The 72,089-nt window shown below is 37.4% G+C and overlaps 3 protein-coding genes across 5 annotated transcripts; 2 read left to right on the top strand and 1 right to left on the bottom strand.

Moving 5' to 3' along the window:
• Positions 1-1,104: 1,104 nt before the first annotated feature.
• tmem107l (transmembrane protein 107 like) lies at positions 1,105-5,718 on the top strand. The gene is made up of 6 exons (XM_063015615.1): positions 1,105-1,250; positions 2,664-2,754; positions 2,854-2,921; positions 3,318-3,418; positions 4,172-4,268; positions 5,305-5,718. Exons 1-6 carry the CDS (start codon positions 1,222-1,224, stop codon positions 5,372-5,374), a joined length of 456 nt encoding a protein of 151 aa, XP_062871685.1. The 5' UTR covers positions 1,105-1,221; the 3' UTR covers positions 5,375-5,718.
• A 32,187-nt stretch (positions 5,719-37,905) lies between these two features.
• Positions 37,906-49,011, top strand: c1ql4a (complement component 1, q subcomponent-like 4). Of its 2 annotated transcripts, XM_063015319.1 has the most exons (3): positions 37,906-38,777; positions 47,800-47,904; positions 48,372-49,011. In XM_063015319.1, exons 1-3 carry the CDS (start codon positions 38,235-38,237, stop codon positions 48,549-48,551), a joined length of 828 nt encoding a protein of 275 aa, XP_062871389.1. In that variant the 5' UTR covers positions 37,906-38,234; the 3' UTR covers positions 48,552-49,011. The 2 variants fall into 2 exon arrangements, with proteins under 2 accessions (XP_062871389.1, XP_062871390.1); XM_063015320.1 differs by lacking the exon at positions 47,800-47,904.
• A 9,278-nt stretch (positions 49,012-58,289) lies between these two features.
• Positions 58,290-69,553, bottom strand: zgc:153867 (uncharacterized protein LOC337226 homolog). 2 transcript variants are annotated; one of them, XM_063014886.1, is made up of 7 exons: positions 67,071-67,175; positions 66,027-66,054; positions 63,902-64,045; positions 63,433-63,606; positions 63,177-63,254; positions 62,936-62,978; positions 58,290-58,764 (listed from the first exon to the last, which is right to left on the bottom strand). In XM_063014886.1, the coding sequence occupies exons 1-6, from the start codon at positions 67,071-67,073 to the stop codon at positions 62,950-62,952; spliced, it is 456 nt and encodes a 151-aa protein (XP_062870956.1). In that variant the 5' UTR covers positions 67,074-67,175; the 3' UTR covers positions 58,290-58,764; positions 62,936-62,949. The 2 variants fall into 2 exon arrangements, with proteins under 2 accessions (XP_062870956.1, XP_062870955.1); XM_063014885.1 differs by lacking the exons at positions 62,936-62,978; positions 67,071-67,175 and adding an exon at positions 69,383-69,553.
• Positions 69,554-72,089: the final 2,536 nt, after the last annotated feature.

Below are 72,089 nucleotides of genomic sequence, written 5' to 3'. Positions count from 1 at the left end.
ATAAAAACTGTGCCAAGTCAAATAAGCAAATCAATGATTTATTATTTATTTATTAGGATTTTAATGTCATGTTTTACACACTTTGGTTACATTAATGACAGGACAGATAGTTACTGGTTACACAAGATTCATCAGTTCAAGTTTTAAAATCAAACACAGTCATGGACAATTTTGTATCTCCAGTTCACCTCACTTGCATGTCTTTGGTCTGTGGGAGGAAACCCACACGAACACGAGGAGAACATGCAATCTCCACACAGAAAGGACCTGGACCGCTTCACCTGGAAATCGAACCCAGGACCTTCTTGCTGTGAGGCAACAGTGCTACCCACCAAGCCACCCTGAATGAATGGTCTATAGTGCCAATCCCTAACAGGAGCAGCCAAAAGGATTCATGCTCCCTGACTAAGAAGGGAAAACAAATTTAGATTTAGATTACCTCTGTATAGTACAGGTTACTTGGCAATGGAAACAACCAGATGTGGTCTGACAGATTCATAAACGTACCGTACCGCAGGGTACCATGCAGTGGAAAGTCAGAAAGAAATATGTCAGTTTGTAGGGCAGTTGTAACCTAGCGGTTAAGGTACTGGACTAGTAATCAAAAGGTCGCTGGTTCAAGCCCCACTACTGACAGGTTGCTGCTGTTGGGCCCTTGAGAAAGGCCTTTAACCCTCAATTGCTCAGACTGTGCTGCCACACTACTTTAAGTCGCTTTGGATACAGGCGTCTGCTAAATACCGAAAACTTAAAGTAAATTTGTCCAGCAGACGGAGCTGCAGTCAAGTACAAAGCACAAGTTTGGCAGCTGATCTACAAATCACATACACACAGTATATTACTGCAAACATGGCTTGGAAATCAGCAAATCTGCACTAACTTTTTATGTGCTACATTTAATAAACTGTACCTCAATCCGTTGTCCTTTCACAATACAAAATAGTGAGTAAATAGCCATTGCGTTGTTAGTGCATTATTCGGACAGTTTAATACGGTAGTATGCGGTTTAGATCTGGCGTTTACGTTTAATCTCCGCCATGTTGTCGTGCACACTGTGCATCATGAGCGAATCGGATTTGAGTTGCCAATAGCAACGGTAAATACACCCGCTCACCCCAGCAGCGCCCTCGGTGTTATTTTAGAGGAATAATGTTTGCATTTAAACGATCTAACTGATTAAAGCTGTATTAATAGTTGTTACAGAATATCATTTCCTAATCAATGAAGTGTTTTGCCAACTACAAAAGCAGGTACGTAATTGTTTTTTAAACATAAGCTACTAGCAAGTTAGCAATCTGACTAGCCAGTAACGTGAATGCAGTGTATAATGGGAGTGTGGATGTAACAGCTTTAGAACAAATCAGAGATGGGTTCGGTTCTAAACCAGGTTTAGGGGCGCGTTAGGTGATGGGTTACATTTACATTTTCGGCATTTAGCAGACGCTTTTTATTGAAAGAGACTTACAGTTGTGACAGTACACAGTCTAAGCAATTGTGGGTTAAAGGCTCAACAGTGCCAACCTGACAGTGGTGAGGCTTGAACCGGCAACCTTCTGATTACTGGACCAGTACCTTAACCACTAGGCTACAGCTGCCTGTTTCAGAGCCAGGAGCATTACTATTGAGTTGCCCCCTGTTGTCTATAACAGTATTCACTATTTTGAGTCCACTTTCCACTAGATCTAGGATTGTGTTGGTGGGATCAAGTGCAGCTGTCAGGTGGAGGACTGGTGTTTGCTGTTTTTGGTCAGGGCTCTGTGTAATCCACTGTAGTTCCGCCACCATGTCCTGGTTTGGACCTCGGTTATTGCACAGTCATGCGGAAACAGGGGGTTAACTTGCAGTTGTTAAGAGCAAAGTGCTGGGTTGACTGTGTCTGTTTTTAGTTTATGTGTATGAAACTTCAAATCTAAGTATTATTATATAATATACTCATTTTAAAATTGTAAAAAGTTGGTCATTTGATATAAACCTGTGAGAAAAGTTGCAGTTTTGTTCTCTGTGATTTGGTGCCAAAATCACCAACAATTCTGACAGCAAAACTACATGAATCTCAGAATTTCTTAGTATTTGGTATGTTCCCCCCATAATAGTCTGACCTGTGTTAATCCAACATGAATTCACGATGTTCTAAAGAGCATCTTTTGATGTTACTGATTGCCTTTTTCTTCAGGTGCCTTTACTTTAGGTCTAGTAATTGTAAAGCTTTAAGGTTCGAGATTGTAAAGAGAAAACACAATTACACCAAAAAAATGTGGTTCAGGTTGATCTAGTTGAAAACAGCAAGGAAATAAGAAAAAATAAGAAAATATAAATAAGATAAAAATACTGTTGCTTTAATGCAACAAAAATAAAAAAATAAAGGCCAACAAACTGTCCAGTTTTTGTCCTAGGCTTTTTCTGTGTCTCCAAACACTGTAAACCTGATAAAAATTAATATATATAAAAAGTAATATATATAAAAAGTAATATATACAGGTCTATATACAATATAACAGTATAACTTGTTATTATCACTGTAATGATTACACATGAACTATGATATAATATTTTGATTAGACCTTTTTATCACTGTCCAATAATAAGAAATGAATACACACCTGCCACTCAGGTATTTTGTGGCCATGGTATAAATGTTTTTATTTTTTAAATTTTGCTTCTAGTTCAATGTTGGTGATAAGTAACCTGGTACCAGCTCGCTTCCTCACTCTTATTGCACATCTGGTTATAGTCATTGTCATCTTGTGGTCACGGGTGAGTCTTTTATATTCGGAGTCATTTAGAGTTCTTACCTTTTTAATAAAATGAACTTTTCCGTTAAAGTGTTTTTATGTCTCCCTGACTCTTTTACAGGAGAACAATGTTCGAGCTTGTCTGCCTTTATTCTTTACTGTTGATGACTATAATACAGAGGACCTAAGGTTGTTAAAACTGATATCCAATTCCACACATAGTATAATAAAAAGTTTAAATATACTTGTAACAGACGTGTATTTATGACAGTTTTGGGAATTGCACCCCTGCATTTTTAAATGTAGTTTTTTTTAATACATTTGTATTTTATTGTTTTCAGGGTGAGATTAAGATAGTTCACCAAAGAAAGTATTTCTAATAAGTCATTATATTAAAGAGAATTTAGATATTCATGTCAAAAAATTTAATTTATAAACAATTTATTTAAAAATGTCTAAAGCCAATAAAATTCCCAGGTTGTTATGTCATACAAGTGTTTTCAAATGTAATGGTACATGGTAAATAATGGACTATATTTTGTATTTGTTCTTTTTGCTTTGTTTATACTTTCCTCTTGTGTGCAGGCTGGTGGTGGGTTTATCTGTGACTCTGGGCTTGTCTGCTTTAGAACTTGCTGGGTTCTTCTCTGGAGTCTCAATGTTTAACAACAATCAAGGGCTTTTATGTATCCTTACCTTTAACATTCCACAGAGGCGGATTGTATACATTCATGGAAATAATTTACTGTCAACACAAATTTATGGGCATTTTATTTAAATCACAGTTTTCTCAAAAAGTTTTCTTTGGCTTTGCAAAACACTGGTTCCACAAAACACTGGCTTCAAATAACCAGCACTCCTTTAATTGCTTGATTGTAAGTTTCAGATACAGAGAATAACAGCACTGAGCCTCTTTCTGTAATGTCTGACACCATGGGAGAATATGTGGTGAGGATTGTTTGATCACTCCCCCACAGAGAACATTTCAAAGCTCTTTTATATATTCTCATGTTGGTGCATGTGGACTGACCACTTTAATGCAGACGTAGTTGTTGTCTTTCTTTTTGTTAGACATTTGGGGTTCATCATTATTTTAAAAGATTTATCTGTCTATTAATGGTCTGGCAGACTAAAACCGGTTTGGGGTTAAAATATCTGGGGACTTAACTGAGTTTATTTTACCATAAATTTTTTACATGAGCCCTGGACCACTAGCCACCTAAACAGCTCTGAAGCATCAGTGATCCACCACTATATATTTTAGTGGCTTCATAAGCTTTTCCCTGTGTGCAGGAAGCTTGTTACTAAGGAGGTAGGCATTATTATGCAATAATGTTTGCCTATTCTCTTAAAACTACCAACAATTATTGAGTCTGAGTGTAACTGGGTGATTAATTTTAATTTTGTAGTTAAATTTTTTCCTTATCGTAACTCTTCAGCCACAGCATGTCATGCAAGTGGTGCTATTTCTCTGCTCTTCTTCCTGTTTGAGCAGTGGACCTGCACATTGTACTGGTGGATCTTTAGCTTCTGCAGGTAAGTCAGCAAAATAAATAAAATGGTGGTGGGGGTTATTATATGGTCAGTTGCTGATAAGGAGACACGTACATTTACAAATACAAACAGTTGTTTGTATGCACTGATTTTCTTTTGTTTCTTGCACCGATGCTCTCTCTGCTTGTTCATAATTGTTAGGCTTGTAACTAGCTATTGGGTAATGCACACTACATGACTTGTAACCAACAAGTCTGCTTTCCAGCCCCTAAAAGCTGCAAAAAACAGCCAGGAAAAGACCAATTTAACCTGGGTCGCCTATCTTCTTATAAAATCTGGTCTGGATAATTCACCTCTTCCTTTATTGAAGCATGGAGCCCAAAGTCTAAGTGTTTCTCACTTCTAAAAGGAATTTGTGTATAAATACGTTTGTTTAAAACTGACAAATGCTTTTGTTTGATTGTTATATTGAGGGATCAGCAGCACCTGCTGTAGTGCTGTCATCGCAAACATTTGGATGGTGACTTTCACTGTACAGTTTGGATTTATATGGCTGATGGCATTAAAGGAACTGGATGTTCTGAGTCTTGTCATCTCGTTTAGTTAAAAATGTAGTTAAAATGCGTTTAATCATTTTGTTAAATGTACTTCGGCACTGGCAGATTTACACATCGCCCATGTACCACTATTAAAGTAAAGATTAAGATAAACTAAAAATAATTGCACTCAGAAACTTACTGATACTTACTGACTTACTGATAAAAGAAGAAAGGAAAAGTCTCCAATGTTTTCAGTGACCAGCTTTGTTGTATTTTATAATTAGAAACACAATTTAATACCTGCAACACACTCCAAAAAAATTTGGACAGAGGTGTGTTTACTCGTGTTCCATGACATCACTGACTAATGAGACTTTAGAAATGTTACAGCAGAATTTTTGTCTCAACCTTTTTTGTGTGGAAATGGGGTTTGTACATTCATTACTAATATGCATGTGTTTAGACATAAAACATAAAATAAATCTTTGTATGACTTTGTCCCTTTTGTATTGTTATTTAAGCTCATTTCTCTTTTTCAGCGTAATCCCAGCTATCTATGAGATCATCCTGTTCATTGCTGTTATCGGACTGAAGAAGAAGCCACTATAAATGCTTCAGACTGTGTTGCCAAGCAACGTCGATATCTGTGCTCTACATAAATCAGAGATATTATTATTATTATCACTATTATTATTATTACTATTATTAATATTATTATTATTATTACTATTATTACACAGTGGTATCTTGCCCATCAATCAGAAGTGCTTTTAAAATAGATATAAATAAATGAATTCTATTTTTGATCAAATGAGAACCACATTAGGGGCAGAATTTGATATTTTTTCTAACATGAATTGTCATTACTCTTTTACATTTTGTAATAAAATATTTGAAAATGGAATGAGATATTTTTGTACATATTAAATAAAGTCTTGTCTCACTAGATTGTATTCAGCTGCATTGTTTATGCACTGCATCTTTTTGTTTTTTAGCAGTAGTGCCCAAGGCAGTAAGAAATGGCTCATGTTCAATAGTCATTTAATTTTTAGATTAGTCATGAGACAGTCAGCATTTTTAAGCACAGACGTGTTTTTAGGCGTGCAAAAATCCAACCACATCATGTCTGCTCTGGAGTACTTAGTTTTTGAGATAGCTGATGATCAGGGGTGATACGAAATAAAGAGGTGTTTTCTTGCTATCTGTGTTTGGAAGAGGATTTTCCAGTTTGCCACCTGTAATAATGTATAGAAATGCTTAATTATTAAACAGAAATTTGGTTTCAGTGTGATTTAAGGTTTTACTTTTTTGGAGTGTTTGAGACGCAAAACATTAAACTTTTTGTTAAACTTTGTTGTTAAACGTTGGGGGCCAAAAGTCTGAGATCACTAGTGATAATGTTTCTATTTTTAATTTTTCTTCACTACCGTGTTAATCATACCAAATCATGTGATCGTCAGTGTAACAATTTACATTTAAAAAAATCTTACATCGTAGAAAAGCTGAACATTTAGTTTTACAAATATGGATGAGTTTCTAAAAAGTTTGGAATACATTCTGATTTGCTTTCTATTTCATTAGGTTTAAATCCATGATAAAAATCTACAGTCACAAGAATGTCATCAGGACATATATAAGTTATTTTCATATATATAAAAACTGAAATATTAATGTTTAGTTTGCTTTAGATCTATGACTAAAAGTATGAGGACATTTGGAAGTGTATAGTTTCTGTAATTTGTATAGGGCAGTGGTAGCTCAGCGGTTAAAGTACAGGACTAGTAACTGGAAGGTCACTGGTTCAAGCCCCACATCTACCAGTTTGCCACTGTTGGGCCCCTGAGCAAGGCTCTTCACCCTAAATTGCTTGCAATGTAGACAGTCTCAATTGTAAGTCGCTTTGAATAAAGGCATCTGCTAAATGCTGAAAATGTAAATGTAATTGCTGTTATACACATTAGCAATTGGTGTAGCTAAACACCTCAATAAATGGAAGGGTGTCCTTATGAAACTAAAGGTTTATATTGGCCAGATCATTATTGAACACAAAAAATGGCATTTAATTTTCCATCTTCTTTCACAGTGGCTCCAATTTATGTAACTTAAATTTTTTCCTGAAAAAAATCAATACTTTCATTTTCAGGAGATATTCTCTACACAGTCCAACTACCTGTTGCAACTTAAAATAACCCATACAGATCGATAAGCCAACTTGTGCCAAAAGGCGTCTCCTTAATGAGCTCTAGTGAGTGTATACACAGCCCAATATTCTTTTGTTCCTCATGCACCTGTCTTTTCACATATTACCGGTACTCATTTCTTTCTCCTTTATTTTTGTTCTCCTCGTGCTGAGACGAGCCTCCCATCCTGACCCTTTCTCTCTCTCTGTTTCTCACACTGAGACTTTTCTCTACTCCAGGCCAATTAGTGTCAACCAGACACTAACAGCATCAATGACCTCTGGCTCATAATTAAGGCCATGTGGAAGGAGCTAAGCATTCTGACTAAAATGGCACATCCTGTGACTGTACAGGAGTTCTGTTGTCAGCTTTGGAGTGCATTATTGCTCTGTCAGACATTTATTGTACATTGACTTTTTGTGAGATTGGTAAGTATGAAGCATGTATAGAGAAGTACATGTCCCCTTTTTGAACACCTCGTTGTATTGTGAATTTTATTTTGAATGGATACAACTGCCATTGTTCCCATCGATCTACACTTTATTATCCATAGATAGATAGATAGATAGATAGATAGATAGATAGATAGATAGATAGATAGATAGATAGATAGATATACTTTATTTGTCATATATACATATACATATATATATATATATTAGGGCTGTCGAAGTTAACGCGATAATAACGCATTAACGCAATCTCAATTTAACGCGATTAAAAAAAATAGTGCCATTAACGCAAATTCTAGTTCATGTTGAGACTTGACTGGTAGAACCAACGTTTTAATGTCGGACTTGCCACCGTTGTTCATTTGCGGTTTGTTAAAATAATATAACTGAGCGTCGTAGGGATGCACTTGCATAATAAAGAAATAAATACACGGTATATTCACAAGTTGTCGGGAGCAAAACACTTTATTAACTTAATCTGTTACGGCACTGAATACCGGAGTCAAGCACGCTAGTCCATGAACTATGGAAGCCCCAAAAGGGTCAAAACACACTCACTTCGTGTAGAAACGTCCACTTTTCACATTTCACTTAAAAAACCTTGTTTTCTATAACATTTACACAGATTTTATTTAATGCGATTAATCGCGATTAACTATATGAAATTCTGAGATTAATCGCGATTAAAAATTTTAATCGTTTGACAGCCCTAATATATATATATACACTTTATATTTGTGGTCAGGTACATCCTGTTTGCTTTAATTGTCCTTAAAATGTGTCTGGAACTTAACTGGAGTCCACCTGTTACAATTTAAATTGATTGGACATAGTTTAAAACGGCACACACTCAAGCTGTGAGGTCCAAGCCATGATACACTCAGAATGGGATGACATGATCATCATGAATTTGATGTTTTGCACAAACGACTTGCAGAGATTCGGTTTAGTTACGTAGATTGCCAGTATCAGATCAGTATTGAATATCAGCCTATAGCATAGCAATCAGAATTGTATTAAAAAGGGATAAGATTGGATTACCACCCTAAATATTTTATGAGCCCTAATATCCCAATCATGATTAGTTTAGAGGACAAATGTGCAGGACAGGAACCCAAAACATGAATCTAATACCACTATGCAAACCTCCTACATCTGTGGGTGAGAGTTTTTAGTACACAGTTCAATCAACAAACATTAACACAATACCACAATACCATTTGAAAAAATCTAATAAATCCTATGATTTGGTAACAGGCTACATCCCTACTGTAAATGTCATACCTAAATCACTGGTGAGTATGGCAAAGATACATATATGACCACTATATGACCAAATTATTATTAACTATTACATAATTATTACATTTAGGTGTTTTAGCCACATCTACTGCTAACAGGTGTTTAAAATTAATTATATAAAATAATTATATGCTGTTAACTTTGAGCACTGTAACATTATGGCAATTTTTTGTTTTAGACTGTGCTCTTGTGTACATAGCCCCTATTTACCTCACTTGTACCCTTCAGACCAATAGCCTGGCTTGCCTTGACCCACCCCTTCAGACACAAGGAAGGCATGCATCAAGTCTTTTCTCTGTATTGGCACCCAAGTGAAATAAATTCCCCTGGTTGTCAGAACAGCAGAATCTATTGCTGTCTTCAAACAAAGACTAAAGAATCACCTGTTTACTTAAATGTTCAACAGTACTTACCTATAAAAAATAATAAGAGTAACAATAATAATAATAATAATAATAATAATGAATAATCCTCGTTAGAGGGTTATAGCTGAAGAGTTGCCTATTTATACTAAAGATAAAATGTCTATTGTCTTTTGTACAAATCCCATTTCTGGAAAAGACTATTTTTTAAATTGCAATAATAATTTCTGAATGCCTGCAACACACTTTGAGACAGAAGAAGTTGGGACAGAGGCATTTTTTCCTCTGTGTTACATAACGTTTCATAAAATAAAGATATTTTTAATATTATGAGAACTGAGGACACTAATTGTTGCACTTTTTTTAGGTGGAATAATTCTCAATTCTTGCTTGATACAAGATGTGATAAATGGGATTTGTAAGTTAATCTGGATAATACAAATTGTACATCACTTTATTAAGTACATCCACATTATTGACTGTTTATAGATGGACAGGGTAACTGTGAAGTGCCTTTCTCCTGGTGCACCATGTTCTTGATCAAGTTTTTGCTGTGATACCACACAATGAACAACAGGGGGCAGCAGTGCGCACATTTCTATTCTGAAGTGGCTTTGCAGACCATTTGCATTTACTTGACAAGAGAAAAATCAATCCATCTGAAACCTAAATGTTAATCAGCTCTGTGATTCATCTGCAACCAAAATAATTCATGATTGGAATAGATAAGTTAGATAATGTTCAGTGTGCTAATTGACAAGAGAAGTGAGCATTTGCTGCAGCAAAATAAGCACTGCATATATATCATATATGTGTAAATCAACATTTTAAGCATTATACTTTTTGTCGGTGTGTAATGAAAGAAATTAGATTGAAGACCTACAGAAAATAGATAATTCAAAAAAATATACAGGAAAAGTATTAGAAGAACAGCATCACTAAGATTATACTGCTGTATCAGATATTTGTTCCTTTGTACATCCCAGTTATTTCACACTTTGTAGATAGATAGATAGATAGATAGATAGATAGATAGATAGATAGATAGATAGATAGATAGATAGATAGATAGATAGATAGATACTTTATTAATCCCGAAGGAAATTTGCATTGTTTTGGACCTTTATTAGACCTTACCTTTATGCCTAAAACTGTAATACACAAGTCTGTTGATTGTTTTTCACAGAATAAAACATAAATTTTCATAAAATTGTAGAAATAAACTTTTCAAAAATTATAAAAGATGTACAGTGGCTGATGTATTTCATTACAGTACAGGGTGAAATCAAATGCAGCAAGGAATCCCATCCCCAGGACCCTGGAACTGTGCTGCACCAGCTAATATATAAAATGGACTAAATTAAAATCCATAATGAAACAACTAAGTCATAATGAATAGCTTATTATGGTTTAGTTTTTGTGTTGCCAAGTCTTTCATTCAACTCCATCAAACCTTTTGTCTGTAAATTGGTCCCCTCCTACACTCTTATCGTACCTCTCCATCATGTTACTCTCTCAGTTCTACCCAATTCCTTATCAGAAATAGAGCCGGTGTATAAAGGACTCTACAGGTGGGTCTGCTATTTCCGGTTCTACATCCCTCGGTGCTGATAATGTATTATGGTTAGTACAACTATTCTAATAAACACACTTGGGGTAATTAAGGCAGGCGGACAGCAGCGGTCCAGGCTCAGCGCCACCCTATAAATCACACAAACTACTGGTTCCGCCTATTCAAGCATGGCTGATCACACACACACAGAAAGCAATTCTGCCAAGCTGCATTTGCACATTTGTCTTCATCAGCCACTGAATCTTTAGGGCAAGGCTGCATTTACTGGTTCCCATGGTAATCATGCTAGCCAAAGATGTCAAATGTCCATTTCAGTGTCAGCTATAGTATGACATTTAAGACAAGCATGCAAACTAACGCTGCTGTAAATGTAAATAAGCAAGACTGAAGGGCTTAATGGATAGCGAGCTGGATACTCAGCATGGGTGGAAATTGAGAAATAGAAGAACTGAGAAATAATGCATAAAAAAACTGATTTAAGCTATTTTGGTGCAAGTGCTAATCTGACACAGTGTTGAAAAAATATACATTTTAATAGGTTTGTCAATATTAGTTCTTTTTATTTTTATCAACCACTTTATCCTGGTAATTGTTGTGTAGAATAATGGGCCACTGATTGTCAGGTTAGAACACACAAGATTGTTTGTTTGTTTGTTTAATGGGATTTTAACGTCATGTTTTACACTTTGGTTACATTCATGCCAGGAACGGTAGTTACTGATGGACAATTTTAGTGTCTCCAATTTACCTCACTTGCACGTCTTTGGACTGTGGGAGGAAACCGGAGCACTCGGAGTAAACCCATGCAGACACGTGGAGAACATGCAAACTCCACACAGAAAGGACCCGGACCACTCCACCTGGGGATTGAACCAAGGACCTTCTTGCTGTGAGGCGACAGTGCTACCCACCGTGCCGACACAAGATTGTAAATAATTTATGCCGTTTATCATTTTCCATACATAATATTGTGAAAAGATTCAGTGAATCCATTAAAATCTCACTCTGTATAGGCCAAGTCTGGAAACCACTGTTAAATTTATGTGACCAGCAAGCCCTCAGATGGCACTGCATAAAAGACCAACATGCTAATGTGATAAATATGGCCACATGGACTCAGGGATACTCTAAAAAATCTTTGTCTCTGCCACTGGAGCAAGAAATCTATTATGCAAAAAGGAATTTTATACAGTAACACTGCAGAGTTCTCTGTGATTAAGCTCATCTCAGATGAACCGAAAGACAGTGAAAATCTGTGCTAGTCCACTCCAGATCTGCACCCTATTGAATATATATGGCACATCATGAGGAGGAAAATCAGACAACGGCAACCGCAGACTGATGAGCTGCTGAAGGCTTGTATAAACCAATAATGGGTGGAAAATCTACTTAAAAAACTATAAGAATTAGTGTCTGCAGTTCCCAAATGATTTAAAAGTGTAATTAACAGGAATGTGACATAACATAGCGATAAACGTGTCTCTGCCCCAACTCTTTTGAGTGTGTAGTGTATTTTGTTAACATCAGGGAATTCTAGGTGAGACACATGGCCTTTGAGCAACCTGTATTGTCCCTCTGCTCAACCTTACAGCCATGTTTCAGATACAGACAGCTGTCAATCCCACACACCTGAGCCCTGTGAGAGAAAAAGCCAAGGTATTTTAATGATGCCGTTTGCTGTTTTCGATTTGACTTGATCAGGAAGATCTAGAGCGGCTCAGCCTCCGAGGGACAGAGAGGCAAAAGCAACAGGAGATTGAGTCAGACAGAACATGAAACCCAACTGCGGCCATGACACATGACGGACACTGAGAGACCATGAGAGGTTGTTTTTCTCTTTTTCTGAACATTTATCTATTCTGATCCCACAGTGCGGATTCCCAACCAGACAGTGGAGCTGAGCAGGTGCACCAGTGCAGAAGTCCAGCTGAATAAAGCTGTGTGGTTTTACTGTGATCCCAACAAGACACTGTGGTGAGTTACACTCCTGAGAAGTGTGGTCATCAACACTTGGCACACTTATCTAATGTCTAAAGCCTAATGTCTTTTTTTTTTCATTTAGCTGTTTTTGCATCAGTCATTATCACTAAGTCCCATTAATAGGAATGACTTTGGCTCTGATTAATGCCCAAGCGTCAGCTATTTAATTGGTCGTTTTAAATTAAACCACAGTGCAGTTCCTCTTAATTTGTAAGCGGTTTTAGTACTCAAGCTTAGATAAAAGCTTCAAATCATATGCATCTCACATGAATGCTCCAGGAAGGGACACTAGTGGAGCATGTTAGGAAACAATAGCAGAATTAAAAAAAAAACATGCATAAGAAGACAGACAAATTGTCAAAGGAACGAATGAAATTTGTACTTGAATTAAAAGTTTGAGGTTTGGTCTTGAAGGATTTTGAACAGGGACTTCTTGTAGGTTAGTGTGAAAGTCACTGAGTTTAATAATGTGATAATTAAAACTTTTGGTAATTAATATATTATTTTACTAAAAATGTTAACACGGTTTTAAAAATGAGGGATAAAATGAATTGGGATTCATGTAGGGCCAGTGATAGCTCAGTGGTTAAGGTCCTGGACTAGTAAACAGAAGGTTGCCGGTTCAAGCCCCGCCACCACCAAGTTGCCACTGTTGGGTCCCTGAGCAAGGCCCTTAACCCTCAATTGCTCATCGTGTTCCACTCATTGTGTAAGTCGCTTTGGATAAAAGCGTCTGCTAAATGCTGAAAATGTAAAAAAAAAAAAAAATGTAAAGCGGCTAACTACGCTATCAGTTATCAGTTATCAGTGATAACAGTAGACAGTGTTTAATAGCATGAAAATATGCATTAATCTACATGCATGCTAAGCTGGTATATCATGTAATATAGATGGACAACTTTACTTATTTGCATTGCCTGCACAGTTTCTGGACATTTAACTCAGGGGCAAACGCTGTCTTAGACATTAACATTTGCACAGGAACTATCGAGGTGGATCTTAGCAAGTTAAAATAAACTGTCGTGTAAAAACACAAAGTAAGTTTACATCTGAATGGATGTAAAGATTTGGAGTGGCCTATTTAAAGTCCTGACTTAATCACAATAAAACAGTTTGGAAAAATCCCAAACAAGCAGTTCATACCCCAAGATCTTTCTGATTTAAAATAGTTCTACAAAGAAAGTAGGGGTAAAGTGTTTCCACAGCATTGTGAAAGACTAATATCAAATTATATAAAAATGTTTAGTAGTAGTCATTGCTGCAAAAAGTGGTGCAATCAGTTATTAAGCTAAAAGAGTGTTGCATCTTTACTTAATATTTTTGTTTGTAATCTAGAGTTTTTTCTAAATGATAAATGGTAGATATGCAATAACAGAGGTCATCAGAAAGGGGATGATTGCTTTTTATAGCAGGGTATGTATGCTCCCTACACAAATATAAAGTGCACAAATAAATAGAACATGAAATAAGTCATGATTTCACAACATTGATTGGAATTCTGTGTGCATAAATATTCTGGATTTGCTATAGAACATGCTTACTTGACCCTGGTCCTTGAGGTCAGCGATGTCTTAAGGCTTCTCTTCAGCAAAACTTCAGGTCACAGAGTTTAATCAATAATCACCTGAATACATCTCATATATACCATGTGCATACTAACAGCTCAGACAGCCAGCGTCCATAAAATTAAATACTGCAAATGCAAAGAAAATTGTTAACATGGCATACTTTTATTAAAATAATAATAAGAACAATAATAATAATAATAATACATTTATGATGTCCTGTTATTCTAAATTCATTTTAGTTGTATTTGCATCTTAATTAGATTCTGACACTATCTTTCATACTAGATAACACATTTAAAATGATGGCATGTTTTTATAAAGAATCTTTTTATACCCATAATTATTTTTATGACCATTTAAACACTTTTTCTTTATTTATTAATTTTTACTAAGCACTTCATCCAGGTCAGAGTTGCACCAGGTCTACTACTACCAGCATTGGTTGCAGTGATATATACACCCTAGTAAAGGCATTAGACACAAATTACACAAGCTCACTTACTCACTCACTCACTCACTCACTCACTTACCCACTCCCATCTTGGAGCAATTTAAAGTTGCCAATTATGCTTTTGCATGTTCTTCGTAAGGTGGGAGGTAACCTTTTAGTTCAAACTTTTAGTAAACCAATTTTGTCTTTGTCTTGTTGGGTGTCTGAAGGATCAAAGAGTGGTTAAAAATAGAAGCAATCCTTAAAGAAATTCTTATGGACCAGGGCACAACATTCATGAATTTTTAAAAATTAAATAAATTAGCACAAGCATTTACCACCCACAAATGGATTGGCTGGTGGAGCAGTTTAATCAGGTCCTTAGAAACATAATTTGATACTTCGTGACCAAAAATTTAATGAGTCATCTAGGACTGGGGGCCTTTAATGAGTAAAATAATATTAAATATATTATGGACCTGAGAGCAAAGTTCCACACATTAGGACACAAAAGAGAAACTATTCAAAGCTTTAATTTGTACCCTGGTCCTCTGTGGAGACCAGTTCTCACCATCCCACAGGGCAAAGTTTGCATAGCTGCAGATGAATTTTTTTAAACCTTAGGTGAAGTTTTACATGCCAATTTCTGCCAATACACACAAAAAATCAGCTCGATGAAAGGGACTTACAAGTGACGTCTACAGGGTACTTCACTCAGAAAAAAATTATTGGACATTACACCCATGTATCTGACATGTTCAAATCCCTCACATGTTCCTCACATGCTTATGCCTACATTTTGTATTAATCTGAAGGAAGGGGAAGGTAACGGAGAGAGTTCAGTATTGAGCTTGACAGGCTTCTTGCTTTTTAGTGCTTACGACTACTGTCTGTTTCTCACAGCCCAGAAGCATTTGAAAGACTTATATTTAAATCTGCCATTGTACTATCCCCCCTACCCCCCCCCATCAGCTTCACCTTTTCTCTGACAGCATCGGCTGAAGCCTCAGGCGCATGCTGCCAGCCACGGCGTCTTCTCTTGCTCCCCTTCCCCTCACCACTCTTTCTTATTTCCCTTTATTTTTTCAAACCTTTCTGCTTCTTTTTGTCCCTGATTGTTGAGGCTGCAGTATCTTTTCAGTTTTCCATGACTGGCTCCATGCATGTCAAGGGTTTAAAAAGTAGACTGGGTCCTTGATCAAATTTTGCAGCCGTAAATCAAGGGGTGTAATGATTTAAGATTGCCACGGTATGACTATTTGGCAAAACTGAAAAGCAGGTAAGCACTTTTGTGAAACTGAGTACATCAACCCCTTTGTACAAAAGGTCAGATTTGCTTGAGTCTTTTCTTTCTATTAACCTTATGCTCAGCCATCACAGGTGGATTTCATTGACTCATCAGAAGTTAACACATTTAGAGCCATTGTTTATTTATTATGAATATACTATATCAAATACTAAAACTTTTAAAATATCATGTTTACTTATTACAAATATAATATATCAAATACAAAAAATTCTAAAATATCACATAAAATCTCCAAAAATTCAACGTTTCACTCAAATTGTTTTGCTCATTATATGATTTGTAATGAACAACACTGTATCAGTTTTTAAAATAATGCCACATAGAAGCATGTTCACTTGTGGTCTCAGACTTTTGGCCCTATCTGTACACCACTTTGGGTGTCCATTTATATACATGGAGAACATGTCACACTTAGCTTGTACCAGAAAGAATTTGGATTTGCACTTTGTGAGGTGAAAGTGCATGCATGGGCAGGTGAGTCGTCAGTCTCAATCGGGTGTGAAGAAAGTGTTCTGAGGGTAGAGGTGGGTAACACACTCAGTTGTTGCTTTTGTTATTGTTTGTGTGTGTGTGTGTGTGTGTGTGTGTGTGTGTGTGAGAGAGAGAGAGACAGACATATAGACAGTCAGACAAACAGACAAAAGACAGATTCATGGTCCAAGTGGAAGCTCCCAGACATGCGTCCCAAATGCAGCAGGTAGATCAGTGGTGACAGTGCTGGGAGGGGCAACACATCTGTTCTCAGGAATTATTTTTTGCACAGATCAAATAGCCTTCTACCTCTACATAGCATTCCTACCAAGGGAGTGATGTTTGGCAACAAAGAAATACATAAAACCAATAATAATGTGTACAAAAGTTTTTCCTTTTACAAATGTAATGAAGTGTGAGTAAATGTGTCACATACCAAGACCCTCCTACAACATTCTTTATCAAACTACAGAATGATAAACCCATGAGTGTACATTTACCTGACTAAGGCCATCTAGGATAAACACTGCTCCATTTCTAAGGCAGCAGATCTACCTTATTTTGTGAAAGTCTGACATTGTGTGAAGCATCATTCTTTGTACAAGTAATCACATAATTGTGTTTACCAGACCAGAGTTGAAGAAAAGTTTCAGCAACCATAGTGGATTAAACTGTAGTTCCAACCAAGCAGTACATTTATAAATGTAATTGAATTGTTGTCTCTAAGCTAGCCTGTAGTCAAATTCGAGTTTTTTAGTCTTGTTTGTATAGGCTGTGACTTTTTTAGTAAGATTAATTAGCTGTTGTAACTTCGCAGGAGCGGTTAGCTAGATCATGTCCCTGGGCACACTGTGCATACATATTCAGTAAAAATAATTTAAAAGATAGAATTCCTGTCCTATAATTATTTATAAAAATGCAATGACATTTTCACATATATCATTTTGCACTGTATGTGTCCGGAAGGAATACCCAGTTATATTGTGTAATGTCTCAAATAGAGCAGTTGTAGCCTAGTGGTTTAGGTACTGGACTAGTAATTGAAAGGTCACTGGTTCAAGCCCTACCACTGCCAGGTTGCCACTGTTGGGCCCTTAAGCAAGACCCTTAATCCTCAATTGCTTAGACAGTATACTGTCACAGTCTATCTTTGGATAAAAGCGTCTGCTAAATGCTGAAAATGTAAATATGCAAATACATGTCATCAAACCTCCAACTACCACTGAGTAAAAACTGCTGAACTGTTATGAACAAAAGTAATCAATTTATTCATGTTGTAGCTCCAAACTCATAATCTGATGCCTGCAGTACAAAATTTAGGAAATGTGTGAAAAATGTGAAATGTGGACAAGGTATGATTGGGAAGTTTGTGAAAATATCTGTTTTGGCACTTTCCACAACAGGTACTAGATCACACCAGTGATTGTTAATCCCTAAGAGAGCATTGCTTTAAAGACTGACATGCTTATGTAATGAATATAACCACATAGGCTTGGGAATACTTCGGAAACCCTGGCCTGTTGAGCAGCTGAAGTGTTGTTTCAAGCATGAATGTGAACAATAATTAAAGTTTCACAGCTACAACAAATCACTTGATGATCAAATGATTACATTACAGTGGTAAAAAGAAAGGTAAGGTAACGGAGTGGTAAAAATTCCCTTGTTTTAGCTTTTTTGGAAAGTGCTTCAAATGAGATATCAAATAGAGTCAGTGTGTACACACACAAAACATTAAGGTAGATTTGCTAAAACATCAAATATTTGTGTTGTCAATTAAAATAAGGTTACAATGGTTTGCAATATATTGCTGTCTATTTTTATTTCAATTACTCCTGCTGATGTAACTTTTTTGAATTGAGTCTGTACATCACATCTTACAGAATTCTCTCTTACCAATATTGATTTTATCAGCAAAAGTGAAAAAGGAGAAATGTCAAATCAAAGCAGAGAAGACAGAATTAGAGAAAGGACTCAAAGTGTCTGAGTGTATATATATATATATATACGTATATACGGTATATGTGTGTGTGTGTGTGTGTGTGTGTGTGTGTGTCTGAGAGAATGAGTGTGTGAGAGCTAGCATGTGTGTGTGTGTGTGTGTGTGTGAGAAAGAGAGCAAGAGAGAGAGAGAGATAGCGTGTGTGTGTGTGGGTATGTGTGATTAAAGCTTGTGTGTTTAAATGAAAAAGTGTGTGTGCAGGCAAAAGTGTGTGTGTGTGTGTGTGTGTGTTAGAAGGGGTTAGAATGAGACACTCCACTGGTTGGCTGACAAACACGAGGGTCCCTCCAGAGCACCAGAAGAGAAGAGAGCAAAAAGAGTGGCATGGACAGAGCAGAGTTTGATGTGGGTAGCTTTGCCTGACCAGACTCCATCCCCAGCCCCTCCACCCACCCCCTTCACGGCTGCAGAAAATCTTTGCTTCTCTTTTAGTATTCATCCCCTTCTGTTCAGAAACCTCCAAAGGGGCTCAGACTGCTGGTGAGCTCTGGGTCAGGTAAGAGATTTAACCTGGGATGTTTTTTTAAGGTCATGGTGTTTGGTAAAGTATTTGCTTGAGGTTGTCAAGAGTGTCAGGAGGCTTACTCTGTTTTTCCCCAACACACACACACACACAAAATCATGCTTATAGATGGACTGGTTGCTCTAGTAAGCGATTAAAGTGTGTGATTAGCTGCAGCTTAACAGTTTGCTTCCTGAAAATATCACTGATGTCCTCTTAAATTTAAACCCTTTCTTTTTTGATGTGTGTATGGAAAACATAATCAGAGAGATGAAAAGCCCAACTGCATCCCAAAGCACATAGTAGTGTTTGACAGTAGTAGTGTCAAAAAATAACATATTTAGTGCCATATTATTTAATTTGAAAATTTAATTAAATCTCCTTCAAACAACTGACAAAAAGTTCATGATGAATTAAAAGGTTAAAATTAAAATTAAAATAGGTACAGAGAGTGTATACAGTGTTCATTTGGAGAAAAAAAACTCCTTTACTAATAATCATAATCCTTAATCATCCTTAATCATAACAACTTATTCATGAATAATAACCTTGCTTTGTAACATCTATATAAGCTATATCAGATATCTGTAATAAAAATGTTATTGAAAATAAAATAAAAAGTAAGCATTCCTGGGGAAGACAGGTCCAATTGACAATTATCAAACGGGGGAAATGCAAAAAAATAGCATTAATTTTAAGCAAACATAACACAATGGAATTTTACCTCAGCCAAATTAATTAACTGTTTACTCACTATAATGTAATAAAGCTATGGTGTCAATTCTTCAATCCTAATGCTTACAATCATGGAATAAACAACTGACTTTCAGCCTTATATGTATGAACTGTCCAATAATGACAACAATATGTCTAATACACTTAAACCCTTTTATACTTAAGTGTCTAAAGTGAAATTTGATCATGAACTTGGCCTATGCCAATGGCTTTGTTAACTTACCTTTGGTGTACCTGTCGGATCAAACTTAGATCTGGTAAAAGGGTGTGTAAATATAAGTTTATTAGTTTAACAATGTGAGAAATAAAAAGTATATTTCAGCAATATTAATTAAAATGTACAAAGTAACAATGATTATAAACAAAATCATAAAGGACCCAGAGTTAAATACACATGAATGATATATTCTGAAAATACTAAGAGCAAACAGGACAGTACACCCTGGACTAAGCACCACTCAATTACTGTGCATTACACACTCTTATTCACACTCACTCACACACAATCTAAAAAGAAATGAAAGACTTATAATTTATATGAATAAGATAATAGTACTAAATTTGGCAGGGCAGCCACTTTTGAAAGATTCACCATTGTTCCACGTCTCCTCCCATTTGCAGCAATAGCTCTTAATGTGGTTAATTGGTTAAGTAATTAAGGGCCAATTATTTTTCGCTCAGGACTAAGTGGTGTTTAGCTGATCTTTTTGACTTTTTTTGTCAATGAATGAAATTAGAATTTTTAAAACTGTATTTTGTATTTATGCCTATTTTCTTTTGTCTTATTTTAAATTTGTTTGAAGAGCCACAAATACAAAAATAGAAAACATTAAGAAATTGGCAAATACTGTTTTCACTGCACTGTGCTTACAAGCAGTTATGCTATCACACACTTATAAATGCAATAAAGTTAAGGGCTTTGCTGCATGTAGCTGCCCAAGTGCCAACTACTGTGTTTGCAATTTCTGTAATCTACACAAAATGCTACAGTAATGTCATTCACGATAGAGAAATTCTACTTTAATTTATTGTTTTACGCAACCATTTACGTACATATGCTGAACTCTGTAATGAGAACCCCACCCTGATTTTACCTGTAAGCCCTACCTGACAGGGTGTTTTTTTTGGTTTTTCTTAGTTTAAAGTCAGAAATCGAGAGACGCTGTCAAATGTAGCATAAAATTTTGTCAATAAACTCCTCACCTCACAGAAGTCCCACGCCCACGATCCCCTCTGTCACCTTGAGCCTTGCCATCATGCTTTTGTGATGGTTTTAAAGGTCAGTGTGTGTAGCCACTGTCATTACCTGTCACTGTCACTCTCCTTCTCACGTTCCCTCCCTCCCTTCCTCTGTCCCTTGTCAGCCTGTGCTCTGCCATGCACTTCAGGAATACGCTCTGAAAGACAGATCAAAGTGCCATCTTTAGTTGGACTTTGAAGGTTATACACTGATAAAAGTGAACTCACACCGGAAACCGACATGGGAAATACAGCAGATCGGCAGCTGAAACAAGGTAGCGTTTAGGGATTTGGTGTAGCTGGCAGGGAGAATCAGTCACTATCTGAGAATAAGTGCAAATATTACTCAGTCTCTTAGCAGGAAAGACATGATGGCATAGAAGAGAGCAGGTAGCAGATACATGGATTTCTTCCCACCTCCCAAGAACATGCTTTTTTCCCTCCAAATACCCAGTGGGATGGAACTATTTTGGCCTTTTTCTCTGCCCTTTTTCTGGTGAACTATAGTGTGGGGGTGTACAGCACTTTTGTGGTCTCAATACAGATGTCTGATAGGGTTACGTTTAGGACTCTGCAACTCAACTTGTTGAGTGAGTGCTGGCTACTCTCCTACCTTCCTTATTATTAGTCTGAGAGCCCACTGTAATAGTTTGTGTGGCTCATACAGTCTGGTGATGATTAATTGTGGTTGCTTTGTGGTTACATAAACTTTCCACTTTTAGATAATCAAACCAATTGTAATGACAGGAAGGCTGAAAGTGTTTGCTATGGCTCTGAAGCTTTTTTATTCAAATGCTTTTGAATTACTTTGTCCTTGAGAAACCTCTTAACATTTACCATTATTGCTACTTCTTTTGTGAAATCTATCCAACCAATGACAATGTTTTTTATATAATAAAACCAGGTGCATCTCGCACAGGAACATTTTCCCCCTCATGTTACCTGGCAAAGGCAATGCGTTTTGATGAATTCTGGCATAGTTCTATAGTCAAAGCTTTAGAATTCCTTCAGCTGGTAAAGAAATTGTGGTAAGGTCAGTATTAAATCAAGGAGTCCACAAACACAGGTGTATCTTTTTATCAACTCTGAAGTCTGAACTAATCACTAGCAAACTTTAATCAGATGTAATCAATAATTCATGGCCTGAGGCCTTGTGAGAATGTCTTTAGAACGCTTCCATACAGACGGCCCACAATGAATAATTCAAACATCATTTACTCAAAACCAAGTGCCTTTCTGATGCCACACGACTGCAGTGGAAATATTATGCAACAAAGGATGTAAATCAGTTGAGAATAAAAATGATTTATTAATAAAATAGGCTGAACCAATCAATACCTTACTTTATTAGACAAAAGACATGCTTTTAATTAGTTAGAGTGACTGACATGAATGGATTATGGAAAAATAAAAGCTGATGTGGGAGGCTGGGAAACATTACAGACGCTGATTACAAATATGTACAGACTCTTAGTTACATGTATTCATAAAGCACAATTGTCTCTGGCACATAACACTACATTACAAAAGAGCTCAGAGATAAAGGGTGGGGTGACATGAAGGTTAGATTTATGAACAGGAACGTGGAAAGAGTAATTCCTGACTGTCATAATCTATCCTACCATCCCTGGCAGGAAGCACCCATAAGTCACCAAACAAACTGTTCATAATTTTTTTTAAATTGCACATATTTTTCTTTACCTCTTTCCTTTCCTCAGGCGTTACTTAAAATGGTTTTAAAAAGGGAGCGCAAATGCACTGAGTTAAAGTCATTGTTTCATTATTATCATTAATGAGGAAATCATTATCTTTGGTTGTTTTAAAAGTAGAGAATGGTGTCTAATGCCTGATGTTTAAACAAATCACATCATTAAATTTAAATCAGTTATATTAATGAATCAGTAGAATGGAGAGAGAAAGCTCAATTACTAGGAATCAACGTAACAGCATGATCTAAAAGGTGCTGGGTTCATCACTGCTAAAGCAATAATAATAATACTAACAATAATTATAATTATTATAATAACAATGCCTAGAAAAATCTATACATTTTAACTATTATCCAAAATACCATTATATATCATTTTACTCATGATTAGCCACTACATTTTAAACACTGACTGGTTGATGGTTAAAATGGCAATTATATCCATTTAATGTCAAATCCAAAACAATACATCATGCATCTTAATCAACTGTATACCTTACAAGTATATAAAAACATTTGACTTTAACTGAACAAATACACATACATATTATTAATAAGAAAATATTCATTTTAACTATCTATTATTAATATTTGTAATGAATAAGATATGATAAACCCTTTATAGTAATTGCTGTGCTATCTGTGATTCAACAAACAGTTTCCCAGTATTAGAACTGCATTACGACTAAAACAAGAGATAAAATGTTGGGGAATGCTATTAATATGATCTGCAGGATGAGATAGAAAAAAAATGGAGGGATTGTTCCAGCAGTCCAGCATTTGCTAATGAGGGCACACAGTATTGATATCACCATGGGAACGCCCGGGGCATCACTAACAATCCTTTCTGTTGTTTTACAGCATTTCACCTAATGCTCAGATTAACAACCACAGTCTAACACAAAATAAAACAATTATAAATTACTCATTAAAAATACAGACATCTGTGTATAATTGTGGATAACAGCATAAACAAATGCTAAGACCCAAAACAGAGATTCATTTAGGTGTGGAATTGAATTACTTCTGTTATACTAGAATTCTGATCCACAATCAAGCAGACAAACTGAGCCAAACAGGCCTGAAAGGACAGAAAGGAAAGCAGTCAATTATTTTGTTCTTGTTTTGCACATATAAGAGTTGTAACTATTTTAGTCACAGTGACCAAAACATTCATCGCACCACTGAGGAAGTTGTTTTACTCAAATTTGAACTCTATCGAACATCTGTGGAGAGAACTGAAGATAGCTTTTCACAGATACTTGCCATACAATCTGTAGAAGCTTAAGAACATCTACTCTGAACAATGGGATTAACTGCCTAAATCCACGTATCCCAGAAGACTTGTAGCTGTAATTGCTGCCAAGGGGCCAAATTTACTGAGCTACCACTGCTAATGATATAACAAAGTGGCCAGCAGTTATCTGTTTTTAATGAAAGCTTGTAATGTACAGTGACAGAAGAAGAAGTTTATAAACGCACTATGTGACTGACTTAACGCTGTGTAGCTGTGACATCATGCTTTCTGTTTTTTGACAGTATACATGCGGTCACTGTTTAAAATGGAAAAATGGAAACATACTGTCAAATTACATTAAATACATAAATAAGTAAAATCATTAATAAAATAAACATCTTTCTTGAACCATTCAAAAACTGGTTTTAGTTTAGGGGGATTTTAAGAGTACTGTATAGGCTTTAAAACTGTGAGCCGAATGTGACTGTGCGTCTCCTACAGTGCAGACGCCCCTGTCATGTTCCTGTCACATCTGGAGTTTGGAAGACAGATGAGTCCTGTTTAAGGATGACAGTGTCCTGCTGTGACTGATAGAAAGGTCTGTTTTGCTACAAAATTCAATCTTCCCTTATCTCTCTGTCTCTTCTTTTTTTCTACTATCACATACCTGTTTGTTAAATACCTTTGTATGCAACAGCTTGGACACACTTGGTCAAATCACGTTTTATTGTGATGAGCAAACGGAAACAATATACAGTTAAATGCACAGTTTAATGTAGAAAAGAATGAAACAAGAAATAGAACAGTAAATATATAAAACAAGAGATATGATGTGCAGAAAGTGGAAGATCCTCCTTTCAAAAAGAGTTTCTAGGAGGAGAAAACCAGAAGCTTTATACGTTTTTTGTAGCCAGTAACCAGTCTTTGTGTTCTTAATTAAGGATTTTTGAAAACTTCTTTATTCAGAACACTTTAAGATGAAAAACATTTTAGCTTGTTTTACATGCAGTGTTTTTTATATTTAAAGTTACTTCAAGGCTCCTACCTTAAGAATGGGAAAAATACAAAATGAAAGGATGGAAATAGATTTTAAAAAAGAATGAAACAATTGATGGCAAACTAATAACCACCATGCCAACATTTAAGTAGGTAGGTAGAGCCTCAACAGTTTGGTTCAGTTGTCTTCTAATGTGTTGAGTTAATCTACTAATGTGTCTTTGTTATTATTGATTTGGTCTGCCTTGGGTAGTGGGGTCAATTCTTCCAAACTACCAAAAACTTAGAATGGCATACGGCAAAATTCTAAGCAAGTGTAAATCAGAAACAAAAACAAGAGCTACCTCAAAACTAAGTGTGTAGCTAAATGGCTCAAATTCCTCCCTCCTTGTATCCTAGTCTGTTGCAGCGTGTACCCCTTTACTGCTACTGTTCCATGCTTCACTGTGTGTGAATGCAGGTGTGAATTAATCTCTATAACAGAGTGTGTACAGCCATGCATTATTCTCTAGTGAATAGCTGTGGGTAAATGTTGTTGTGCTGTTTTTGTGTGTTATGACACTGTTTGGACTGCGACACTGATTTCCATTCCCTGCGAGAGCTTCCACTCCGTCTGCCTGGAATAGGGAGCAGTAAATATGTGGTAATGTGGGCGAATCGGAGGGAGCTGGGGAACACTTTCTGTCATCACTTTAGAAGGTTGTGACCCCAGAGCCTGGTGACACTGAGCTGTTAAATAATTCAGCGGGCATCTCGCACTGGGCCTCTGGAGGAGCTGCGGCTGTGATTGCTTAGAGCTGACTGACTGACATTTGCACATGAAAATGGGCTTTGTTTTCCCCCAAACAGCAGGACAGCTTAAGGAAAATAGTGCAGGGTCTCTGAGGAGAGGCTAAGGGTGAGGAGTGAGGGGCTGGTCGCTAGGATGACAAGATACCCACCCAACAACTTCTCCAATCAGCCATAACATGCTGATGAGAACAACATCTGGATAAAGCCTCCTGGATAAGCAACATTCTGTACCAGTCCATAATTAACTGTTATTAATTCAGTATAATACTGATGTACACTGATGTGCCAAAAGATTTTAAGTGTCACACAAATATGTGAATGGAAACATTGATACCAGTCGTGCATGTCATGCACAAGATTTAAAAATATTTAAACGTTGGGCTGATGATATTAACTCATGGGTAACCATGCTGAGTTTCTTTAACACCATGAGGCCAGAGTTTTGGGTGACTAATACTCATTGATTCCAGAGAACAACAAATGTTACTGAGGTATATGGACCAAAAGAAGGGCTACTGTGACATAAAAAGCAGATTGTTTAATACTGATGATGAAGGTTGTCACCAAATACAGTGCATTAATCTCTTTAGTCTGTGCATTAAGAGTTGGATCTGGACACTGTAGCGATGAAAGAGGATCGGCAGGTCGGATAGACCAAGTTTTTTCTAAATAATGTCAACAGCCAGGGACCTGTGCGCTGATTACTTGGTGAAAAGATGCCACCAGATATCACAGGACACCTTCAGGTCTTGTGGAGTCCATGCCTTGGCAGGGCAAAGCTGTTTTGAAACAAATTAGACGAGAGGTCATATTATGTTGGTTCATTACTGTAGTTACATTCTGTTACGTTTTTAGTTTTAACTTCAGTCTGATGACATTTTTACAGTACATGTGTGTTTGTGCTAGTAATGTACTACTGTTTTAGGGAGTGTTTTACAGACAGATTACTCGCAATGTATGGTTTAATAACTCTTGAAATTACACCAATAATTCAGTCTGTCATGGTAATGAGACCAAGTCCAATTAGTTCATCCTTTGAGCTTTGCAGCAATAAAGCCAATATTCAAGTTGCTCAGTGTGAGGGAACATCTAGTCCTATATATAACTGCTGTCAAACCCTTTTTTATCTTTTCTAATTATGTTAATTAAACATTGTTTAGCTACAGCAGTTGCACTATGAAAATTTAAGATAAATTTATACTAATAAAAATTTAGTTAGGGAGAATAATACTTATTAAAAAGTAATGATTATTCATTAATTCATTCATCTTTGCCAAACGCTTCATCCTTAACATGACTGTGGATGATCTGGAGCCTACACCAGAAAGATTTGGTGGGAATACACTCTTGACAAGACAATAATCCAGTGCAATAGATCTCTGGCACAGCATGTTGTATGGGTTTTGTTCAATATCATGGGTTCTGGGAACCTGGATTTGAACCTTGTGCAAAATAATTGTAACAACCAATATCGCAAAACTAAGCAAAATCAAGATAATTATTTTACACATAATCATCTAGCCATATATACAGTGTATCACAAAAGTGAGTACACCCCTCACATTTCTGCAAATATTTTATTATATCTTTTCATGGGACAACACTATAGACATGAAACTTGGATATAACTTAGAGTAGTCAGTGTACAACTTGTATAGCAGTGTAGATTTACTGTCTTCTGAAAATAACTCAACACACAGCCATTAATGTCTAAATGGCTGGCAACATAAGTGAGTACACCCCACAGTGAACATGTCCAAATTGTGCCCAAAGTGTCAATATTTTGTGTGACCACCATTATTATCCAGCACTGCCTTAACCCTCCTGGGCATGGAATTCACCAGAGCTGCACCAGTTGCTACTGGAATCCTCTTCCACTCCTCCATGATGACATCACGGAGCTGGTGGATGTTAGACACCTTGAACTCCTCCACCTTCCACTTGAGGATGCGCCACAGGTGCTCAATTGGGTTTAGTCCATCACCTTTACCTTCAGCTTCCTCAGCAAGGCAGTTGTCATCTTGGAGGTTGTGTTTGGGGTCGTTATCCTTTTGGAAAACTGCCATGAGGCCCAGTTTTCGAAGGGAGGGGATCATGCTCTGTTTCAGAATGTCACAGTACATGTTGGAATTCATGTTTCCCTCAATGAACTGCAGCTCCCCAGTGCCAGCAACACTCATGCAGCCCAAGACCATGATGCTACCACCACCATGCTTGACTGTAGGCAAGATACAGTTGTCTTGGTACTTCTCACCAGGGCGCCGCCACACATGCTGGACACCATCTGAGCCAAACAAGTTTATCTTGGTCTCGTCAGACCACAGGGCATTCCAGTAATCCATGTTCTTGGACTGCTTGTCTTCAGTAAACTGTTTGCGGGCTTTCTTGTGCGTCAGCTTCCTTCTGGGATGACGACCATGCAGACCGAGTTGATGCAGTGTGCGGCGTATGGTCTGAGCACTGACAGGCTGACCTCCCACGTCTTCAACCTCTGCAGCAATGCTGGCAGCACTCATGTGTCTATTTTTTAAAGCCAACCTCTGGATATGACGCCGAACACGTGGACTCAACTTCTTCGTTCGACCCTGGCGAAGCCTGTTCCGAGTGGAACCTGTCCTGGAAAACTGCTGTATGACCTTGGCCACCATGCTGTAGCTCAGTTTTAGGGTGTTAGCAATCTTCTTATAGCCCAGGCCATCTTTGTGGAGAGCAACAATTCTATTTCTCACATCCTCAGAGAGTTCTTTGCCATGAGGTGCCATGTTGAATATCCAGTGGCCAGTATGAGAGAATTGTACCCAAAACACCAAATTTAACAGCCCTGCTCCCCATTTACACCTGGGACCTTGACACATGACACCAGGGAGGGACAACGACACATTTGGGCACAATTTGGACATGTTCACTGTGGGGTGTACTCACTTATGTTGCAGCTATTTAGACATTAATGGCTGTGTGTTGAGTTATTTTAAGAAGACAGTAAATCTACACTGCTATACAAGCTGTACACTGAATACTCTGAGTTATATCCAAGTTTCATGTCTATAGTGTTGTCCCATGAAAAGATATAATGAAATATTTGCAGAAATGTGAGGGGTGTACTCACTTTTGTGATACACTGTATAGTTGTTTAGTCATCTTCAATTATGTGAGAGATCAGCTTATTATTTATTCTCCTTTTTGTCTTTTATATAAAGCCCATAAACTCAAAGCTAAAACACTGCAATAGATAAATATGCCATTCACATTTGAGTGAAAAGCTTTTGTTTAATCCCTAAACCCTTACAGAAAATGAATGTGGACTTAAAGAGGAGGAGCAGCAGGGCTGCACGATCTCAGTATGCTCGACCATATCTCTCAGCTTGAGAGACAGAAAGCGAGGGATAAGTGGACAGCAAGGGGGAGGGAAGAACATAGAGAAAGACGAGTGAGGGTGGGGCGCGAGACAGATGACAAATTGTGATTAATAAATGTGGTCCGGGACGGCAGTGTGGAACGATGCTTATTAATAGAGAGAATTAGAGTGGCTGTGCAACTCAATCTGCACACTGTCACTCTGCATCAGGCACCATAATCAGATCCTAATGAAACAGCACAGCAGCTCCCACTCTCCATCCCATTCATTCATTCACTCAGGCTTCCACTGTCTTTCTCTTCCTGTACCCACCCTTTCCTACTCCTGAATTTATTTACCAACCCATATGCACACACAAATCTTCTCATGAAGGTCTTAACCCAAAACAGGATTTCACTTCATACTCTTGCTCAGAGAGTCAGCCACTAAACCAGGATGGCTGCATATATTTTCATGTCAAATGAACTTCTAATGCAAACGTAATTAATTGAACTAATAGTTTATATAATATAAACTTTTTGAATAAACTATCATTAACTACTTTTGTGTTTGTTTATTCACTGTTGTTACACTTATTCAGTCTTTTGAGTCTTTTAAAAAGACTTTCCACAAGATTTCTGTACTGTCTGTGGGAAAGGCTTAACTGGGGTGTTTCTCAACCTGCTGCCACAAAGCTGTGGAAAGCCTTTCCAGAATGGAGTAGCCTGTGACATCCACAAAGTAGGGCCAAGACTATACTTATTCCCATGGTTTTGAAATGAGATGTCCAACTAGCTCACGGTTACATGTCCACTTACTTTTGGCAATATACTGTACAGTACATTAAACCACATACTGGTTACAGGAGAGGGAAAAAAAACCTAATTATACATATTCAAACTGAAAACGTACATTTAGTAAACTTTTTAAATCATTCTTTAACACTGTATTATTAACTGTCCTGGATAACTATTTTGCCAGTTGTCTATACCATGATCCATTTCATTTCATGAAATTTTTGGATAGATATTTTAAAAAATCTAATATTATAGCAATTGTTAATTTTATAATTTTACTTTTGTTTGTTTTAAGTGAAAGACCTTGTGTTGTACTGGCTATTTTTGGTAACACATCCGATTTAACTCATTAAGGGATTCATAATTAGATAAGGAGCTGACCCGTTGAAAGACACTTAACTATTCAGTTCAATAAAGCTATAGGTTGGGGACTGGACAACACTGCCCTGTGACAGTAGTCATTAAATTCAGATTTACAGTCCTGATTAGTCTAGTTTAAAGCCTAATCAGTTAATCAGCCTGTGGAAGACATTGATTGGTGGTATTAGATGTGGTGGACTGGCTAAGAACTGTAATATGGTAGCACTGAGGAAGGATGGCTGCTGTCTGGTTTGCTATGGTAAAATAGGTTGAGCATTAAAATCACAGCCAATGAAGATTTCTTCCAACGGGTATCTCTATTTTCAAGATTGTTGAATTAGGACAAGGTAAAAAGGTACTTAGAACTTTTCAGGTTATATTTCAGGGTTTTTAAGTACAAAAGAGCAAAGCAGAAGTTTATACTCACTTTCCTACAAATCTGATCTTGTATCTTTTTTTATTGAAAGGCTATGGGTCACCACCTAAACAGTAAGAGCATAACACCAACAGCCAAACATGATGTTGGGAGTGTGATGGTGTGGGGATTCTTTGCTGCTTCAGGGCCTGAATGACTTTAAATGACCATAATTGAAGAAACCATTAATTATTTTCTTCACCAGATCACCCTGAAGGTCCAATCACTGGTATATGATGTAAAGGATATTTTTTGGCTCAGTTTGGGCCCAGTTGTCCCATGAGAGAAAATGCAAATTTCAAATCAATACAAAGTTGCTGACTAATCACTTGGTCAATATGATGGAACATTTCTTTCCTGATGGTGTCTTTTAAGAATACATAATGTCCATGCCCAAGGCATGAAGGGTGACTAAATGGTCTGATGAATAGAACATAAATGTAAATTAGAAGCTACAGCCCATGTATCTCTATCACCATAATAAAAAACACCAACAGAAGAAATATCTTTTAAAAGAATCACAGGTATATTCCATTCCTCCAGTATAGTTCCAGAGACTTAAACATTTGATGCTAAGGTACACTAAATTTGTTCTAGTTTGTGGTGGCCCAACCAAAGATATTTATGCTGACTTTTCATTAAATTTGTTAATCTGCAGGCCTGCAATTCCTGCAAATCACTATATATAAATAGAGAGTAATGAAAATGAAGGCCAATTTAAATACCATAACTCAGTAGTGATCCATGTTCTGGTCTTTATCTTATTTGGCATTCCCCTAGCTTTCATAAGCACCACAGTAAAACATTAATTAGTCATAAAACTATGCAAGGCATGACTAAGACACAGCGACTGATGCATTGTTTAGGCCACACATTACAGAATAGGGGTTTTACATCAACTGTGACCTGGAGCTTAACTAATGTGAGGTATGGCAAAATATATGAGACAGGGCAAAGTAGTAAATCAAAACAGCCTTTATCGGCTTGATTGTAAATATGTAAGAGCACCATCAAATGCTGGGACTGTAAAGCAAGCGCTTTCAAAGAGTCTTCTCTTTTATTTATATTTTACTGAGCACTTTATCCTGGTCAGGGTTGCGGAGGATCTAGTTTCACAGGGAAATACTGGTTGCAAGGCAGGAATACCTGGACAGGGTGCCAATCCCTCTCAGGGCTTTGGCCATCCTGCACTTCAGACATAGCCAGTCATGTCTGCGTAGCTACCTGAGACTTAAACATGGGTCTCAGCGATGGTGGGCTGGAGTAGTAGACCACTGTGCTACCCGAGTGCCTCAATTAGTCTTTTCTTTTTATTAAAAACTATTGAAAAGCAACTATCAAAATGAAAGAGAAAATGAGAGAAAGGGGAAGAGAGAGAAAAAGATGGGAAATGGGAAAAGAATAAGGGACAGACAGCTCGGAGACGTGCATATTTCAATATTAATCAGCTCAGTAATATTTTAACAGGCACTAAAGATCCAATTCTCACTATATTGCCAGTGACTTCCAGCAATGATTATGCATCCATGGAGGCCAAAGCTGTACTAGAAAGTGTGGGTGAAAAAATTGTGGTACGTGTACGTGTGTGTGTGTGCCTGTGTATCTAATGAAACGGATTGACCAACCTACAAAATGAAAGTGACACACCATTTAACTCAGACTGCAAAGCACAACACATACACAAACCCAGACTTACTCTGACTCTACAATGTCCCAACTGAATTCTTCCAGATTCACAGTCACTTATGTCTCACCAATCATTATTTGGGGAAAATCTTCTTGGGTGTCCTCTCTGGCATCTTACACTTCCTTCTCATTCATTCCTTTGCCAGTGGTCACATCTAAAAAACAGAGAAGGGATGAGAAAGAGCCATCAATATGTATTCCCTCACTTCCGCTCCGCCATTAATGTTTAAAAACGCAGATGTGTGATTAAACCTGACAGGGAGGGAGTTTGGATGAGTTACACAGAATTCTCAATAGAGCTGCACCAAAACTCCATATTTAAGCGCGGTTACTGGCAGCCAAAGACTAAGCTGCATGCAAATGTGCGCACTTCTCTGATGCACTATTACTTTTACAAAATGCTGTTCATTATCATAAAAATGATCTAAGTTAATTAGACCATTAGTTACATGTACAAATAGTTCATATTTTATCAGGTTAGAAGACATACTGCTTTAGATTATAATTAAGTTGGTAAATGTTAGGCTTTAATGATTTGTATAAGATTAGGGCCAGTCTCTACAGGGCTAGTCAAAAAAACAGAAACACTACATAAAAAATTACACACCTAGCTTGCATCCCTTTGATGGTTTTTCCTGCCTTGTGTCTAATGTTTCTGGTTGTTGTTCTGACCTGGACTTGGTAATTGGCTTTGCCGGAAGGGCATGGTTGTGCCAGTCCAAACTATGTCCAAGCGGTTAGACCTAATGAGTATAAAAAATAATATTGTGTGTAATATAAATGCATTTAATACTTACTGTGCAATATAGCTCTCCCCAGAGCATGTGTTTTGTGTGTTTTTGTGTGTGTGCACGTGTTTGTCTATATGCGACAGCATGTGTGTGACTACAGGAGAAAGAAAAAGCACAATAGTTTCAGTGTCCGTCACTAATGAGGTCTAAAGGACCTCACACACACACACACACATTGGCCTTAAAAATACTGACTGTTCCCTAACCCACACGTAGATGTGCTACACTTAATCTTGCCACTTGCACTTTTTGTGAGAAAATAAAACAAGCTGCTCATTTTATTCATTTTGTCTAAGTGCTGTTTAATAATTGATATAAATCATTAACATTTAACATATACAATTTTGTTTTAGGGTGGCACGATGATGCAGTGGGTAGCGCTGTCACCTCACAGCAAAACGAGCCTTGGATTGATTTCTCGGCCGGGTGGCCCAGGTCCTCTCTCGATGGAGTTTGCATGTTCTCCCTGTGTTCGTGTGGGTTTCCTCTGGCTGCTCCAGTTTCTTTCTAAAAGACATGCAGTCAGGCTAATTGGAGCTGCTGTGTCTGCCCTGGTGACCTGTTTGGGCTGTTTCCTGTCTTTTGCCCAATTAATCTGACCCACCATGACCCTGACCAGGAAAAAGTGATAGTAACAGACAATAAATAAATGAATGTAAGAGTTTTTATATATCTACAGACTTAGAAAAAAGGTTTTCCATCAGGTTAGTCCATCTGGGGAAACATTTGTGCGGTTTGTGCGAAATCACTGAGCAACGTGGTAACAAACCCTGGACAGGACGCCAATTCATCCATAATGGTCTTGTTTATACAATATTCTGTCTACTTTTTAAAATTGTATTTTTATTAAACTTATTACACCACCCAACAGTATTTGATGTCCACTGTCCATTATTTAACATTTAATTTGCTTCTGATTTATAACTTTCATTTAAATGATCAATCTAAATTCTAAAATGACAAGAAATCTTCCCCATACATAAAATTTTATGTCATTTTATTTCATGAGTCTTGGGTAGATGTCTATAAACTTACTAGGAGGAGGAATATAAAGAAGTAAGCCAGGCTAATTTTTTAAGACGTGTTGTTCTCAGGCTTTTGATACCTGGAAATACTTGAGGCAATGCAGGAACACACCCTGGTCAGGATGGCAAGAGAAACACACTCAAGGTAAAGGAATCCTTCATGGAGATCGCCTTAACACTGTTAGCCACAGGCCATTCAAACCAATGGGCTAAGGCGGCACAACCTGCAAGCATGCCAGCTAACATCTCCCTCTGTTTACCGGAAATGGTTAAACTGACACTGACAAGCCCGAATTTTATATAAATTATAAATTACACTTGTGCACATTTATACAAATGTAAAATCTACGAGAATTTATTTACATTCGAAAAGAACTCCGTTCGATGCTCTGCATTCGACATATTTGTCATTTTTTGTGAGAAAAGTTGTGTCGCACTGAATGCTGGGATTGCCTTCACTGCTAAGAAATCATCGGATGCTCCCTCGTTATTCAGGCAGTTTATCGCTTCGAAATAAAGTGCCTCATAAGGCTGCATTTTAAGGCATCTAAGAATTCGGACAGGCTTCTTCTCGGGAGCGCGCGTACTGTATGTAGAGAGCTCACTAGGTTTTCTAACAGACCCCAGGATTAAGGGACCATGTTGCTATGTGGTACCGACTACCAGTTGTTCCACCGTGTCATCTTCTTTTTTCACCCCTGTAATATAAAAAGTTCGGTTGATTGTTCGTGGGTTTAATGACATGTTTACACATTAGTAATGTTAATGACAGGTTTTAAGCAGAAAAAGGTACTTTTAGAGGGTATATTAAATACTGGGTGGCACGGTGGCTCACAGCAAGAAGGTCCTGGGTTCGATCCCCAGGTGGGGCGGTACGGGTCCTTTCTGTGTAGAGTTTGCATGTTCTCCCCGTGTCTGCCTGGGTTTACTCCGGGATCTCCGGTTTCCTTACACGGCCCAGATACATGCAGGTGAGGTGAATTAGTGATACTAAATTGTCCACGACTGTGTTTGACATTAAACTTGTGAACTGATGAATCTTATGTAATGAGTAACTACCGTTCCTGTCATTAATGTAACCAAAGTGTGTAAAACATGAGGCTAAAATCCTAATAAATAAATATATATATATATATATATATATATATATATATAAAATACTGTAAAACAGTACAAACCGAATGTTTACATTTTACTTCATGACAATTAATGAGGTTAAATAAAGGATGGTTGGTGAAGAGTGATAGGGGGATGTGGAGCTGAAGGAGGGATTGGAAGGAGGGAGGAGGAATAGAGAGAATGAGAGCAAATTGAAACAGTGCTGAAATCTCACAGGTGTTGAAGAGGTCGAAGCGGCTCCGTCTACACGCTCCCCTTCGTGCTTCACCAGAGTTTAATCCGTCTCATTTTGAATTTCGTCCAATTAGTTGTGGTTGATTGGCTAAAACGCTACAACTAAGTTTGAAGTCCAGCCTGAGGAAGTGAAGTCGGGATTTCTCCGGTGTACCTCGGGGTATTTTCCGAAGAGAAGGCGGTTGGAAGTGTCGGATTCTCCTCAGCGCTATTTATAAAAGCTTTAAAAAAGGCGCGAGAAGGTGAGCGCGCGCTTCCCGCGCTCTGTGAGTTAACGGTCGCCGGGGATGTAACGGAATACTGTGAAGAGTTCATTTTAAATACCGACACAAACTCAACCGGTTAAGATCGTCCACCATTGAGACCTGATGTTTTAAAAAGGTACGTGTTTTAACCTTTATTTATGTGTTATTTACGTTTTTAATTGCGCTTTACAAAGGTGTGGTTTCCTGTAGGTGTGTCTAAAGTGTACATGTAGATTTAGACAAGGGTAAATATACACACAAGTCTATATATGTACACTTGGTTGTCAGTTTATCAGCTGCACCTACTTTCTATCTACACTTATTACACATTTTAACAGGTAAACCTAAAATACAGATGCACCCTGTTGGTATACAATTACTGACTACAGCTCATTAGTTGCCATTCACTATTTGTCAGACACAATTTGTCAAAAGCACTTTAACATTATAGAAAGATCCGAGATGTTGTTGGTTTTAAACTGTGTTCACTTCTTGGCCTATTCAGACAAACTGGTCCCTATCTTGATTGACGTAATTGCATTTAAATTACATTAAATAAATATAAATGTTTATTATATTTTAATAGTTTATTAACCAATACTTGTACACTAACTTCAGTTATGTTTGTACATTAAAAATCTTTCTTTAAAATATGTATTTTTGTAAATACATAAAACATTATTATTATTGTAAGTGTTGGGTTTAATATATGATAGCCTGTATTAATAATAATAATCTGTTTTCTGTAAAGCACTTTGTGAACTAGGTTTAAAATGGCTCTATAATTCTCATTATTATAATTATAGACTGTATTAAAATAAATAATTTTTATTACACAGCTTAACACATTAAAAACGATCGAACCAATAAATTATAATGGTCCTTATTTCTTATTTGCTTGTAATCACTTATATATGTGCTCCATGTAAACATCTGTCACTGGTGTATTACCATATAATTGTTGAAACCTTTACTGTGGCCCTTAACGCTAAGTTGCTTGGATTGTTAACAGTTTTGTTAAGTCACTTTTCATGAAACCTCCCCAAATGAATAAATGTGTATATGTATGGTACTTCTATATGGCCAGAAGTATGTGTACACCTGACAATAAGCTTGTTGGACATCCCATATCAAACCTATGGGCGTTATGTAGAGAATGTAGAGTACATTTAAAATGTATTACAATTATGGTGGCGAATGCGCAGGACAATGCCAAAATAATCTGACAAAATTAAGAATTTTTCACATGCAGAAATTACATACCAAAAAACATGTGCACACCCATTCTAATCATTAGGTTCAGCCACAACCATGTGTGTAAAATCAAATTAACTTAGTTCCAGTGTGACTGAGCTCCTGTACACAAAACAGTGTCACTGGTTTGACAAGTTTGTTGTGGATCAAATTTAGTGGCTAGTCCTGACCTCAGTCACATTAAACAATTTAGGAATACATTAGCAACTACACTGTATAGACTGGTATAACCTCAAAGAGAGGGCCAAATCCATATTCATGCCCGTGATTTTTAAATGAAGTGTCCAGCAAGCCAGGAGGAAGGTGACCACATACTTTTAGTCATATAGTGTATGTCAGTATGGCATGTATAATAAAGTGTAGCCTAGTCTGATTTTATTATTTGTTTCTTTGTCTCTAGGGACTTTTAACAGAGCCTATGAAAAACCTGGACTAGTTTGTAAATCAAGATACTAATGATAATCGAAGACATCAGAGATTCTGGACCTCCACAAATACAAAAATAAACATTTTTTTTCCAGACAACAACTTCCAAGGCATTAATTTAATTTAATTGATTTGATTTTCGCTTATTAAGCATTAAAACTCCATCATCAGAAAGTGAGCTTCTTGTATGCCTAAATATAATAAGTGATAATATTTAATTCATTCTGCAGACTTAACACTTTGTGATTGCAAAAAAAACTTTAAATGCATTGAATTTGACAACTGTTCCTTTTGTCAGCTTTTGCTGGAAGAAGCTTTATGCTAAGCTGAGGGACAACATTCTTACTGATCTGTGATGAAAGAGAGAGCCTAAAAGAGCCTTCTGTGCCCTGGAGGAATCTGTGCATAATAACAAACCTTGAAAACAGGAATGAAAGAAAGAAAAAACGAATTAACCTGTTCAGTCAAAAATTGTCTAACAATACTGCAGTAATTTTGCTTAAAGTTTTGTAGTTTATTCAGTATTTTAGGTGATCAAGAGCTCACTTTTTCTATACAGACTCTTTTACCTGCCACTACCTCATAGTGGTGTTGCTACATTTCAACTTGCATTCCTCCCTAGTCTACCCATAATCCCCCAGCATCATTTTCTCTCTGTATGCTATACACTCCTTTCAATCCATTCACCTCATCCATAAATTCATCCGTTATTCTTGTGCGTGACGCTCTTATCTGTCCTTAAACATCTCTGCTGCTGGCTTTTGTTTTTTTTTGCTGGCTCCTCACTTTAAGAGTCCTCTTTTCTAGTTCTAGTGCAAGTTTTTATTCACTTTGGTGTCCACACTGGCAGGCACCATTCCACCCAAAGGAGAGGAGGACTTTCTTGCGCTGGCCGCCTCGCGGCTCAGCCGTCGCAAGCGTGTCATAGGGGCAGCAGTGGGTGTAGCCATGGTTCTAATTCTCCTGGTTGCAATCCCCTTATTGGTACACAGTACCAAGGGAGGTGGAGCCGGAAGTGCAGGAAGTCATTATGAAATGCTTGGCAGTTGTCGAATGGTGTGTGACCCCTATACCCCCTCGCAACATGGCCAGGAATTGGCTGTCTCACCACCACCTCCTGAGTTTACAAGCCGAAGAGGAAAGTCTGGATACCGAGGGCCTCCAGGAATCCCAGGACCACCTGGTCCCCAAGGGCCCTCTGGAGCGCCAGGAAAGCCAGGTCCACAAGGACCCCCAGGACAAGGACCAAATGGTCACGTGCCCTCTTTCTACAGTCCTAAGATTGCTTTCTATGCAGGACTGCGCAAACAGCATGAGGGCACTGATGTGCTAAAGTTCGATGATGTGGTCACTAATGTGGGCAACTACTATGAACCAAGCACTGGCAAGTTCACTTGTCCTCTTCCTGGTATCTACTACTTCACCTACCATGTTCTCATGAGAGGAGGAGATGGGACCAGCATGTGGGCAGACCTCAAAAAGAATGGACAGGTGCGATTTTTTATTTTATTGACACAACTGTGCATGCAAGTAATAAAGGTTATTTGTTTATTTGGTCATTATGTTAGATATATTAATTGGAGGTAGTTTGAATAGTAATTACAAGAAGTACTTTTGGTAAGACATTTTACACAGAAACTATAGAGTTCATCGTGATTGTAAAAAGCAGGTGTTTTTGTTACTGTAGCATTCCTGTCAGCTTGAACCAAGGTATTTGTCTGCAAAACTGCAACTTTCTGGATGTTTTTTCCCCACACAATGTTGTGTAACCTGTAGAGACTGTTGTTTGTGTAAGTTCTAGTGGTAAGCAGTTTTTACCTACCTACACAGTTAGTCTGGAACCAGCCACCATGTCACAGTCAGTAACTGAACAGAGTTCAGCAGAGGCAGTTGAGCATCTGTTTGCAAAAAAGAGATGAAAAACTAGGAAATATTTCACAGTGCCAAGTAAAATGTAAATATAAGTAAAAGAACATGCATAATCAAAATTTAAATGATATTTTATGTGCTATTTGTTCTTAATTCCTAAAAAGCCAAGTTTAAACAAAGCCAGTGCACTCAGGATTAGACAGAAATACTCTAGAGAAACAACATTAATAATGATTAAATGAAAGTTTTAGCTTTTCTCACCTAAAATATCTCCTAAACAGTCATTTGTGTAAAGATAAATAAATATAAAATAATGATTTGATTGAATAAAAATAAGCAATTTTAAATAATAATTCTAACATTTGCAAACAGGGTATGATGCCATGGCAGAATAATTGCATTGGTTGCTTAGTTGTTCTTAGGGGTTTAAATCTACAGTAAATATATTATATTATATAAAATTATAATCATTAAGTATGTTGGTCTTTGCCTTTTACATTAATAGACATGTCAAATACTTGAGCAAGCTGCTATAATAAATTACAAAAGACAAACTGTATTACACATAGTTAATGTTTTATAATTTAGTCTAAAGAATTGTAGAGCAACTTCAGCTTAAAGTACAACTTTATTCCTAGCTGTCAGTAACTTCTTATTTACTTTATTTCTTTTGTCATGATGTGTCAAGTGTCCAAGTGACTGGACCATATCTAGCAGACAATCGATAATATTCGACTTCACTGAACGTCTTGTCTGACATTTCAAGTCTGTTACCCCTTGGAGCATTTAAGACAGTTTTTTCTTTTTTTTTGGAAACACTTTTAATTATGCTTAATTTATATATTTTTTTACTGTTGATTTAAGTCATTGCCAGTAGCACTCATGAGCAGACTAGTGTGTTAAAAGGGTTGTCAATACTCAAATCAGTCTCTTCTAAAACACACTAATACCTCACTGCATTTTTTTTCTGTCTGTCTCATTAACAAATATTATGTTTGCAGGTTTATTATCACCTTAATATAGGTGCAGTAGACATAAGCAGAAATGACTGTCAGGGTGTGGATGAGCACTTTGGCACATCAAGTAAATAAATAATAAAAGCAAAATGAACGACTTATTCATCCAGTCGCCAAGTCCCTTGATGCTAATTAAAGACTAACGGCAAAATCTAGAAGCCGCTTTGTAAATCTGCTATGGATTTGGGGAATTAGTCAACCTACGTGCATCAGAAATCAAGCAAAAAAGAACATGCCCAATTCCATTACCTACAGCACCCCAACCCCCAACACACACACATACACAAAAAAAAAAGAAAAGAAATGCTTAAAAGAGCTGCTTTCCTACTGTAATTCATTTTGTCTGAATGTTAGGGTAGGTATTTTGAAGGAATCAGCACTTTAAAGAGGACCTGTGGCTGCAATGCACGGTTTAGTATTGTCATGCACGTCTGCTCCTTCTATTAAATCATTCATAACTCTTAGATTGGATCCTCTGCTTACCACCCATGCCCCCTCTTCTGTATGTTCATTGATTGCCCATTAATTATCTTTTCACTCAATTCAATTATTAACCCATCTCAGTCTATCACAAACCCATCAGGTGGCCCTTCTTTACTACTGATGGGACTTGTGTCCTTCTGACAGACAGATATGTGTGTGTAAATGCGTATGTGTGTGCTACCTTGGCTTTAGTGGTGTAATGAAAAAAAGCAGAGCAAAGGAGGGAAAAACAAGGACGCGTTGTTTTAAACTTAGGTGTTTATGACACAAAACGACTTCAGTACAAGCCGTTTAAAAAGTGAGTGAGGTAAAAATCAACTACAAGCACTGTCCACCAAACTTATTTTTTCAGACCTCACTTGATGGTAACCTAGCTGTGAGGCTGATTGCCTGACCTCACAAATGCTTTTATGACTTTTATGGCACTAATTCCCACATATCTTCTTCACAATCTTAATTTGTTCAGATGGTGAGATCTCAGTAATTAAAAAACATCCAAATTAAGGATTAAAAGTTGCAAATGTGTGATAGTGTACACAGTAAGCTTTACATTACCATGCACTTATGTGCAAGAAAGAAAGACCAGCTTTAAAACTTGGACCCTTCAGCTCATATGCAGTTGTTGCTCATAACGTAGATAAAGAATAAGCATATACAAGGGCTTGCTTGACTATACAGTGTCAGCCTAGTGGTTTGCTGGTTCTTATATATTAGATGCAGGTGCTTGGGTGGCACAGCTGTAATCCAGAATTTGAATACCTGGCAGAGCTGTCTGCCAGCTAGGCGTGTACATACATTTAAGAAGTGGTGGATTGATGTGACATTTTAACCATATATAATGCTCATTGTCCTGTCTCTAGGTCTTTAACCTCCTAGTTGCAGGAAACTGGCTTCTTTAATTTTTTGGTTCTCTTCAGAGATATATAGCTTCACTGGGATGTCAAATACATGTAGGGTATTCCACTTGATGATTGAAAGTATGTTGCCAGGATTCGATTTTTTAGAAGGAAGCTTACACTCATATCCAAACCGGTGCTATCTCTAGTGAAGAATTTTGCTTGTAAGTAAGTGGATGTGAGCAGGTGAGGGCTAGGTCCATAAGGTGTTTCAAATTCAAAAACAAAAATCTACATCTAAATCTAGCATAAATTTACTGTAAAACCCCCCAGGCTATAGTAGGAAAAAATAAAGAAGTAATAAATAAGTGAGTAGCACATCATTTTAATTTAAAATAGCTATTTACATGTTGACATGTTTAGCCACATACTGAGCACAAATACTAAAAAACTCAAGTGGATGATTTTGACAGATGCCAGGAGAACCAAATTCCCAGAGGAATCTTGTCAAAGGAGGCACCAAACCTCAGGGATAACAAACTTATGTTAATTTACAAAGGTTATTTTTATATATCAACATAATGATGCTCCCACAGGGGAGTTGTCGTAGCTAGCTATCGAAGACAGTACTTTATTTTCTTTTTGATAGCAACAAAAGATTTTGGGATGAGACTTTATAATATGATTGTGCAGTAGGTGGCCTGAGGGCCCATGGGGCATGAGTGAATAGAGATACCCTGCGAAGACTGTGTGTGTTTATGTGAAGAGGAGTCATGGCATAGAGACAAGGTAGACGTGCTGCCTGACAGAAAGATGTGATAAAAGAGAGCAAGCTAAGCAGTGACAAATGATCGGCCAGTTATGTCTTGGCTAGACAGGATCACAAGATTAACAACAAAACCACAGCTAGATGTTTAAATTTGTTTACCAATTACGGATGTCGATGAACGAGGAGTTAATTAAAGCAAGGACTATCTGATGGCTTCTCCTGGGTGTATTCTGCTTACTGCTTTACCTAGTTCAGAGCTGCAGTGCACATCTGGACAAACTGTCTGTATCAGTTGTGATGGACAGTGATAGCTCGTCTCAAGAGGATTCGGCTATATGACTGAGGCGGCTCATTCGAAGTTGAACCGCAGCAATGGGAGGCTAAAGATTCCTAAGGGTGCGGCTATACTGTGACATAGCTGTGTGTCTGCTAAATATTGCAAATCCATTGTCGTAAGTAAATCTTTCTGGCATTTCAAGCTCCTTCAGATGACCTCTGACCATTATACCCCATAGCATTTTGGTGGCTGGACCATGAGTTACGAGGCTGAAACCAGTGTATTGGTTCCTCTCTGACACTGGTCAAAATGTTAATAATATTGATGGAGAAGGGTGTGAAAGTCACAAGCATACATAAGTAAGAAATTGATTCAGCTGTGTGGAATTGTAAATGCGAACAGTTGAGACTGCTACCTCATTTAGATTCAGTTTTAAATTCAGTAAAAAATGTAAAAAAAAATAATTTCTGTTAGAATAGAAGGAGCAGTTTAGTAATGTAGTTAATGTGTAATTATAATAGAGCCCCTGTGAATTCTTAACAGTATCAACGTAATATTTTTCTGACTTAGTAAATGACTGACAATACAGACTTGAGTGTGACAATATTCACCTGCTGCCAATTGACTAAATAATCCACACGCTGCTTACTTACATTATCTGTTTATCACTGTATATTGCCATCAGTATGTTACCATATATTGTGTACCTCAGCTTATACATTGGTCACTGAATACTGTACATACATACATGCAGACGTCCATACATTTTCTATATATTGCTTGTATATAGTCTTATAGTTTGTATATTCTTGTGTTTAATGTTTAATGTATACATTGCTTGTATACTGTATTTATGCTAGAGAGATACCATCAGCTGGAACCAAATTCCTTGTGTATCCACATACTTGGCCAATAAATCTGATTCTGATTGATATTGTTTCTTTAGTTTAATAAATGGCATACTAAAAATGGTTACCGCTTGTTTGTTTGCTGGGTGACATCACCTGCTGCAGCAATGAGTAAATTACAGTACTTAGCATGTATTAGGAGAACTTGGATAGTTACTTTAGGTCTTCATTACATTTGAAAACCGTCATTAGATTTCCTGTCCAGTGACTCAGCCCATCAAAGCAAATAAATGTTTTGTCTAGTCAGATTTGCTTTTGTAGATTTATGAGAGATTGATATACTCACTGCTCAAAGAATGCTTTAACAGTAACAGCAAGTGAATGATGTAGGTACATGAAAAGATTTGTTCATCGGCACCGAGAGCACAAGCATTAGTGGTGGCATCTTTATTGTTAAGGTGCTGTGAGAATAATGAGATCTTTTTCAGCTTTTATTTCTTAATGCTAATGTGTATTTGATTTACATTAGAGCAGCAGTCTTGCATGTCATATCTGCCTAAGCGGCACAATTTTTCCACCCTCACCATTCATTTCTGTAGTGCTGTTAATCTTTTAATTTGTAGTCTTGTTGCACTGCCATGCATTCTCTAAGCTTTTTTATATAGCAGAGGAGTACATTTTTCTTCTTTTTCATCTTTTATTTAAACATTTCTGGTTTTTTTCCCCGCTGTCATACACTTCTTTAATAGATCACCAAAAGGTCAAGCTTCTTCACACTCTAGGATAATAAATGCCATTGCCTGTCTGTTAATGACTGTAATAAATGCCTCTTCGGGCAGTGACATAGACATGATACCGTTAAGGTATAATGAGTGGTTGTGGTAAATTGGTATTCAGTAATTACCAAATAGAGTCATGTAGAATCACAGTCATAAAAGAAGAACTGATTATGATGTAAAATGCCCTTTTCATCCATCTTATTCCCCTGGACCCCTCTCAAATTTAGTGGTGTTCAGTTAAACACATACAATAATAACATCTACAAAATATACACTATGTGGATGAAATATGAGTTAATGTGTTTCAGCCACACCCATGCTAAGAGGTAAATAAAATCAATTATATAAAGTATAAGTGTGAAGTAAGTGTGAAGTGGACTGCACAAAGACACTTACCCAGATGAGTGGAGACTGTTATAGCTACAATGGAGGGGGGGCAAATCTCTATTAACACCTATGGGTTTGAAATGGGACGTCAGACATGCTTATGTCCAAGTGTCCACATCTTTAGCAAATACAGTGTATTTAGAACACATTGTTAATTTCCCCAATATTATTAGTAAGGGTCTGGGTAGTCAAAGGAAGAAGGACGATGCCCCTTAAAAGTAATTGTAATATAATGTGTCTGATGTGCAAAAGATTTTTTTATAACACACAAACCTTCTTTCCAGAATAAATGGAACATTTAGTAAAATGCAATAAAAAGATTTGGTAATTTTCTTGAATCTTGATTTGACAAAAGTAACTGTTTTAAGTGACCAACTTGATTTTAATTATACATATATACTGTACGTATACATATGTCATTTTATTTGTATTGGTGTTATTTACTTACAGTTTTGTATTGTAAAATTACACAGGCTTCATAAAAAATTAATTTTTGAAAGATTATTTATGAATTTGTCATTTTAAACCATATACGTTCTTGTTTCCTGAATAACTCCTCAAACCTGCCACAACGTGCCAATTAAACCATAATTCTATGAACAAGTAAAATGATTGCTTGTCTCACTTTAATCTTGAACAAACCATCAGGGACTGCTGAGCTATTCAATAAATGTTCAATTTCCAGCCCTTTGGCTTCCTGTTGTCTTCCTCCGCTATGTGCTTGGTCCCTTAGGTAAGTTTAAGAGCTACTTTTCCATTGTCTCTGCTCTAAGAGGCTTGTACATCACATCAAATGAATTCTGTCAGTTTTATTACCACAGGAGCAGAGCAGCAATGGATAAAAACAAGGCTTCATATACCCTCACATCTCTTTGGTCTCACAAAATAGCTTTGCTTGATCAGTCTGTTATCCTAACCCCCCTCTCAGTCTTGTCCTCTCTCTCTCTCTCTCTCTCTCTCTCACCCCTTGTGTGTTATGTGCTGCTTGCTTCACATTTCTGCTTGTGTATAAAATGCCAATGCAGCTGTGACCCCCCCACCTTCCCTCCCTACCGTCATCTCTTCCTCTGTGTCTCCGTCCTTCCCCTTCGTTTAATGCTGCCCCTGTAATGAAAGGCGCTGGCAGATCAAGCCCTCCGGCAGGCCTGAGGGTCTTTGCTCACAGCTAGCTCGGAGATCAAGTCAGTGTGGTGTTTCACAAGCAGCTCACTTCCATGTCAAAGTTCTTCTCTGCTGCAGCCCACAGTAATCCTAAAACATCTCACACTTACTTCCCCCAAGAAATGCAGGAGAACACAGAAAGCGATCAAGGTCTTCACTGTCCTGGGGATGACTGAGCTGCAAGCCTGCAACTCGGCCAGTACACATAATGAGGAATAACCCATTCCCAAAAAGACAGAGAAAATCGATGAGGGTAGAGAAAAGGGCGTAAATGTTCTCTGCTGGATGTGGGTAATTAAAGTGACCACTTTCCTTTTGTTATCGAGTGTGGGTGTATACCTAAGGGAGTTTGAGGCTCTTTTCGCAGTTTACCAGTCTAATGAGCGTGATGACATGAGCTCGGCATCGATGAAGTGACAAGCCCAGGCCGTCACTGTCAAACACACATACACATTAATGACACATTCTTTATATGGACTGTCTCAACTGAAGACTCGTACCTGCTCAGTATTTCTTTGCTTTTGCATTTAAATTTCTGAAGTTCTGTTTTTCTTGAGTAATTAATTCCTAACAGCAGTTTTCTGTAGGACTGTTTTGTACATTATTTTGATTCCACTCAATTCCATTGATTTAGATCACACACTTCAGTAATGATACACCACTAACACTGGCAGCACACTCCAGACAATTTACAAATTATTGACTGAACTGTTGCAGCCAGAGACTGTAGCATTCGGTGGTTATTATTATGTGGTGTTAAATATATATAGTTAGTAAATGTGCAGTTTTATTTATGTGTGTTTGTGTAATAGAAGCAGATTAATGACTAGCAACTTTACTTGTTGAATTCACTCACAACCTTTAAACATAAATAATTTTACTATAACAAATGACGAATAGCTTTATGCGAATATGTTAATTAAAAATGGTTACATTACTGGATGCATTCACCTGCATTTGTATAGGTCTTTACTTCAATGTTAAAGTGTATAGGATGTTATATTTATGACAGTTTTTATTTACATATCATGTGTTCTGTAGTTAACACTGACTCTTCACTTTATCAGCAGCCATCTATTTTTAATTATAGACTTAAGTGATTTTTACTGTATTTGCTTTGATGTTAACATGGGCACTTGCAGACTGGCCTGCAAACCTTATACACAGAAGTGTCTGATGCACTTGGTGACACATTCACCTCATCACCAATATTATAGTTTTCTGCAATTTTAGCAACAGTAGTTTTATATCTGATGCCATAACCTTTATGTCCTCTGGCATCAATAAATCTTGGCTGTCCAATAGCCTGTCAGCAACTTGTGGCTTGTACCTCCTCAGACCACAGCCAGTAAGCATTCCTTGCTGGTCCTTATGAAGTCTTTATGCCTGTCCATATGTCATGCATTCAACACATGCTGTCTGAGTAGCTACTATCAACACAGCTTGTAATAAATACGTAACCATGACATGCGTAGTTGTAACAAAATAGACCTTGCCATGCACATTTTGGGTAGTGGTTTTAGGGTTTTGGCTGATTGGTGTGTTTACAGTCTAGTGTCCTGGACTTTTTCTTTAACTTAACCTAAGTTTTTAAATGGTAAATCATTTATATTTCAAAGCCATATTGCTCAATAGCACAAAAGTTAAATTATCACATACTTTATGCAATCAAATATGATTTGTAAATACTACACTAAGTCAGACTGACTTATTCTTTCTACAGGAGTGTAACAAATGATGTTGCTCTCTCTAATTTTAAATGCCTTTGTTATTAAATGTTTTAGGCTGTAAAATTAAGACAGAGAATGAAATGAAATTACATTCATTATACGTATATAAACTAAAGAGTTATAATAATAATATTCTAGGATGTTTTGTCAGCTTTACCTTCTTCATTACCAAGTCTGTTCAGGTGTATGTCTGTGTGTCTACATAACTAAGCCCAATTTAAAATGCTAACAAACAAGTGATAGATCCACCCCAGGCAAGTCAATACAGCAGAACCTTGATGCAGAATTTAAATAAGTCTGTGTCTTTGGTGCACACTATCTAAAACATAAGCACAGGATGTGTTTCTCAATTCAACAGGTCGATAGTGGAAAGAGATACAGTTCATGTTTACACACCCACACAGCAAGCCTCATTCCACAGGTTGGATCATACGAGCAGCAGCTTTACAACAGATCAATAGTAGTGAGTATGAAAGTAGCCTCAATCCATTTAGCTTTGCCAGCCGCGCTGTCTGTCCACCCACAAAACCCACGCTGTGGCAGAAAACCCGGACACAATTAAAAAAGCCCCTCTGTAGGACATGGTCAGTATATAGGGACATGTCAAATAAAACCACCATACAAGAATATGCTTCAAACACACAGGCTGTGCACATGTCCATAAAGTTAATAAACAACTTGTATTTAAAAATATAATTAAAGAATATTAAAGATGTACACAAATAACAGATTCTTGCTTTACTGCATTTTACAAAGTGTCCCAACTTTACCCAAAATGGGGTTTGTAGACATTTTATGCAGTGCATCGAGTGGCAGGTTGTAGTTGTTTTGTTCAACCCTGTTTAATGCATGTGTATGGATGACAAAGTTAAGTGTAAGCATCTCTCCGGCCTTCCTCTGACTGTGTCGTGATTTCTCTTGGTATGACAGGTGAGGGCCAGCGCCATTGCCCAGGACGCCGATCAGAATTACGACTACGCCTCCAATAGTGTGATCCTGCATTTAGACGTAGGAGACGAGGTGTGTGTGCAGCTGGACGGTGGCAAAGTCCATGGGGGAAACAACAACAAATACAGCACCTTCTCTGGATTCCTCATCTACCCTGACTGATTACCCATCTCCTTCCTACCCCACAATGCTGCTTAAACACACACACACAGACTTGAACAGAGGGACATGCACATAGGTTGATGCTGGCTGAAAGAAGGGCCTCACAGACATAAGCAGAGTCTTGTTTAAGCAGTCGATTGTTTATACTTGTATGCAAATGATGGTGATGCTCTAACTATACAAATGCACATTTACAAAAAGTGTATAATAGATATCATGTAATACCAGAAAATATTCCTCAATCAGCAGCACTTGCAGCATTAGGTGTATATGTGTCTCATTTTTGTGTCTCTGTAAGATTATACTCTTTTTTTTTTTTTACAGTAAATTGTACATAAATATGTAACCACAGACACATGGCTGATACTTAGTGGAACTGTTTAGTGTGTTTTCATGAGGAAGACTGATAGGATAGTGATACACAACAGAGATTCAATACAATAACATGTATGCACATAAACACCACAGTGGTCCTGTGATTAATCTACTGGTTCCCTGGTTCAAATCATTTGACTAAATGTGACCTCTTTGCTTGTCTGTGTAGAACTGGAAATACGGCCTGTGTGCATGGATGTGCAGGGCGTGTGTTTAGTAACTGAGCTGTGTTAACATAGATTTTTAATATGGTTAAAGAACATACCCAGACCCAGACTAAACCATTTTTAAACTGGTTTAGGCTGATACTTGACCAAATTGAACCAAGTAAGATTTTTTTTATTTAAACAAGGTAAATAAAGCTCGAGTTTTTGTCTTTATAGTTTGATGTACTAACAGTAAAATACTTCTTGTGCCTCCAAATTAATGTTTAATTGCTAAAAGTCGCTGCTCATAATGCATATTTATTAAATAAAAATGCAAAATTATATATACATAGAATAAAATATGAGGAAAGCATATAGGAGTATCTACAAAAAAGAACAATATAAACTATTTAACAGAAAATGTGTCAATATTTTATTAACCATTAATAACTTTATTTAATGTAACTATGTTTATTTATTAACATTTATTTATTTATTATGTATTTTTATGCTATTCTATGCCAAAAAACAGCCTGATAAACAAAGGATATTTTAAGTAATAAATGCTTAATATAATTAATCAATTAATTTAGTAATACAGTGGGGTCAAAAAGTATTTAGTCAGCCACTGATTGTGCAGGTTCTCCTACTTAGAAAGATGAGAGAGGTCTGTAATTTTCATCATAGGTACACTTCAACTATGAGAGACAAAATGAGAAAAACTAATCCAGGAAATCACATTGTAGGATTTTTAAAGAATTTATTTGTAAATTATGGTGGAAAATAAGTATTTGGTCAATAACAAACAAGCAAGATTTCTGGCTCTCACAGACCTGTAACTTATTCTTTAAGAAGCTCTTCTGTCCTCCACTCGTTACCTGTATTAATGGCACCTTTTTGACCTCGTTATCTGTATAAATGACACCTGTCCACAGCCTCAAACAGTCAGACTCCAAACTCAACCATGGCCAAGACCAAAGAGCTGTCGAAGGACACCAGGAAGAAAATTGTAGACCTGCACCAGGCTGGGAAGAGTGAATCTACAATAGGCAAGCAGGTTGGTGTGAATAAATCAACTGTGGGAGCAATTGTAAGAAAATGGAAGACATACAAGACCATTGATAATCTCCCTTGGGGTCAAGATCTCATCCCGTGGGGTCAAAATGATCATGAGAACGGTGAGCAAAAATCCCAGAACTACACGGAGGGACCTGATGAATGACCTGCAGAGAGCTGGGACCAAAGTAAGAAAGGCTACCATCAGTAAACACACTACGCCGAGAGGGACTCAAATCCTGCTGTGCCATTCGTGTCCTCCTGCTTAAGCCAGTACATGTCCAGGCCCGTCTGAAGTTTGCCAGAGAGCATATGGATGATCCAGAAGAGGATTGGGAGAATATCATGTGGTCAGATGAAACCAAAATGGAACTTTTTGGTAAAAACTCAACTCGTCGTGTTTGGAGGAAGAAGAAGAACCCAAGAACACCATACCTACTGTGAAGCATGGGGGTGAAAACATCATGCTTTGGGGCTGTTTTTCTGCAAAGGGGACAGGACGACTGATCCATGTTAAGGGAAGAATGAACGGGGCCATGTATCGTGAGATTTTAAGCCAAAACCTCCTTCCATCAGTGAGAGCATTGAAGCTGGAACGTGGCTGGGTCTTCCAGCATGACAATGATCCCAAACACACCGCTCAGGCAACGAAGGAGTGGCTCCGTAAAAAGCATTTCAAGGTCCTGGAGTGGCCTAGCCAGTCTCCAGACCTCAACCCCATAGAAAATTTGTGGAGTCCGTGTTGCCCAGCGACAGCCCCAAAACATCACTGCTCTAGAGGAGATCTGCATGGAGGAATGGGCCAAAATACCAGCTACAGTGTGTGCAAACCTGGTGAAGACTTACAGGAAACGTTTCACCTCTGTCATTGCCAACAAAGGTTATGTTACAAAGTATTGAGTTGAACTTTTGTTATTGACCAAATACTTATTTTCCACCATAATTTACAAATAAATTCTTTAAAAATCCTACAATGTGATTTCCTGGATTTCTTTTTCTCATTTTGTCTCTCATAGTTGAAGTGTACCTATGATGAAAATTACAGACCTCTCTCATCTTTCTAAACAGGAGAACTTGCACAATCAGTGGCTGACTAAATACTTTTTGGCCCCACTGTAAAAGCTTAATATATTGTATCCAATACAAATTTTAATGGGCATCTCAAAATTGTTATTTATTATTTTAAATAATTTTTATTCCTTTTTTTTTATTTATGTAGTATTTATGTGTGTGTGCATGTGTGTATGTGCTTTGAGTGATTTATATGCTGCATTGATAGAGGATCTCTATAAAGAAATTTCTGTACCTTCCTTAAATTGTACACAGTTCTACACAACGCATCAGCAAAACAGTGGATTCTAAAATTTAGAAATAAATCTGTATGTAGTGTGTTTGTCAGGAAATCAGTAAAGCCATGTGCACATACAATAAAATGTGAATACAAAATATTGGTACCATCAATAAAAAATAATCTACATTTCTTCTCATCACACAGCTCTATAATAAAAATGTTTAAATATCACTTTGTTAATATTATTTGTTTTGTTTATAAGTTTCTGTATTCTTTATTCTGCAAGAATCTTAATCATTGTTATTTGTTTTACAGCATTTAGAATTCTGTATGTTCATTTTTAAACAGGCGGATCAGTTTCACCATCATACCAGAATTAGGCACAAGACAGCGCCTGTCAGAGTGCCTGTCCATCACAGGGCTGTTCAAACATAGCCAATCATGTCTGTGTAGACACCCGGCCAGCTGATAGTACAATAATACAAGTTTTTAATATTATTAATCGAAATGCTTTGAGAATTCAGTGATGTGTTTTACTAATAGGTGGGATGATTAATTTCTCAATAATTATGATTTAAATAACAAAGGTGTTTTTTTTCTGTCAGGGTTTCACAATGTAACAATGAACAACAACCATCAACAAAACAGAGGACAACACTTTAATTCGATTTAATTTCAAATAGTTTCACACATTCGTGGGATATTTAAATTTACCACCCACAAATAATACATTTGAACTTTCTCATCAGATGACGTGGAAAGGATACAGAATTTTAATTGGCTCTGGATGCAGCAAAACCTGCCATAAAAAGGTTAAAACTAATACAAACAAGTCTTAAAAATAATGAAAAACTACTTAGATGCTTATATTAACTAATAAACAACCAACTTTAATGTTGTACTTCCATGTATTGTTAGATGTTGCACCCCATAACGTTTATATTTTCGCATTTATGGTTAGCTTCCAAAGCAACTGAGAACTGTAATTAACTGAAGGTTAAGGTAATAGTGGCAACCTGCCAGTGGTCAGGGCAGCAACTATCCAATTACTAGTCCAGTACCGTAACCACTAAGGTACTAAAGCACTACCATTGCTCTTACATTTATGTACTATGAAAGAAAAAAAATCTAAAATGCAAATTGGAATATTATATTATATAAAATTTAAAAATATTAAAAATATGTTCTAATAAGGGAGGAATTATTGAATAGTACAATGCATGTCTTAGTATTTATAACCCTATAATAAAGAAATAATATTGAATTTATGTTGAAATATTGAAGATAAAAATACACATAATTAGTGATCTTTTATTTGTTCAGTGTGTTTATTCTTTTAGCAGTTTAGTGAGGTTGTGTAGATGTGCATGGATCTCTCATTGCTGCTTATAATGATCTCTCACACTGACAATGTGTGAGAACAAAAACAACGTAGAACTAGAAAGCTTGTCACTACTTTTGTTCCTGCCAAAAAGAAGGCAGAAATCTTTCATTAAAAGCGAGAGGTAATGACATGCCGAACTGAAGTCTATGGGGGATCGCAGTGTGTGTGGAGCCAGCCTCCTCGCTCCTTGCTGCCAGACTGTAGTTAAAAGTTAATTGGACGGGGAGAGGTCTGAGGCGGCCTGAGCTGAGGCCCATTAGCGATTCCCCTGTCGAATGCAGAGCCACGAGGATCACAGACCCACAAATAGCGGGATTAAAATGATCAATATACTTCACTTACCCCCATCACATTCACACACGAGCGCAGCCGTACACGCCTGCACGTCCTCCCAAATGAATTCAGTAATTAGCTGAAGACCTATTCAGCATTGGTATGATACCTGGCTCCTTACCTTCACCCACACAAATAGCATTAGCCGTGCCTTCTAATGAGGGGGCATAGTTCTGACTGGTTGTGTAGGGATGAGGAAAAGGTCAGCAGGCTGGTGATCTGCTGCTCTCGCCACACCATGCATCACACCACCTTTAAGCTGATTTCTCAGTGGCACAAACCCAAACATGCCCTCGCCATGTTATTTTAGTAACAAATGTCGAGCACAGATTTTAGTTGCTATTAAAAAATCAGGTTTTTATCTAATCCCAGCCTAATAACAAACTTTAAAAGGTTTTGTTTAATTATTACATCTCTCATGTATATTTCTATTACAAGCTGAAGTCCTACATTAATTTAAGTATATTTTGTTTAATGTCTTTAATTAGATAATATTGGGTTTTATATTTAAAAAAAAAAACCCTGTAGGTTCATGGTTCTTTAAGGCTGTTTTACAATGATGTACTTCATTTGATTTAATTTATACAAAAAAGCTCCTTATAAAATTCATAATGCTAAAAGAACTTGTTAAAGGGTTTTTCATCTATTCTTTGAAGAACAAAAAAGGCTGTCATAATTATTCCAGTCACCTTATCACAATTATATGAGTTTATTGTGATTTAGCACACGTCAGGTTCACATTAGCACATTAGCACACGTCAGGTTCATTATCAATATTAATTAATACAATCTAATCACTATTTCATTGCTATTTTCATTAATGCCAGTTAATAGCCTTCAACTATAGGTTATGTATAACTACTGTTTATCATTTGAGTTCATTATTCAAAACTGTAATCCATTATTTTATGGAAACTTTTGTTACTTCCAAACCAATATTTAAAACTCAACCTTTCGTGAATACTGCCTTTGTTCCAAATCATGATTACAATCACCTGTTCGAAATCACGTCATTATTTTCCCCCTTCATTACTAGCCCCCGTTCCAACCTTTTTTTGGAATGTGTTGCAGACCTGAAATGCAGGAATGGATGTATATTAACAAATAAAATACCTGTACAATTTACCAGACCTTATAGTAAAATTGTATTATACATTGCTGGCTAAAATGAGCTAAACTGGCTTACCAATTAAACTCTATGTTCACTATCATGTTTTGTTTAATAATAGAGGATAATTAAAATCAAAAAAATATTAAACACCCAAAAAAATAGGCAATTACTTTACCCCACCACTGTATAGTACATGTGATGCTAACATGATCAATAAACTGACCAAACAGGCTAAATTGGTCTGGAGAGAAAGACTGGAAAAACAAAGAGCACTTTATAAACTATTTGGTAGGGAGTGTCAAAGAAGGCCAAAGCAATGCAGATGTTAGCTTTCTGCTCATTTAACACAGCTGATTTCATTTACTGGCAAATTAGCAACATCTTCTCATGATCTAAAAAGAGGGAGTTTTACACCTTTGAACAAGCTATTATGAAAATAACTCGTCCTCTGATGCCAATTTGGTCACACACCCTTAATAAGAAACTAATTCGACAGAGTGGTGTTAATGCCACATGCTAGCGGTTAGTCTTTACAGTTATCAGACATTCTAATGACTCAGTTTAGTTCCATCAGTGCAGTATTGACCCTTCTTACTGACTGAATGCTACTGGGTTGCATTCCACTTTATTATAAAGTATAAAGTATAGAGTTACAGAGAGGAAGAACAAGTACTCAACCTCAATTTCTGTTATTTCAAGAATGCTTTATAAAATTTTAAAGGAATTAAAATCAGGAGATTGGTGAGACCATGCAAGCATCTTTACCTTCTGTTTAAAAACAGTTGTGACTTATTTTGGCTTTAAGTTTGGACTTAACACCTACAGATATAGATTATTTTCTTATGTCTTCCATTACAAGGGCTCTATTCATGTTTTATAACAATGTGTTGTGCCTCAGTATCAACTGCAGAGAAGTAGCTGTGTGTTCACCTTTAAACTTTATAATGGGTTTGGTGTTCTTAGGATCTTATGATGAATCCTTCTTTCTCCAAATAAATTTAATATAAAAATGTGGGGTATATAAAGGAACATGTTTGCTTTGCAATTTAATGCGTATCGGTTATTGTATAACTGTTGTTCCTGCTGATTTTAAAACATCCTTTAACTCATGGCTTATCTCTCTCTCTCTCTATATATATATATACAGGTCCTTCTCAAAAAATTAGCATATTGTGATAAAGTTCATTATTTTTCATAATGTAATGATAAAAATTAAACTTTCATATATTTTAGATTCATTGCACACCAACTGAAATATTTCAGGTCTTTTATTGTTTTAATACTGATGATTTTGGCATACAGCTCATGAAAACCCAAAATTCCTATCTCAAAAAATTAGCATATTTCATCCGACCAATAAAAGAAAAGTGTTTTTAATACAAAAAAAGTCAACCTTCAAATAATTATGTTCAGTTATGCACTCAATATTTGGTCGGGAATCCTTTTGCAGAAATGACTGCTTCAATGCGGCGTGGCATGGAGGCAATCAGCCTGTGGCACTGCTGAGGTGTTATGGAGGCCCAGGATGCTTCGATAGCGGCCTTAAGCTCATCCAGAGTGTTGGGTCTTGTGTCTCTCAACTTTCTCTTCACAATATCCCACTGATTCTCTATGGGGTTCAGGTCAGGAGAGTTGGCAGGCCAATTGAGCACAGTAATACCATGGTCAGTAAACCATTCACCAGTGGTTTTGGCACTGTGAGCAGGTGCCAGGTCGTGCTGAAAAATGAAATCTTCATCTCCATAAAGCTTTTCAGCAGATGGAAGCATGAAGTGCTCCAAAATCTCCTGATAGCTAGCTGCATTGACCCTGCCCTTGATAAAACACAGTGGACCAACACCAGCAGCTGACATGGCACCCCAGACCATCACTGACTGTGGGTACTTGACACTGGACTTCAGGCATTTTGGCATTTCCTTCTCCCCAGTCTTCCTCCAGACTCTGGCACCTTGATTTCCGAATGACATGCAAAATTTGCTTTCATCCGAAAACAGTACTTTGGACCACTGAGCAACAGTCCAGTGCTGCTGTTTCTGGTTCAAAAGTGGCTTGACCTGGGGAATGCGGCACCTGTAGCCCATTTCCTGCACACGCCTGTGCACGGTGGCTCTGGATGTTTCTACTCCAGACTCAGTCCACTGCTTCCGCAGGTCCCCCAAGGTCTGGAATCGGCCCTTCTCCACAATCTTCCTCAGGGTCCGGTCACCTCTTCTCGTTGTGCAGCGTTTTCTGCCACACTTTTTCCTTCCCACAGACTTCCCACTGAGGTGCCTTGATACAGCACTCTGGGAACAGCCTATTCGTTCAGAAATTTCTTTCTGTGTCTTACCCTCTTGCTTGAGGGTGTCAATGATGGCCTTCTGGACAGCAGTCAGGTCGGCAGTCTTACCCATGATTGCAGTTTTGAGTAATGAACCAGGCTGGGAGTTTTTAAAAGCCTCAGGAATCTTTTGCAGGTGTTTAGAGTTAATTCGTTGATTCAGATGATTAGGTTAATAGCTCGTTTAGAGAACCTTTTCATGATATGCTAATTTTTTGAGATAGGAATTTTGGGTTTTCATGAGCTGTATGCCAAAATCATCAGTATTAAAACAATAAAAGACCTGAAATATTTCAGTTGGTGTGCAATGAATCTAAAATATATGAAAGTTTAATTTTTATCATTACATTATGGAAAATAATGAACTTTATCACAATATGCTAATTTTTTGAGAAGGACCTGTATATACACACTCAAAACATAATACTGATCCAGCAGTTTACAGTGCATCACTGTAATGTTGTTAGGGATGCCCAGATCTCTAAAGTTAATTATTTGTATTTGTTTATGTCCGTTCATACACTGAGCCACAGTATATGTCAATATGTAAATACGTCCTGATTAACACTGACCTTTAGGCTGACAGTCTTTCGTCTCATTTTAACCAGTAAGTGACAGATAGGTGTCTCTTGTCTCTGTCATAGTACAAAAGCAGTCTATAGGGAATTATTTTATGCTAATTAAATGTAGTGCGCTAACTCTAATAAAGCATGCAGCTCATAACAGTAACATTAATAAGAGTTAACTCATATAGCATGGTACATGGCTCTTAGGTGCTTTAAATGTCTTTTCTTCTGTAACGCCTCCAACTCTATTTAAACTAAAAGCCGAACATCTTGTTTTCTTTATACATTGTATGAGAAAAGCACTAGCACAATAATATGTGAGTTGTGGGCATTATACACTATATGGACAAATGTATTAGGACACCCGACTACGAGTTTGTTGGACATTGCTCTGCAAAACCAGGGAAATTAATTTACAGACACCCATCTGCCCTTTGTGAATATACCTGCCTGCACTTATAGACAATTTAGAGTGTTTGTATGAATTCATCTGTGCCCATTCAGTCAAATGTTGGCCCGCAATTGAAATTCCAATTTATCCCAAAGGCGTTCAGTGAAGTTGCGGCCAGGGCTGTGTGCAGGCCACTGGAGTTCCTCCACACTAAACTTGTCAAATCATGTCTTTATGGACCTCACTTTGTGCAAAGGGGCACAGAAATGCTGGAACAGGAAAGGGCCTTCCCTTATCTGTTGCCACAAACTGGAAACTTTTTTTTATATAAATTATTATATAAATAATTATTTTTCTACACTTGTGAACAGTGTGTGGCTAAAACACATGAATTCATTAATATCAGGAGTGTCTACATACTATTGTGTCTACATAAATCCTAATTACATCTAGTGTAATTATTGAAATTTGTCACTGTAGGTTCTAAACAAAAGTGTTAATTAATGGTGTTAGAAACTAATCAGCTACGTTATCAATGATTAAGGTGATTTAACATGATCTAAACACACATAAAAACAGTGACTGGTGTTCATTTACTGAGAGAGTCCATTCTGACAGATAAAATGTGACTGTGGCGCCATCTGTTTACAAAGGCTGCACAAAGCAGCTAGATTTTGAGGGCCTGAATTTCTACACCATTTGGCATCTCACGTTTACATTTAAACACAGTACATACAAATATGTAGAAATAAATCAACACAAATGTTATTTTTTAAAAGATATTATTATTTTAATACCCAAACGTTCAGAGAGCAAAACTTGGAAGTGTTAAGCTCACATTCTGAAAGCCGACAGTTTAGATGTTACAGTTCTCTGTGTTAACTGGACCTGAGGACTGATTGGCTGTATTGCATCTATGAATGTTACAATGAGACTGAGCTGCATGAGGAGGTTTTATTGCCAGAGTTTTTACATGCAGCTTCATGTGCTTTAACACTACTGGACAGTGTGGAGAGGAGTTATATAATATGTTGTTTGATGCTATCTTTACTAGGGACCATAAAGGCACTTATGAAAATAAAAAAAAAACAAATAAGTGAAAACAGAACGTGGAGGAAAAGTGAAATAGATGCAAACAATATTTGATGGGAATGAACGAAAGTGTTTACATAAAGACACACAAACAAATGGAAGAAACAGTTTCTTTATCTTCAGCCATTCATGACCATCCGTACGAGTTCTGCAATAAAACAAGAGAAACAAATTTAGGACACAAACACAGTAAATCATTTAGGAGAAGAAAGAGGCTTCCATCTACAACATGTCACACACTGCATAACCTATGAACATAAACATGGTTTGTGTTCTTGATCTGGTTTTATTTTTGATTCTCTCTCTCTCTCTCTCTCTCTCTCTCTCTCTCTATCTCTCTATCTATCTATCTATCTATCTATCTATCTATCTATATATCTATCTATATATACAGGGGTTGGACAAAATAACTGAAACACCTTGGTTTTAGACCACAACAATTTATTAGTATGGTGTAGGGCCTCCTTTTGCGGCCAATACAGCGTCAATTCGTCTTGGAAATGACATATACAAGTCCTGCACAGTGGTCAGAGGGATTTTAAGCCATTCTTCTTGCAGGATAGTGGCCAGGTCACTACGTGATGCTGGTGGAGGAAAACGTTTCCTGACTCGCTTCTCCAAAACACCCCAAAGCGGCTCAATAATATTTAGATCTGGTGACTGTGCAGGCCATGGGAGATGTTCAACTTCACTTTCATGTTCATCAGACCAATCTTTCACCAGTCTTGCTGTGTGTATTGGTGCATTGTCATCCTGATACACGGCACCGCCATTGGATGCACATGGTCCTCCAGAATGGTTCGGTAGTCCTTGGCAGTGACGCGCCCATCTAGCACAAGTATTGGGCCAAGGGAATGCCATGATATGGCAGCCCAAACCATCACTGATCCACCCCCATGCTTCACTCTGGGCATGCAACAGTCTGGGTGGTACGCTTCTTTGGGGCTTCTCCACACCGTAACTTTCCTGGATGTGGGGAAAACAGTAAAGGTGGACTCATCAGAGAACAATACATGTTTCACATTGTCCACAGCCCAAGATTTGCGCTCCTTGCACCATTGAAACCGACGTTTGGCATCGGCACGAGTGACCAAAGGTTTGGCTATAGCAGCCCGGCCGTGTATATTGACCCTGTGGAGCTCCCGACGGACAGTTCTGGTGGAAACAGGAGAGTTGAGGTGCACATTTAATTCTGCCGTGATTTGGGCAGCCGTGGTTTTATGTTTTTTGGATACAATCCGGGTTAGCACCCGAACATCCCTTTCAGACAGCTTCCTCTTGCGTCCACAGTTAATCCTGTTGGATGTGGTTTGTCCTTCTTGGTGGTATGCTGACATTACCCTGGATACCGTGGCTCTTGATACGTCACAAAGACTTGCTGTCTTGGTCACAGATGCACCAGCAAGACGTGCACCAACAATTTGTCCTCTTTTGAACTCTGGTATGTCACCCATAATGTTGTGTGCATTGCAATATTTTGCAGAGTGTGAAGGTTCAATTAGCAGGGTAAGAGCACAGTTTTGCTCAAAATATTGCAATGCACACAACATTATGGGTGACATACCAGAGTTCAAAAGAGGACAAATTGTTGGTGCACGTCTTGCTGGCGCATCTGTGACCAAGACAGCAAGTCTTTGTGATGTATCAAGCGCCACGGTATCCAGGGTAATGTCAGCATACCACCAAGAAGGACAAACCACATCCAACAGGATTAACTGTGGACGCAAGAGGAAGCTGTCTGAAAGGGATGTTCGGGTGCTAACCCGGATTGTATCCAAAAAACATAAAACCACGGCTGCCCAAATCACGGCAGAATTAAATGTGCACCTCAACTCTCCTGTTTCCACCAGAACTGTCCGTCGGGAGCTCAACAGGGTCAATATACACGGCCGGGCTGCTATAGCCAAACCTTTGGTCACTCGTGCCAATGCCAAACGTCGGTTTCAATGGTGCAAGGAGCGCAAATCTTGGGCTGTGGACAATGTGAAACATGTATTGTTCTCTGATGAGTCCACCTTTACTGTTTTCCCCACATCCAGGAAAGTTACGGTGTGGAGAAGCCCCAAAGAAGCGTACCACCCAGACTGTTGCATGGGGGTGGATCAGTGATGGTTTGGGCTGCCATATCATGGCATTCCCTTGGCCCAATACTTGTGCTAGATGGGCGCGTCACTGCCAAGGACTACCGAACCATTCTGGAGGACCATGTGCATCCAATGGCGGTGCCGTGTATCAGGATGACAATGCACCAATACACACAGCAAGACTGGTGAAAGATTGGTTTGATGAACATGAAAGTGAAGTTGAACATCTCCCATGGCCTGCACAGTCACCAGATCTAAAAATTATTGAGCCACTTTGGGGTGTTTTGGAGAAGCGAGTCAGGAAACGTTTTCCTCCACCAGCATCACGTAGTGACCTGGCCACTATCCTGCAAGAAGAATGGCTTAAAATCCCTCTGACCACTGTGCAGGACTTGTATATGTCATTTCCAAGACGAATTGACGCTGTATTGGCCGCAAAAGGAGGCCCTACACCATACTAATAAATTATTGTGGTCTAAAACCAGGTGTTTCAGTTTCATTGTCCAACCCCTGTATATATATATATATATATATATATATATATATATATATATATATATATATATATATATATATATATATATATATACGTATATATATGAAATTAAATAAATATCTATATAAAATAAATTATATGCTTTAAAGTTTGGGGAAAGACCCTTTCCTGTTCCATCATGACTAATATGGTGCAAAATGTGAGGTCCATTAGAATACGATTTGTCTAGCCTGATGCAAAGAAGCTCCTGTGGCCAACCACACCCTTCGGTTACATCCAAGACAGAAACTGTAGTTACCGAAGCACCCGAAGTAAACCCACGCAGACACAGGGAGAACATGCTCCACACAGAAAGGATCCGGACCGCCTCACCTGGGGATCGAACCCAGGACCTTCTTGCTGTGAGGCAAGTGCTACCCACTTAGCCATCATGCCACCCGCCCTGAGATGACATTACATTAAGTTTACCTGTTTTTACCCAGCCACATTTTTTTCAATGTCATTTAAATTTTTAAGTACATAAATCTCTACAGTTGTGTTTGTCCTGTGAATCTTGTTGTAGATGGAAGCTCTCCCAAAACATTCCCATTAGCACCAAAATTAAACCACAGCTATTTCTACTAAGACTTTCACCAGGCCTAGAATTCAAGAAAAAGTTTGAGATAGAAATCTCCTCCAGGTTTTCCTCTAGAAGTCAAGATTAGAGAAGAGTACAGAAGGTTTGTACAGCCCAGATAACAATCAGGAAAAAGTAAAAGAGCAGCAAAAATACAGCACATGACCACCATTGGTTGGTTAGTAAAATCAATAATAAAGCAACTGTGCTACTTTGAAAGCCTTGGGAGAACGTACAGTATTTAACCCATCAATGTGCCACATATTAAAACCATTTTCACTGCACCAGCAAGCTATGGGTGGAAGAGACAAAGTGCTTTCTCAACGTAAAATTATTTTATACATTTGCTATTAGACCAAATTCAGCTGTTCCAGTTAAATGGTTTTTGGTACCTGCCCAGTTTTGGCACCAAAAAGTCAGAAAATAAATATACAAAATAAAACTGGATTGCACACCAAATTAGTGATGCTGTAAATTTTGCTATTTGTACTCTTATATACCATTATATTTGTTTTTTAAGGTGGGAGAGCACCAGCTACTGCCTATTTTCCCATTTAATATTGCTAGTTTTGAATAGTACTGAAGAAACTATAAACGTTTATCACCAGAGTGACACATTAACAAGTTTTGAAAACAGACAGTCTCTTTGTTGCAGCTATTGTAGATCCCTACTGTAATTCCTTCAAGCTGTGCGTTGTCATTAATTGCTCATGACAGTGTGTAGTGTAAATCTAAACCAGCAGAGCCCTTGTGACCATGGCAGCGTTGGGCCAGATGCATGTACAGAGCGTGCTGCAGCCAGGGGCTATAGAGTGGCCAGACAGTTCTGCTACAGTATTCAACAAGCCAAACCACCACACCAGCCTTTAACGACAGCTTGATCCAGACCCAGAACAAAATACAGGCACACTGCACCACAGACACACCTTAGCGAGGCAAAAAGAGCATCAAACCATTGAAAACAAACCGGCTCTATTTAATAAGATGTTAAGTGTTACAACAGAATCTGTAATGGTGCTCAAAGCGCATCCTGTGCAGGCATGTGTGCTTGTATTAAAGAATATAAGCGAGTCTGGATCAAAGTGTCTTATAATATACGTGCTGATGGCAGGGAAAGACGTACTCCTGAGACGCCTCTCAGCCGGACATGATGTGACGAACAAAAGCTGTGGAAAACCAGCAAAGGTTATGACATTTACCCCCCAAAAACAGGTATTCAAAATGCATTTCCTTTACATAATAAATATGTTGTTTTTGTAAATCGGTGCACAGACAACAACATAGAGTACAGAACATACATGTGAACAGCCGATTGTAGTCAGAACACTGGCTTTTGCTTTAATATTGTCATCTGAACTACATACCTTCATAGTTGATGCAGCCGTTGGCATCCTCATGTCCTGCCAGGAGTGTTTCAACCTCATCTTCAGACATCTTCTCCCCTAGAGGGAAATTGTATTTTATTTATCCCTTGATGCAAAGATATTCCAACTGTTGGGCTCCCAACATCTCATACATTTACATGTGCAACAGCAGTGCAAGGACCTGAAATCAGTTGTGTCAACTAATAACATTCAGTTATTGGTTAAAAATATCTTTACTGTGGAGAGGGTAGCCTACCCAGTGTAGTAAGAACATGACGCAACTCAGCACCCATTACTGTGCCGTTGCCCTCCTTGTCAAAGACCCGCAGTCCCTCCACGAAGTCCTCAAAGGAGCCCTGATCTTTGTTCTTTGCAATGGCCTGAAGCATGGGCAGGAATTGCTCAAAGTCCAACATTCTGCTGTTCATCTCTGGAATTAAAATGCAAAAACTATGAACATATGTACAAACAGAAACGAATAAAATGACACCATTTAAATAACTTATAATAACAGCTTACTTTACTGACATTGATTTTCATTTCTCTAAATATACATCAATATTTCCAAGTTGTTTCTGATTCTTGTTTTCATGTTCATATTTGTCTGCTAATGTCATAATTAAGGCTCCTTAACTGTTGTACATCACCTACAACCCTTCCCCAACTGAATATGTTAAATTTAGCAAATAAACAGTTAAAATGCATTGCAGTATTTTAAAACCTACCCTCAGCTTTGGGGTTTCCTAGAACCTTCAGCACTTCAGCATTGACTGGGTTCTGTCCAAGGGCCCTCATCACGTCCCCGCACTGACTAAAGCTGATCCTCCCATCTCCTGTCCGATCGAACAGGAGGAAGGCTTCTTTAAAGTCTGTGGACAACAGTGACAAAAGTTGAATGCATGTACAAGCATAACAAAGGGATAAAGAGAAAGAAATAGTGTTGCAGCATGCAAAATCAGACCAAAGTAGAGGGGCTAAAGGATTTAGTGAAATAACTGTAAAGCAAGATTATATACATGCACTGATGTATGCTAATTAAAAATAACTAAAAAATCCATGGAAAATGTGCTGCCTCTACTCAACTGCTTAACATCTGGCTCTTTGTAGCATGAATACTGGCACAGTGGCTCCTCATTACTCAAGTGACTCTTCATATTAATCCAGGTATTTTAAATGAATAGTAGAAAAGTTTATTTGTTCTGCTACCTTTCATTAAAGGCACATTAGCAAAAGATAAATAGAAAAAAAAGTCTTAAAAAGGCTAAAAAATGTAGCCCAAAAAAATACTGTTCTTCTGGAACTATTTAATAAACTATTGAGATTAAAGGCTCATTGCTCTTGAGTCAAAACTATTCTAGTTTCTACAACTCTCATGAAATCATAATCTAATGCAACTATGAAATAACATTTACAATCCATCAATAATACTTTATTTTTAATGCTCAGATGCTTAAAGATTTCCACCACTCCAGCCTACAAGTAAACTCTTAGTAATTTAGAAGTAAAATTTTACTAGTTAAACAGCATAAATAATTAAATGCAACATAAGACACACCTCTTTACAAGTGATGCTGTCCTTAAAACAATTATCTTAAATGCCTGACACACCTGTACACCTATTGACTGATCCTGCTCAATGGAATGCAACAACTGTGGTCTGGTGTGTCAGCTGAATTACAGAATGCTTTTACAGAATATGCTGATCTATACATAAACTCTACATTAAAATATTTCTTGAGCCTGTACTTTCAGAGGAAAATACTTTGCTCATAATGTACAGTACTATAGCTTTGCATAAAGAGGAATATACATCAATAAAAAGTATACAATTAGAAAGATAATTTTAAAAATATCAATGTATATACTTTTTCTTAGGTGTAAATTAATTACTAAACATGTTTTACAGCGACTGATTTCTCTAAAACTAAGAACGAATTGCCTGGGATTGCCCTCCTCCACAGATAACTCTGTTTTGTTGAGCTTCCTGCTCACTGGAATGTGGCTGTTCCCCGTCAGCTTGGAAATATGTGCTTTAACCATATAAGGCACTGGATCGCACAGGATAGTGTGCAGCATTCTGTCAAACATCTTTAAACAAACAAACCAGACAAGGGAATTAAACAGAAAGATCAGTCACCTAAAAAGGGTCCTAACTGCAACAAGCACTGGAGATATGCAAACTTGTTCTGATATAAGTGACTGGGTGAGATATACATACAGAACAATATAAAGAAATTGGATTAGTTTGATGAGGAACGTAAGATTAAAGCTGCATGTTAAACTATTTTAAAGAAACTGCACAGTAAAGTGTTAACAGCTGGGGAAATGACAGTCTGCTTCCTGTCAGACACACCCTAGCATGCTAGAACCAGACACAAAGCTGGACTTCCTAATGTAAAATAAAACCAGTTCCAATGTTCTGATTGTCACAAACACTTTCAAAGCTAAATTATATAAAATGAAGTCCATGCATACGACATTAAACTTTCTTAAGCGAGCTGTGACCTATACTAGACTCGAAAAGCCTCATGCAGACATTATCAGCACTTAAACAAAAACAGCTCACCAAGACAAGGACACTGCAAGTTTGTACTTGCAAAAGGCGATGTGCTACACTTTTAAGCACTCACCATGTATCTGATCCAAGTTAAACTCAATCTGGAGAGGATGTAAAAAAAAAAATAAAGAGAGAAAAATACAACGAAAACAAGAAAATAGCAAGAGGCGTGAAAGATTTATAAAGATAAAGTAAATAACTGACATGACATGAAGCAAGTGAGGCTAAGGAAATAAGAAAGGAAACGTGGGACGATGAAACAGGGATGGCATGCAATTGAAGACACAACTCACCAGAAATTTGATCTTCTGAGAAGTCGGACTGTATAAGACAAAGTGATGGATGGATGTGAAATGGTATATAATACTAGATAATCAAGCAAATACAAAATGAATCTAAAGCTTACTAGTGAAGAGGGTAAGTTTCATCAGATAATCCTGTAATTAATCCTTGGTTGATTGAACCTTAGTATCAAATTGTTTTTAGCATTTATCCAGGTTTTTAAAAAAAGCTATAAGCAACTTCCAAGCATTAAATAATTTGGAGACCTCACTGGCCAAAATATGTTCTTGTAGGCAACTCGAATAAGAATTTATTTTATTATTTATATTCAGTTCTCTAGTGCAGATTATTTTGATGGTTGCAAGGAGCAAGTAAATACACATTTTTACTTTAGTAAATAGTGCCTCAAGGCTTTCCAGGACAACTACTAATTATTTTACTAAGAAAACACTATGTACTGTAGCATTTAAGAAGTAAAGTTCTTCTCCTATTTGTTATACAAAGGAATGAGACATTTTACTTTAACTAATATGCTATATAATCGATTAAAAAGTTTAACAGTAATGAACACAGTGACTTTACTGTAAACAACTAACAATCAAGTAGACACGGAAACACCACGATTAACTACTAGCTACACGCCTGAGAATGTACAAAACATACCGTCATATAAGTAAAATACACATTTCACACAAAACACGACTAACTACTCAAGTTAAGCCCATTTACATAGAACACAAGCTAGCTAGTTTTGCTAACTAATCCGAAGTTTCGGCTCCGCATACTATCGTACTAAATAGTATGTTAAACGAGCCCACTAACACTGTTACACTTATATACTTATTAGTACAGTAGTATGTAGTATGCGACACAGCCCAGAGAGCTAGCTACTTTTGAAGGCTAGCGCCAAAGCTAATGAACTAAGCTAAACCGGCTAGGTAAAAAGCGAACATCCAAGACGAATATAACTATTTAATATACCTATATATAACATTAACTAGCTTAACTTAACGTTTAGTAAACTTAACCTGTCTAGGTACTATTAAAACACTCACCATGGCTGCACAGCGGGAGAGGAACTGTGAGTGAAGAAAAAAACCGTCTACTGACTTCTCTCACACAGAAAGACGAGGAACAGTAACGAGAAGGGAGTCGACTCTCAACACAAATCGATATACAATCCGAACAGTTACATGGTAGGAAACTGAATACGCTTGTGAAGAGAGATGATTTGTAGATCTGCAAAACGACTGTGTGGTCTACGTCATTACGTTTTGCGTACGCCTACCGTCAATGCACTAAGCCTGAAGCGTTTCTCAATGTATCATTTTATAATGTGTTATAACTAATTTTTTATTAATAACACTTAACTAATGAAAATAATTAATTTGTCTTAATATATTTAGCTACCATTTAGTTTGACCCATTATTTCACATTTTTAAAGGTGTTGGGTAAACATTAAGTGAAATGCACAAAAGAATGATACAATGCATTTAAAACCTTTTTTTTTTTTTTTTTTTTTTTTTTTTTTTTTTTTTTTTTTTTTTTTTAAATAATTTGTCAGCAAGTCTTACATAGGTAATTCATAATTGTCCATCCAGAAACCAGAAAGCTATGGCCTAGTGGTTAATGTACTGGAAAATTAATCAGAAGGTTGCTGGTTCAAGCCCCACCACTGCTAGGTTGCCACTGTTGCCCTTGAGCAAGGCCCTTAACCCTCAATTGCTTAGACTGTATACTGTCACAGTACTGTAAGTTGCTTTGGATAAAAGCATCCACTAAATGCTGAAAATGCACTAATAGCATGCCTTTAGCATCTTGTTTTGTCTGGATTTGTTAACTATGTTGAATATTTATTTAGCTGACAAAAGTAAAAAAAAAAGATTTTTAATGTTTTTACTGGCCAACTTTATTGTCTTTTGTAATTATAAACAAATTTAGAATTTGATGCCTGCAAATGGGACAGAGGCTTGTCTACAAAGGACACGCTGTTGTAGCACATGCATAATAAGGCCTGGTATTGCCTTGCCGAAAAAAAAACTGGGATTCTTAGGAAAAGATGTCACCTTGATGGTTTCTGTAAAACCCCGGTTATATGCCTCCGCGTCAATTGTGACTTTACACAAACACCCATGCTGTGGGGACTAAAAAACTCATGAACTGGTGCAATTCAGTCTGAGAGCTTAAGGTCACTTGCATTCAATAGTGGTGTCTGGCCTTGGACTAAGATTTCTCTAGATTCCCTTAATTGTTTGCAATGTTATATTGATAATACAAGGACGTTGTTTTTAAACTGATTGACAATTCTCTTAGAAAGTTTGGCACCTTGTGGTGGGTCAAAACTCATATTTGTCAATGACAATAAACAAATTACAGTTTCTCTGTGATTTGTTCATTCTTGTTTGTATTTCATTTGTTTATATTTTATTATATATACATATTTTTTTAGCTGAATTTCCAGACTAGCTAACTGTCTGTCAATCTACATATCTCTCTGTTGCTCTATGCAAAGCGCTAAAAACAACAACAACAACAAAAACAAAACAAAATACTGTGAAGTAGAACATATTGTAGCTGCCTTCCTAATTTAAATAAAAATTATTTTATTAGTGCATGTTTTGCACTAATGCTTATTAATTATACTTAACACAGTTGACTTGAAACTGTAACAGGGTGATGAAAAGATGGACCAATGAATAAGGTTGACAGTCACAAAATTGATGTGCAATATTTAACCAATCCTGATGGGATGGTGTTACTTTGCATGATAGGAAACACATATATGTGCACAAATATATGTAAAGATTAACACGTTATACCATGTCTTAATACACACTTCAGAAATTACACTACATTATGAACATTCAAGCATATCTAAACATGTATGAATAAATATAAAATGTGTATGAATCTCAGGATGTTATCAGTAAATGCTATTTATTATTTATACATAAGGTTAGGTATTACAGGGGATACACCAGTGTAAGACAGACTCTGTTTTACAAGTGCCCTATATCTAGTCTTAAAAATAGCAATACTATTCTCTTCAGAAATGGGGGCTGGGTTGACACAGATTTTCTTTTGCCTTGGAGAGGGGAATTAAGAAGCCAACATTGACTTCTGATGTTTTATTCATAAGCAGTGGTGCTCTAAAATGTCTCGAAAAGCGATGTATTGATATTGATTATCTGTGTCAATTTCTGTCAGGTGATCAATATGCATAAATAAAAATCCTCAAAGGGTTTTGCAGCTTCTGGCTTTTTATAGTCTTGGGTTGTGTTATTAGGAAAATCATCTTATAAAGAATTATGTAACAAAAGCTATACTTTATAGAATAATTCGGCTTTATCTGAATGTATGACTTACCTCCAGTGTGCTCGGGTCAAACGGCGAGTCAGAAGGACGTAGTAGCCTCGGCTTGAGCTCTGGAGCTGGTTTCGGGGGTGCAGGTGATGGTGAAGGAAATGGAGGTCCAAGTCTTGGTAGTGTTCCACCTGACGGCGACTTCTTAATTGATGGTTCCCTTTTTGGTGCCATTTAATAATTGTATAATTGTAGGTACAGTACTTCTTTCCTATCTGTGAGTTATATCTATGGGTATGTGAAGCAGTGAGCTATAAGAGAATCTGTGTCAGATGGAGTGTACCCTCAGTGAGTGGGAGAGAGAGAGAGAGAGAGAGAGAGAGAGACAGAAAGAGAGAGGTGGAATAAAGGATGTAGAGAGAGTAGCAGATTTGGGCAGATGATCAGTGATATAATCTGAGTGTAAAAGATGTAGGAGTAAGTACAGACGAGTGAGTATGTAGTACTGATGTCAAAAAGAGTGCTTTATAGCTTGCGGCTTGTTTTTATCGATTTCAGATTCATATTCATGTGTGGGTGTCTGTCTGTGACATGCATAGCCAAATATATTATTAGGTTATCTATCTTTATACAAAAGCATTGTTGTAATAGATGCTCACATTATTTAATATAATATATCTATGTCTATAATTAATTATAAAGGGAAACAGCTTTTCCTATTGTAACAAGTGTGTACAGGGAAATATTATGTAACAGTAATTACATTTAAATAAACTTTGTGATTTTTAGTTAAACCATAAATAGTTGCTTTATCTGCTTTATCCTGGTCAGGGTCACAGTGGATCTGAATCATTGGGTGAAAAACAGGAAATACCCCAGACTTTTCACAGGACACACATACATTTGATTTTAGGGCGCGCTAGCTGGCCTGACAGCATGCCTTTGGACGTGTTGGAGAAAAACTGGATCATCCAGAGAAAACCCATGCAGGCACAGGGAGAACATGCAAAATCCACACAGAAATGACCCTGAAGCTAACCCAGGACTGTGCTGCCCGAGAAGCAATTTTGTTATTACATTTTAAGAAGGATCTGTTTATTTTTTGTCAACATGAGTCAAACACAAACTTTAACTCTGGGTGCTATTTAATTCTCTGGAGGTAATACTCTAGTTTACAAAGTAATAAACGTATTGAGTTTTCTTACTGTTCAGATATGCTATAGGTGCCTAGTAGAAGGACATCTCCTCACCTTGGAACCTGGGTTCAATCTTCGCCTCTGGTTGCAGTCTGTTCTCCTCATGTCTGAATTGTCTTCTTTTGGGTTCTTAGCTTTCCTCCCACTTCCCAAAAACAAAAAACAAAAAAACACTGGACTGGCTATTTTAAATACTCCCCAAGTATTTAAGTCCCCAAGTGTTAAGTGGGTGAATCATGCAGTGGCCCAGTGCCATGTTTCAGAGTGACGATGACATTGGCCAGTATAAATCGGTTGGTACAAAAATAATGAATGAATAAATGAATGGAATCTACCACTAGGTTTTGCTTTATTTCTATTGCAGGAAATAGCTCTGCCTTGTGGAGTGGACAAGGAATTAAACAGTATGCAATACGTAACTGTGACCACCAGGTGGTGGCATTTACTTTTAATATTTCTTTCATATTTAACTAACAGCTTTATCTTGGACATCCTTACAAAGAAGGTCACATCAAATTCACATGTGAATATTTACATGGAATTCACTCATGGAACGTGATTATTCACATGTAAACTCCTTGTGAATATTCGGGTAAATTATGGCCCACAAGTTCAAGTGAAAATTTATGATAATATGTGAAACTTTTCTAAAAGAGCAGGATAACTGTAGCAGGGTCTCATCACCCACTCACTCACTCACTCACTATGTATGTTAGTAGTTTGGCTTTCAACTTCAAAACTGTTAAACTAAAAACAGCCAGCTTCCTTAAAACCATTAATATTCCCTTCAAGTTTCATTTGTTGAAATGTCTTGAAAATTACATTACAAGTTTTATTAGAAGAAATATAACAGCCATGGCATTTATAAAAACATGCAATTCAAATCTATCCATCCATCCATCTATCCATCCATCCATCGTTTATGAAGAATGAGCCTTGGTTTAGTCACTTCACACATCTCCAGGGTCCTGGGTTCAATCCTTACCTTTCAGAAACTGTGTGAAATTTGGCATGTTCTCTCTGAGTCCACTTAGGTTCCCTTTCACCTCTCAACAACAAAATAGTGAGTAAATAGACTTAAGTAAAGGTAGCTTAAAGTAAAGGTAGCTATTGTAACAATATCCTGCTAAAGGTCCTTTTACATTCTGCTTGTGGACACTTAAAGAAATGATTTAGCAGTGTGATTTATTATCCTTTATAAAACGGATAGTTCCGGTCCTAAAATCTGATTGGCTGAGCTGCGTTCGAAGCCGTTGTAAAATCCCCGATAAATGCACACCTATGACCACCTCACATCTTTCCATATTAATACGCCACTGAAAAGAAAAAGTTAATGTTATGTTCACCCTCATGTTGCCTAGCAACACTGTTAACGGACTACGTGATTTCGCGGAAGAATGCTTTTTGTAAGTGTTTTTGTAAATAAAAACATTTATTTATTGAACATTGTTGTATTTTATTATATTTTATGTTGACCGCCGTTTTATAAAAGCAATAAGCCACTCGAGACCCTCTCCGCTTCGCGTCGTGCCAAAACAACCTTCCCCGTGATAAAATCATAGCAGTAACGCACC

Source organism: Trichomycterus rosablanca, chromosome 19, assembly GCF_030014385.1.
Source record: "Trichomycterus rosablanca isolate fTriRos1 chromosome 19, fTriRos1.hap1, whole genome shotgun sequence".
Taxonomy (NCBI): domain Eukaryota; kingdom Metazoa; phylum Chordata; class Actinopteri; order Siluriformes; family Trichomycteridae; genus Trichomycterus; species Trichomycterus rosablanca.
Note: the sequence above shows the minus strand (reverse complement) of the source record. Positions and strands in the feature narration are given on the sequence as shown.

Coding starts and splice junctions, on each gene's coding strand:
- tmem107l (XM_063015615.1), top strand. CDS start 1,222: ATGAAGTGTTTTGCCAACTACAAAAGCAG. Junction 2,755..2,853: donor TTGTCATCTTGTGGTCACGG/GTGAGTCTTTTA, acceptor ACTCTTTTACAG/GAGAACAATGTTCGAGCTTG. Junction 4,269..5,304: donor TGGATCTTTAGCTTCTGCAG/GTAAGTCAGCAA, acceptor TCTCTTTTTCAG/CGTAATCCCAGCTATCTATG.
- c1ql4a (XM_063015319.1), top strand. CDS start 38,235: ATGGTTCTAATTCTCCTGGTTGCAATCCCCTTATTGGTACACAGTACC. Junction 38,778..47,799: donor ACCTCAAAAAGAATGGACAG/GTGCGATTTTTT, acceptor TCAATTCAACAG/GTCGATAGTGGAAAGAGATA. Junction 47,905..48,371: donor TTTACAACAGATCAATAGTA/GTGAGTATGAAA, acceptor TTGGTATGACAG/GTGAGGGCCAGCGCCATTGC.
- zgc:153867 (XM_063014885.1), bottom strand. CDS start 69,553: ATGGCACCAAAAAGGGAACCATCAATTAAGAAGTCGCCGTCAGGTGGA. Junction 66,055..69,382: donor TTGACCCGAGCACACTGGAG/GTAAGTCATACA, acceptor TGTCTTATACAG/TCCGACTTCTCAGAAGATCA. Junction 58,765..63,176: donor CGGCTGCATCAACTATGAAG/GTATGTAGTTCA, acceptor GTTTTATTGCAG/AACTCGTACGGATGGTCATG.